Genomic DNA, 72,089 nt, shown 5'->3' on the forward strand with positions numbered 1-72,089 from the left:
TGTGAAAAAATATAGGATCACTACAGAAACACTCACATATATGGACAAATGATTTTTAAAAAGGATAGAGGCATATGGGGGAGATAGTCTTTTCAACAAATAGTGCTGGAACAATGGATATTTGAATGTAAAATAAACTGATTCATATCTTACATATAAAAACTTAAAATGGTTGCTAAACCTAAACATGAAATCTTTAACTATATCTTTTAGGAGAAAACCTTTAAGAACTGTTGTGTGGTAAATATTTTTTAAGGTACCCATCAATAAAGGAAAATAATGGGTGAATGGGAATTCATCAAAAAAAAACTTTGCTATGAAAAAGGTATTAATAATGGAATAAAAAGACAAATCACAGTCTTGGAGAAGAAAAAGGACTATGTCCTGAATATGTAAAGAAATCTCAAAAGTCAACATAAGGGGGAAGACCACCCTGGAGGAAAGATTTGAACACGCATTTCAAGAGGTAAGGACAGCAAATTAGCACCCCCAAAAAATTCCCAATAGATTAGATAGCTGAAAACTAAACATTAAGAGAGAGAACTAACCACCTATTTGAATGATTAAAAGGACAAGATAAAGTGCACCAAGTGTTGACAGGGATGTGCAGAACCTGGAACTCTTCTATACTTTGGAAAGCAGTTTGGCAGGATCCCTAAAAGTTAAATAAATGTGATAAATCCCATTCCTATATACTTTTCCAAAAGAAATGAAGGTATTTTTTCCCTACAAAGATGATTACATAAATGTTCATGGAACCTTTACTTGTAGTATCCTCAAATTGGGAATAACCTCAATGCACATCAAAGTTTAGTGGCTGAGCAACCCGTGCTAGATCCATATAATGGATTACTATTCAGCAATAAAAATGAATTATTGATACATGTGTGCATCTCAAAATTATTATACTGAGTGATATAAGCCAGACCTTCCTCCAAAAAAAAAAAAAAAAGAACATGCTGGATGGCCCATTGAGCTGTCTTCTACAGCTCCTCTCACTCTCTGTGCTGTACTTCCTTCCCTTTGACAAGTCTCTATGGACAGTGATTCAGTCAAAGCTAATTTTCAGTCCTGAACTCTATTCCTTTTTTTAGTACCACTGAGAAATTCTGCTGAAATACTAGACTTCAATATTTTTTACTCAAATTCCCAAGTCCACCCTCCAAAAAGAGTTCCCCAAAGAACTCTATTCAAGACATCAAATAGATTGCCTAGGAAACATCTGGGGAAGTTTTCCACATTGCTGGACTGATGAGCTGGAACTCTGGGGTTACCATCTGCATTAGCCTTTAGGATGACTATATTACCATGTCTGTTGTCAGCTTGAATAGCAAACCCAAGTACCCAGTCTCCCTCGCCCTACCATTGCCTTCAATTTTATTACCTATTGTCTTGTTCTAGTCTGAGTGTAAAGACATTTATTGAGGCTTCCTTGTGATCAAAGAAAGTTCCTCCAAAGTTGGCCAATGGAGAATCAGAGGGCAACAGCCCAAGTCCTGATAGTGAGATTCACTTTAACCTTGGGTTTCTGTGTGGTGAGGATAATTCATTCCTAAGTGAGATAGATGCCCTTCCCCTAGTAGTAAAACTAAGGCGAGTCATGCCATTTAGATAAAACTTTGCTGGAATCATAGATAATTGAAGGACGGAAAGTATGGAGAGTATTGTGAAGTTGGGTGGTATAACATCTCACTTCTGCATGCTCAGAGGAAGTTTTCATTTAAGTTTCTATCTTCTTCTAGATGCCAAGCTCTTTCTTCTTGCTCCCTATATATATATATAAAAAGGCTATATATATATACCTCTATCTATCTATCTATCTAATATATATATATATATTTATATATATAAATATTTATATAATAATATTTATATAATATATATATATTTCACCACAGACCCACTCAGGTCCAGAGAGTAGAGTGAGCTTGGGGAGATACAGAGGCCACTTATCTGTCTGCCCTAGTAAAGAGAGGAAGTTCCTATTTCCTTTCTGATAAACTCTATCTCACTGCCCCCCACACTTTTAGGGGAAATCTCATGTAACCACCTGGCCTTTCATGACTCACCATAATAACCATATTAGAATTTAATACAATAGATTCAACATTTATGCCTTAACACTGGCATCCACAGACCTAGGACCATATCATACGGGACAGAAGAGTAACAAGGTGTGGCCCATTGAAACAATGTCTGCATAACCAAACCAGCAAGTCACACACTTTATCAGCTAGCGAGGACAAAGGCAGTCACATTTATATTTGTGTTCCATAAACATTGGATTCCTTTACAATGGTATACTCCACCCTGCCTAACCCTTAGCAGGAGTTGTCTAGTGTTACCCTGGGACTCCTCTCTGCAGACATTCCCAGGAATCCCATATGGGAACATGCTTTGACTTTGACATCAAGCAAGGCTGTCCTCATAGTTATCTGGGGTTGAGTTCAGAGAGGAGGCCTGTCACTGGAGGGAATCTCCCCTCCATTCCTCATCACTCTACTACCAGCACCTATTGTGATATGAACTGGAGTCCATGTCCTGTGCCATGTCCCCAAGGCCCTTGGCTTCCATGTTTCTTTGGTGGTGTATGCTCACCAGCCTTCATGTATCTTGCTACCAGACAAAGGGCCTAAAAAGACCAGGTCACTACCTCTGGTTCTGGGTCCACTGCAAATGCAAACAAAAGGAACTTTGGTGCAGAAAAAAAAAAAAAAGAGGAGGAGGAGAAAAGAGAGAAACAATTTACTCTCAACAAGAGGGTAGAGGAAGAGGGAGAACATGTAACTACCAACTGATGGTATGAGTTGGCACCTGCCTTCCACGGTGGCTCTGACACAAAAGAGAGAGCCCAGGTGCATCCTTGCTCTTTTTTTAAGGACTCACAAAGATGGCTGTTCTTCTCCACCCCTTCCAGAAGCCCCTTGCTCAGGATGTAAGGGGTATAGTTTGGACCATGGGGTATCATCTCCTCCTGCTTGGGTGGTGTCCAGATATCACAGGGCAGACTTTGGTCTTTCATAGAAATGCCTGCACTGAGGGTGCTGGACTGCAAAGTTCACCTTCCCCAGGTGGCTCCAGCTCTCTGACCCTCAAGTTTTAGATCTCTTTTAATCCATGACTAAAGTGTATCTCACAGGCAATCTGCCTAAATGTTGAAAGATTATTGTTACTTTCTTTTTTAACCAAAAGGCACACATTTTTTTAATTCCCTCAGTCATTACATATATTGCAAATATGTTGTGTCACCCACTGTGAGCTGGGTGTTATGATACCGCCCTCAAATGTTCATGCCTTGATCCTTATTCATAAGTTGATGCCCTTTGTCCTTTCCAGAGCTCTGACTTTGGTTGCATTTTCCTGTCTACAAACTGCATTTTTTTTAAATTTCTGAACCTCAGTGAAAGGAAAAAAGGTTTCACTTTCCCAGATCTTTTTCTTCTGGGAACCTCCTCTCTCCCTTTACAAACCCACAGAAGTGAATAGCTGCTAGGGATAGAATCATAATCTCTTCCCTCTAGAAAATTCAAGTAAGCCTTGACCTTAAATTCATGTGATATAGAGCACTCTGTTCTGAGTTGGTGAAACTTGATCATGCTGGGGTCTCAGTTTCTCCAGTGACCAAGGAGAGGAGCAGCTCTGGAGTCCAGATTTAGGTTTGATTCTACACAGTGGGCAATGCCTGGAAGGCCTTCCTCCAGCATCCCATTTCATGAGTATAGCTGTCTGGGAGCATGGCAGCTGGCAACCTCACCAGAGAAAAAGATAAAAGTAAAAGAATGTGGTAATTTCTTTCCCCCATATCTTGAGCACAGCACAGGTATTTACATAATGAAACTGACATGTAGGTTGATCTTAGAGGCCAGGACCCTGAGTCAATACATGCAGATTGTTTTCAGTATTTGGAAAGAAAGTACTTGTGATAGTCTTGAAACAGAATGAGTAAATAAACTTACTTTATACAATAGGTAAGTCAAAGGTTCCCTTTCATTCTCCTAGAAAAGGAAAAAGGTGTTGAAAGTAGGTCATCATTTCCTAGTTGACTTGTCCATCCCATCAAGATCATCTTCTCTGGTCACTCCCTCTACTTCTTCCTCTGTTAGTTTTCTCCCAAGTTTGTCATGACATGAGGTCCTTCCACCACACTGATGGAACCATTGCCATCCTTGTCGAAGCTGTGGAATGCCTCACGGGTGTCTTCATTGCTGTGTCTCATTTCTCTAGGCCTGCATCAAAACTGGGAAGTCAGGGGTGTCATTACCATCAGCGTCCACCTTGTTGATCATATCCTGCAATTTGACTTCTGTTGAGTTCTGCCCCAAGTGACCTTGGGTGAATTGAAAGTTCCAAATTTCCAGCTGAAAGGATATGTTCAGAGTCTTCATTTCTACGCACCTCCACTTGACTGTCTCTATTTTAACTTGCTTCAAATGTTAACACATGTCCTTTTAAGTCTCCTCTGAGTAACTGTATATGCTAACTGTGAGTACTAATAAATAGTATAGGAAATTAAAAGAAATCAAAACAAAAAATCTTGATAAAAGCATTTCAAAGGTATCTGAACTGTATGCACTGTAGGTAGAGAAATACAAATGAGATTTCTTTTCAGACTTTCAACTAGCCAGGGGGTATATTTGATGACGTCAAACCTTTTCAAAAATAAATTACAATCTGCCCCCCACCCCCAATTTTGGGCAAGATTGAGAACATAATGGACTGAGGAATTTCCAAAGTAGTCACAGGTCCTCTTGGGGGACTTAAAGACAGTGGGTTCTAAAAACGTGTCTTTGAAATATTTTGTTCATGGGTGTTTGAATTCCAGCTGGCAGACTGCACATGGGGTCCCAAAAAGTATTCTGACCTCAAAACAACAAAAAGGAGATGGGCTGAATTTTTCCCTGAGCTGAAGAGGAGTCTTGTGCTGTGGCAGCAGTAGCTGCAATCACATAGCAGAGGAGAAGTTGGGGCTACCAGGGACTTTCTCAGAGAAAAGCTCTGGGTTTCAACAAAGAGAAAGCATATTTATGTTCTCAGACTTCTTGTTTCATTCCCAAATCCCTTCCCCACCTCATCTCCCACTGACCAAGCTCCACAAGGATCTATAGGAAGTAAAACATGAAGGAGACAGCTACTGAATGCAGCACGCAGAGAAAAGCACTTTTTCAGACCCCCTTTCTCTGTGGAAAATGGAAGCCTGACATGGGATTGTGTCCTCCCAAAATTCATGAGTTAAAATGATATCCCCAGCACCTCAGGCTGTGATTGTATTTGAAGCAGGGCCTTTAAAGAAGAAATTAAGTTTAAATGAGATCGTTGGGATCCAAGGCAGCACAAGAAGGAAAACCTAAGACACTGGAAGACCCAGGAAGAGATCACCAGTCTAGCACGTGCCTCAGAGAGTTTTGTGAGTGTTCTAGAGAAAGTGAAGAATAAACCTCTTATTGCCTGGTATTCTAAGAAAAGTCATATGGGTCTTGTTCAGTATGCAGGGTAGTCTTATGCCTGGTAAAAGACTCAGGTCATTAATATTTGCCATGTGGATCTCTTGAAGATCCCTTCAGAGGGAAACTTGTCCAGGACAGGTGACACACGGTTCAAGAGAGATGCACACCCTTGTGTTCTGCTCTGAGATCTGCCACTCTCTCAATCCTGCGCCAACCCGGTTTCAAGTTCTTCACATACAAATTCTAGATTACTTCCAGACCTGTGCAGCTTGAACTGAAAAGTGATGTGAATCACAAGGGAGTTTTGTTAACATGCAGAGCCTGATGGAACCTGCATTTCCAACCAGTTCCCAGAAGATGCTGATGCTGCGGGGATTCATATCTTAATAGCAAAACAAAGCCCCTGTGCTCATTCTAAGCAGCACCAACTTCTCTATCTTACTCTCTGCACTACACGCACTTATGGCACCTACTTGTTGCAGGCACTGGGATGAATGTCAGGACACAGATGTTGAACAGAACAACAGACACTGAGTCAAGTAAGAAGAGTATGGACAGGGTCAGACTCATGGGACCTGGTTCAAAAGGAACCTCACTGGCTCTGTGGCCTTAGAGCAGAGAAATGGTTTTATTTTTTGCCAAATGACTCAATGGACTTACCTTCTAGAGTTGTGTGAGAATTTATAAGATAACATAAAAATACCACTACCAGGACCAGAAACTCTCAACCAATGTTGGCCCTTTCTTCTCTTACTTACACACAGTAAACTCACAGTCAATGGGGGAAAGTCTTGGAAGCAAATTATAATGGGAAATGCACTAAATGAGGTTGAGATGGGGTCACAAGAGATAAAGAACAAGGGTCTACTTTCCCTATAAGACCCTGGGCTCTATCTCACCATGTGACAACCTCCTTTGCCCAGGTCAGTGTACTGCAGTTAGGAGGTGATCACAGAACATGGGAAGGTGTCTACTTGGAGCTAGATTCTGTGCTAACTTCTGGGCATAAGTGGGCAACAAGTCTCAATATTGTATGTAAAGATCGAGTCTGTCATAGGAAGAGGGGAGAAATGCTTTGATAGGGTTAAGTATGGAGTTCTGAGGCATGTGGCAAGGACATTGCATGCTGCTCCTGGAGTGGAAGAGGTCAGTGAAAGCTTCCTGGAGAAAATGAACCAAAACTTGAACCTGAAGAGCAGCAGATGTCAGGCAACAGGGTGTGTGTGTGTGTGTGTGTGTGTGTGTGTGTGTGTGTGTGTGAGTGGAGAATATGTGATGGGGAAATTTCAAAGATTATTATATTTCATAAGATAGAAATAAAACTAACTTTGACACTTAGCCAGGTTAGACAAAAAAGGAAAAAGTGAAATTTCCAGGTGCCAGATGAGATAACTTAGTGGTCAGAGGCCTTTGTTTTGAGTGGAGGCTCAAGGTCTCACCCCCATAGAGACTGGGGGATGGGATACTGGTCTGACAGAAGGGAGGCAGAACTGAAGTTCCTACATAAAGTTTAGAGCCACAACAAGCTGCCCTTTCCATTTAACAAAAACTAACATACTTGAGAATGCTGTTAAAAAAAAAACTCTTGCTGACTTGAGCTGGGGAGAGCGAAAAGTCACCCACAACAAATTGAAAAGCCAGGTCTACACACACACAGATGTGCAGTCCAAATGTGTAACACCAGCCTGATGTGGGAATTCCAAGTGGAGAAATTAAAACAACAGTTCAGGACCATTAAAGTCCTACATTTTTAGCGAAAGCAAATGTGAAATTATTGCTATAGGAAAGCTTTCACAGCCCAGGGGTCATGGAACTCCCACAGAAAAAGCAACCTTGCTGAAGATGAGCTGACAAGCAGAATTATAAGCCACCATCCAAGAAAATGAACTATAGTGAGGAAAATAGAATACATAGAGTCAGAAACTTCACAACTAGCTCATTCATCTGAAAAGAACAATGACAGAAAGTACTACTAGAGATAAGAGTACAAAAGCGGTTGAGTGCTGGGCTGCGAAGCTGCCCGCAGCCTCTGCAGCACTGGTTTGATCCCAGGCCACCGGCGAGGGTTCCACATGGTGTGACAGACCTCTCCTGCCGTGCCCGCTGCTCCCCTCAGCAGTGTATTTCTCAGTCTGCCTGTTCTGTTCCCCGCTGTGGCTCTGGTGAATCCTCTCACCCTCCCACACTTCTGACTGTACCCAGTGCTTGTATAAATAAATAAATAAATTTTTAAAAAAAGAGTACAAAAGAGATGGGAATGAATGAAATTGTTCATAAAAGGAGAGTCAGAGTGAAGAGTGATTTAAGGGAAACTTATAGATGTTTTTAGGTGACAATATAGTTATTGAAAATAAAAACTCAATGGGCAGTTTAAAGCACAGTTTTGAACACAGCTGAAGGATGAGTAAATTGGAAGTTAGCTCTGAGGAAGTCAAATAAAACAGTAGACAGAGAAAAATAGAAAGACCAGTTTAGAGACACAGAATAGAGTGAGCCAGTTCCTGGATATGTGAGTTCTGGAAGGAGAATGAAGCAAATATAAGGAAGGACTGGCACTCTTCAAAGAGATAATGGCAAAGAATCTTGTAGATTTCAAGAAAAACATATATTTTCATTTCTAGGAAACTCAATCATTCTAAGAATGAATAAAATTAGAACTGTAATAAATCCACTAAAATTGGAGAGCATGGAAGAAAAAGATACATTTCGATTACATTGATTATATTGTCTGAAATTGAGAAAAGATTCTTCAACACCACAATTAATGCCAAACTGAAGGAATAATGAGTTTCAGAAAAATAGGAACTAAGAAAATTTCTTTCTTGGACAGTTACAAAGGAGCAACTTCCAAAACACAGACTGTGAAAAGGTGGAAATTGAACCTGGAGGGACAGAGGTAGGTTCTGCAAGGTAGGCAGGACACAGTGGGCAGATGCAATGTCTGCTTTGTAAAGCTTAGATATCAGGACACTCTAAAATGGCAGGGACAGTTGTGTAACCTATGAAGGACAAGTTTGAATGTCCAAAAAGTGGACTCCAGTGGGGACTAGGGTAGAACAAAGGCTCCACCTGCAGACAGGTGCATCTGCAATAGACTCTGGGAACCTCAGGATAGCTCCCAGGCTCCTTTGCAGGCTTCATTGTAACTCCGATGATGGGGAAGTGTTGGTACATTCATGGAGCCTCTCTTCCTAGGTATGGCTTTATGTAAGGAAACACATTAGGTCTGGATAAAATTAATGTGTGGGATCCCACATATTTCAGCCAGAGATGTGGTGTCAGGAACCCTGAGCAGGAACCCCAGCATGTGGTGACGCTGCTTCATCACTTTATATGGCTTCCAGCACAGCAGGACTTAGCTATTTCTTTGTACTTGGTTAATAATTAACCAATTATATGATCTAAATTGGGGGTCCTGCAGGCAAGCTGGGTGGTTGGGGAGTGGCTAGGGCTCAGAATAATAACTATTTTAATAATAGCTCTTTTACCAGTCTGAATGACTGTGCTGATATGTGCCTCCAGTATCAGGTCTGGATTGGGTAGCAGAGTGGTCTAGATGACTATGATCTTTAAGCAAGGTTCATGTCAGAAATCCTCCAACTGATGATATGATTCCAAAGCTTTGCTCTTCATTAAAAGCCCAGGTTTCTAACCCCCTTCCCTGTGGGGCTTGCTTAAGGGAGAGAGTGTAGGCAGCTTCTGCCCTCATCTACCCGACCCCTGCCTTCCTAGGTGCTGTTTGAAGGAGGGAAGGGGAAGGACTTATGAGCTATCAGAGATGGACAGCCCCCCACCAGCTGGAACTTTGTTCTCTCTGAGCTTGGAAGGTGGTAAAAATGGATTTTTCTCCTCTTGGCACTATGGAGAGTTCCTCAGGGAGTCCTTATTGGAAATACTAAATCAAGACAGATGCACGTTCATTCCAGCTGGTTGCTGGGGCGCCTTCCTCCACACCTAAGACTCAGTGCATTCTTACTGCTGTTCCCTCTGTCTCTCCCAGGTGGTCCTTTGGACTGAACTCAACACCTGCCACTCTGTTTCTTTTTCCTCGGTGACCCACATCTGGTCCCCAGGAAGTGTACTGGTCCTGGGCCCCAAGCAATCCTTGGCATCGACTGGGCCTCCCCTGGTCTCATCCATCTTGTACACCAGTTGCTTTAGGTTCTTAAGCATGAGTCAGGCAGCAGGCCCTAGCCTCCCAACTTTGGAGAGCCTTTTAAGCCTCCGAAGGAAAGAGCAAAACCATCTGTCCCTCTCCATGTGGGGCTTCCAGAGCTAAGAATGCCCTTCCCTCCCTACTCTCTGAGTCCTTTGATCTTTGGTCTGACTTGGGGGTTCAGAACGGAGCCACTGCTTAGAAATGGCATCTGTCAGTTCTGATGATGCTATTTTGCTTTGCGATTTCATTCCCATTTCTAACTTCAGAACTTCAACAATGGTGTACAATTACATGTGAGTTGGGGTTAACAGTTCCCTGCATTTTTTTCCTTTTGTTAGGCAGATAGGAATTATCCCATAGGTAAGGTATGGGGACCACTGGTCTGATCTTTTTGCAATTCTAAGGGAATTCTTGCCTTTCTGCTCGAAGTTTCCTTGGTTTAGAAATTGCAATAGAAAAACAAAGTTCAGATTTTGAGACAAAATCCATCATTTGGCAACGTGGCTTCCAAAAGAAAGTTCCAAATAATTCTCTATCCAAACTCAGACATTCTGGGTCCTGTCACTGCTTAAACGTGCTTTTTCTGTTTGGTCAGTGTGAGTTAAATTACTCTGGGCATTTTTTAGTTTCATGAACAGGAAAAAAATAAACTTTTTCAACTTAAAAATAAATGGAAGCCATTCTTCTGGCGGCAGATAGCTCCAAAAGATGTGACCTTTCAGAGTTCACACTGCCCAAGTGGGATGTTTCCTTGGAGGGATAGAATCTGTGTGAGTTCAATCAAGTAATGTCAAGGAGAAAATGTTAAATGATGGAGGCAGAAAAAATATTTGTAAGACAAGTAAACTTTGGAGCCAATTACTCTCCGTGATTTCCTGTAACTCACTCTATGCCCTGGTTTCAATGCTATTCAGAATGTTTTATGTCATTTTAATAACCAAAGCAGTTTGACTGAATAAATACAATGATTTGATTTATAAAAAGTGATCATTATAGTGGCTAGAAAAATAAGTTTCTATAGAAAATGGAATAATTTGATAGCTGCTGGGTGAGATGGATTTGTGTTGAATATCATGCAAACAAATCCAAACAGTGCTTTTTCCCTAAGTGGATTCCTTGGGTAATCAACCTACCAGGTTCTGGAAATGAACCATTATGCAAATTTATAAAATACAACTAGATATTTTCACCTTGGGATGTTTATAATTCTTTCCTTGGAAATAAGATCCTAAGTAAAATTCTCAGAGGCAATGCTCCAAAAAGATGAAGACCATAACTGCCTTGCTAGGCAAAGTAAATAAGAAACGCTGAGCTACACAGAGGAATATTAACTCAGTTTTGTGGCTGAGATATTATGGATTCTCGCAAGGGCTATATTTTACACATCTTTTATTATAGTGTTCATATCTTCATGTTTATGGTTCCCCCTCCCCAACTCAGTGATGAACTCAGGGGGATTTTGTAAGGAGCAAGGGCCAGTCCTCTGTCTGTCACCTTTTCAGTGAGCTCTGATGACCTTCTCTAAAACTCCTTATCTCCTTAGCTCTGAGCAAATCTAATCCTACATTTTGCTTTAATTTTCTCTTTAATATTTATTATCATCCAATTTGAGATATATATATATAGTTGTGTATATATACATATATGCATACACACATACATATATGTATATACATATACATAATACACATATGTGTGCATATATATATATATACATATACATGCATACAAACACATATATATCTTTGACTTACTTAGCTTCATCATCAGTGGACTCCCCCAGTAGTGCCTGGTAAATGTGTAACAACTGGCTCTTCAGGACAGGACAGGGTGAGCTGGGGGCCCTGATCTTCAGTGCTCCCCAGTGTGGTCAATTGCCAAAGACAGCTGGCTTGCAAAATTCCTAACAATTTCACAATTTGCTCTTGTAAACTAGTTTGAGCTGGCTCCAGCCCTTGTGGGTGTTCCATGAGGGCAAGGATTGCTATATGCTTTGTTAACCTCAACACTGAAATTAAAATAGTGGTTGACCCATAATAGAAGTTTCAACAATTACTTCAATGAATACATGATTGAATATAAGCATAAAATTTATAACAGGGATCATTGTATGTAAAGAGCAAGGTGTTCTATCATTTTTACTTAAATTCATTAATAAGAAATTTTTCTAAGCTACTAATGTTTGTCTATAATACTTTAGTAGTTCTATGATGCTTAAGGCTAGGGAATAATTTACTCTAATATTATTTGATATTTATGTAAAATTTGTATCACTTAAAAATAATGCTATTATAAACATCTTTGAACATAACTGGTTATGTTTTATTTGCTTAAATACAATTATACAAAAATCAGTGTGGGAAGTAGATCTATGAAGATTTCAAATGATATTCTCAAATTTGAAATTAAAATGATTATAAGAATGTTTGGTTAATTGTATGTGATATTGGAATATATTTTAGGAAATAAAATATAGACCTGTGCAACCAATAGGAAATCTAAAACATTGATTGCCTTATGTACAAATATAATAACTCTCATCAATAACAGAATGAGTTTGGAATAATTTGTAACAATATGGATAAAAGGTAATTTAGATTCATATTTCATATCGACAAAATATTCAAAATATTCATATTCATATCGACAAAATATTTTGTCGATAAAATGATTCTGGATAATTCAAAAACTAAAGTAAAATCAGAAAATATATTTTGTTGTAAAATTGTAGGAATGAGAATTTTCTAACAAGGAATAGAACAATTAAAGTAGAACAAATTTGAGAATAAAAGGAATTTTAAAACTTCTGTTCCCCAAGCATTAGCAAAGTTAAAACTAAGAGTCTTGATAACTATGACAGCTATAAAATAAATTAAAATTTTATGCAGAGCTGTAAAAATCTCTAAGAAATCATAAATTTTTAAAATGTTAGAGAACATAAGAATACATTTTATTTAAGGTAATAAATAAAATGGTGTATTTAATAAGCATGCATTAGAGAAAATAAAAACCATTTCCATCTGTCTATTAATTAATATGATGCAAAGTAGAATTTTACTAGACGAGACCATATTCTTAGTTTCTCTTTTTATTTAATGTACTACCTGTTCTGCTCCACTTTAATTCTCCCATGACTTCTTGAACAAAATGTGGATTGATGCATATATGCATCTCACTCAATTTGTCCACTCCCAACTCAGTCACTGAGATGCCAAAGGAAACATCAGACACTTGCCAAGGTAACCAACAGGGTTGAGAGCTGATGTGTGATTGTATTGTCCTGAGAGATAGTAATAACAGTTTCTTGCTCTTCCTAAAGAAAAACAAAGTCTCAAGATGTCAATAATGCAGAAGCAAATATTTTTCAAGCCCAAGTGCTTTGCCTTGAGATTACTTCACATGTGACCCCTACATGAGACTTCAGTGCAGATGTAGTACATCTATGTACTTCATGGGTACTGTGATCCACTGGTGTAATTTTATTATGAAAATAATTGTGATTAAGCATGAATGTCCAATTGTACTGGTGGCTCCAAGTCATGAATCATAGACTGCCAGGTGATGAAAGAAGTATCCATTTCTGATTCTAACCTTTGCAGAGACTCTTCCTACTTATCTCCTAGGTTATCTATCCAAGGTCTTTCCTTGGGAATTCTGCATCCATGCCATCCCCATGGCCTTCAGGAAGATGACAATGATGATTCCACAGCAGTTGGTGAGGTTCAAGGGTTCAGAGATAAAATATTATAACTACTTATTTTAAGAATAAGCCATGGGTTTTGAAGAAGAGAAACAGGTGAGTTTCATGTTTACTCTGGCTTTCAGCCTTGGACGCACTCTCTGAACTGACACAAGGAAACAAAGTTAACTAGAGAGTTGTGACCTCACTAGTCAGATAGAAAAGAATGATGTTCAGGGCAACAGAAGGAGCTAGAGTTTGTGGAACTGGAGAGAAGGGAACGCCTTAGACAAAGGAACCAACAAATATTCATAGGGATCCCTTTAAATCTTAACATGAGCACTAAGACTTAGATACCTGGAAGTGACTGGAGAACTGTGAACAAAAAAAAAAAAAGAGATTCCAGAAGTCACCTAGTCCAACTGCAAGAGTTGAAAGATCTCACTAAACACCTAGGGCATTTGGTTGTGATCCTAGATAATAAATGCCTCAAGAGAGAGAACTACAGAGACAATACCTAAGGGGAAAAATTAAATACTGTCCAAAAGAAAATAAATAAAAATAAAAATATAAAAATAAAAGAGTAGGGCTATTTAGCCTTAGGATAAGCATGATTGGAGATATGCCTTCACAACAGTTAAATTCAACCCATGACAGACATATGCTGACCCACCAATAAATAAACTGCCTGGGGCCTCCCCGGTGGCGCAGCGGTTGAGCGCTGGGTTGCGAAGCTGCCCGCGGCCTCTGCAGTGCCAGTTCGATCCCCGGCTGCTCCCCGGCCACCAGAGGAGGGTCCCACATGGCGCGCAGACCTCTCCTGCCGCCCGCTGCTCCCCTCAGCAGTGGATTTCGTCAGTCTGCCTGCTCTGCTCCCTGCTCTGGCTCTGGTGAATTCTCTCACCCTCCCGCGCTTCTGACTGTACACAGTGCTTGTATAAATAAATAAATAAATAAATAAATCTTTAAAAAAATAAATAAATAAATAAACTGCCTGCCCGAACAAAAATCAACAGCTTTTGAAGAAAGAAAACAAAATCTAATCTCTCAACAGTGTAACATGATCAAAAATTACTAGACTTGAGAAGCAGGAAGATGTATATGTATATGAATATGAATATGTATGTATAAAACCAGGGATATTAAACCCATCATCACACTAAATTTGTAAGACCTAGGGATAGATGTATAGATATTCTGGATTCTTTGTTCATTCTGAAAAAATGAGCTCAGTATTCCTGAATAAGTAGCTGAGCGAAGGTAAAAGAACACTTTTCAGCAGTTCCTTCATTGAATGTCCTTTGGCACAGAAATATAGTCTGCTCTGACAGTTATCAGTCATCCAGACCCAGCCATTTTCCAAATTAAGTTTCCCATATCCTACAAAACAACCACCTCACCTCACACATGCTGACATAGGGTTTCTAAGTGTCAGTAGAAACCCAGGGAGAAAACTAAAGTCTTCCAATTTACCTAAAAAGAAGTAATAAGTGAAGAAAGACGTGACCTGTCAGGTTCTAGATGCACCTGGAAAGACCTCCATAGGGCTGGCCATGTCAAATCTGCTGCCAGTTCCAAGGCCCAAGGAAATGAGCAGCCCCAAATGCCCATTTGCCTAGTCAGCAAATGCTAGTTGAGCACTGACACTGTGCCAGATGCTGTCCTGGGCCCCAGGAACACAGTAGTGGGCAAGACAGACCCAGTCTTTGCTCTAACAGGCCCAGCCCACTCTGAGTTTGTCATTGCCCTAATGTTCTGGGAGCAGGAACAAAAATTCCAGACCAATTAAGCAAACCCGGGGAAACAGAATCTTCTAGAAGAGGCTCAGGGCCTGAGTGGACCATTCAAAATGGACTGGTTTTCCAATTGCCCTTGTCAGGCCCATAAAGACAAGCAAAAAAAAAAAAAAAAAAAAAAATCAGATACTAAGCAAAGAAGTGAGGGGTGTAGAGAAGTTTCCATAGCAGAGCTTTGGGGGTTGGGAGGACTATGACTGATCAGATATTCAGTCTCCATCCGTACCCTTCAGTGCCAGCAGCTCTGTCCTGTGAGCACATTTGCAGTGCTGCCTCACTCCTTTCCCCTGCATTGGAGCTTCACAGAGCTCAATTTCCCTGCCTTCTGCTTTAGTTCCTGCTCTAATGCTATACTCTGTGCCTGGGATGGCTTGGATGCAATTCTGTGCATACCACACTCTTCCTAAAGCATCTGGTCTTCAAAAATAGATATGAAACAAATATGTGTGAAACAAAACATAGGCCCATGATGAGGTGTGCCCACATATGAGGGATCTTGGCGTAGCCAAGGGAAGGATGTTGGAGCTTATGTTGTGAGGTGTCTGATCCCATGACTCAGGGGTGCCAACCCCATAGGGAGGCCTCCGTATCAGGGAGCTCCTGGGCATGAAGGGTCATTGCTTTACCCTGACCCAGTAGCTAATCCATTCAGATGTTCAATTCTCAGTTTTTATGTTATCACACTTACTCCATGACTGTATATATGTTCCCCCAAAGAAAAACTGTTCCTCTGACTGTTCAGGTGAAGCACTGGGTCAAACAGGAGGACTGCAAGGGTCCAGTGACACTTCTGGCAAGAGATCAAAGCAGGGCTCAAGTCCCAAGGTCCTTTTCAGTCTGTTCTTGGGCTCCCTGATGTGGCTGCTTCTCCTAGGACCAGGTTCTACTCTGCAAAGGGAGCTGATCTGGCAAATCCCCCGATAAAAATATGTTCTGCAATTTGGACCTATTGCCCAGATCTTTATTTGAGCCCTTATTCTGGTATAAAGAATGGAGCTTGTGCCTGTCAAGCTGGCTGTCTGCGCTTCAGCGCTCTATGGGGCCAGGATGGCTGCTGCCTCCCATTGTCCTTCTTGCTAGGGGAGCTGGAGACCCTCTCGTGGTCCCATTGTGTGCTGGGCCGGCTGCCAGGCGCTCGTTCTGCACAGGCCTGTACCACGTCCCCACTTTCCTGGAATTCAAGGAGTAAGAATAAAAGCAACTCCTTATTCACTCCCCAATTATTTCTAGCTTCATTTTTCAGGCTCCCCCTATGGCATTGTTTTCCCAGGAACTATGAAGCAATGAAACCATTAAAAAATTCAAACACTGTGTATAGACTGTTTATCAAGAAAACAATCATAGAAAAGAGATCCTGCAATGTGCCCAGTGAAAATTTCAGCATGGGAGGAGGAGAATGGACTAGTCATGGGGAGGGTCAGGTTTCTTTCTGAAATGCTGACCAACTGGACCAGGGCCGGGATGGAGCCTCCACATGCGAGCACACACACACGCACACAGTGTGAGACCATATGTGTCCTGCTGTCTTTGTAGGACTCGTCTAAGAACAAGGAAGATTCAGATTTCCTTGTAGATAATTTATGAAATACTGTTAAACACACCCACTCCCCTGGGGGGGGAAATTTTTCAAGCAACAACCTAATTTTTGTTGATGGATTTTTGGATATTAGGGATATTAGTTCAGCATGATTTAATTTGTGGGTTTGGTTGAAGAAAGCAACAACGGAGGTCCAGCTTGATTCAGTCAAGAGAGAAAGAGAGACTTGGGCTGAGAAGGGACGGCCTCTAGCTCTTCCTCATATGCTCTCTGGAGGCCCGTTTCCCATCTGAGCACAGACCCGGGCCGTCTTTCCTGAAAGGGGTCTGGTTGGTGCCAGACACGCTCTGCCTCACTTCTCCCTCTGCTGTGTGCTCCCATAAGCATCCCACTCCAAGCTGACATCAAGGTAGAAAGCAGGCACTGCATCTCAGAGGTCTCTGCTCCCTGCCTGTCTTCCCAATGGGCAGCTCATGGAGAGTGATGGGATGAGTTCAGGGAGCAAGCTGGGTCAGGCCATTGCACTGGATCGCACTGATTGCAACACAACACCTGCCCAGGGTTGGAGTGCTGATCCTCAGAGCTGCAGAGGAGGCTCACTTGACCCCTTGATTCTAGAGAAGCCTGCAGTTGGATGACTTTTCTCATCAGCTTATGCATCTGTTCCTGGTGCTTAGGGATGCTGCCTTGGCCCACATCTCAGAGGCCATAGCAGGGTAACAGTTCGAACAGGGGCTGGGGAGATTTTACCACCTGAGCTGGTAGAAATCAAAGAATCAGAGCCCCATCTCCACAGGATAGAAAAGAGGAAAGAGAGGACATTGTCAGCAGTGTAATCAGGAGGCCCTCTGGTTCTACCCAGTATCTGCAGTCAGGCTCATCTGGGCCCCAACTGGCTGGGTGGGTAATGGTGGATGCAGAGACTATGGAAATACATGTTTCCTCCATAAGTCTCTTCAATCCTGTGGCTTCAGCAACTAAAAAAGCTCAACCTTCCATTGCAGGAAAGACCAGATGGCCTGCGCCTTGTTCCCAGACCCTCAGGCTACATACGTCCCAGCTGCTGATTTCCCTCATTTGGGAGAATGAAAACATGGGATCAGAAAGTCTCCAAGCTTTCTAATTGGGCCACCAGCTGATCTACCCAGACTTTTTCCTTTTAGCGAACTTGACCTTCTAACATGAATGGGGAAATGCCTATTTGCTTAAGCTTATATTTTCCATAGTTATGTAGCAAAATCCTACTTTTATAAGCATAGTTTAGCTCACAGCATAATGAGGCACCATTCAACCTTCAAAAAAAGCCAGTCAGACTTCTTTCCAGCTTGAGACAAGGATGCTAGGATATGGGGGTGCTAGAGAGGTAGGCACCATTTGCATCCTGCATGGAAAACAGTGGGGATTCATGCATCCTGGATGCTATGTTAAGTGAAATAAGTCACACAACAACAGATGTGTATGATGTCACTTATCTGAGGGACTTAGAGTGTTCAAATCAGAGAGACAGAAAATGCAAAGGAGTTTTGTCAGGGCTGGGGTGAGGGGTATGAAGAATTATTGTTTTAGGGGTACAGAGTTTCAGTTTTAGAAATTGAAGAGTTCAGAAGATGAATGTTGGTGATGGTTGTAACAATATGAATGCACTTGCCAACCTCTGATCTGCATGCTTAAAAATCATTAAGGTGGTAGGTTTTCTAGTATGTATGTATTACCACAATTTTAAAAAAAGGAGTGGGAGGGATTCAGCTAACCTGTTTTACTGAGGGAAATGGGAATAATCTACTGCTTTTGTCTTTATCCCAGTGGTGATGCTGGTACCTTAAGTCCTTATTTATCAGGAATAGTAATTCATGATTCTGGCATAAAATAAAGGGCTAACATCGCTACAACAGAAAGTGGAGGTGGGTTAGGTTGTTCAGTGCTTTAGCATGAGCTGCTGGTCATCGTCCGCCTTTCAGCGAGCTTCTACCAGGAGACAGCTTGGGGCCAGTACAATGCTAGGGAGCTGCCTTGCTTCTAGGACATGAGGAACAATGAATTTGACATGCATTCACTCTACTGAATGCTATAAACATTCTGACATTGAGTTTTTAATCAGTTCATGGAAGGCAGATGGGACTTTACTAGAGGAGTTTGAAGAGTAGATGATATGCATCCACATGAATCCCTTTGGGGGATAGCATGGCTGAGCAGCCAGCAGGTTCCAAGCACCTGTCTACATTCAGTGCACAGGTAGAGAGAACACACACCAATGCTTCCAGGTACACACCAAAGGAGGAGTGTACTCCAAGCTGGTAACACATGTTTAGCATAAAGCCTACTACTTCACTGCTAACAATGACTCAGTTCAGCTATTTGGAGCCAGAAAAGCCCCAGGCGAGCTCTCAGTTGGAACTGGCATCTGCTCAAGTGAAAGAATTAACTTCTTTGAAAAAAGAAAACAAACGTGAAGTGAAGAGGCAGACCTGTGCTCCTGGAGATTCTGTCAGCCTGCAATTCCCAAAGAAGGGCAGGGAGCCATGGGATTATATAGGTTGGTAGAATCTTGTCCACTTAAGGAACTGGCTGTGCCCTCGTGGAGCTATTTAGCCATTACACAGACAAAAGAAGAAACACATTTTCTGTAGCAGCAGGCAGTGATGTTTTTGTTGATTTTGGTCAAACCATAAAACCTTCACCTTTTGAAAACATACAGAATAGCAATGTTTATGTTCTGTGTGGCCCTCACCTTCCCCATACACAATATCCAGCTCTGAGAGTCCAAAACTCCTAGAATAACTTTTGGCAGACATCTTGGTTAAGTGCAGGAAGATTGTAAGCGTTTATGTTCTTCTATCTAGACCAAAGCTCTTGGGAGACTGCTGTTTATTTATCTGGCTCAAAGAGCAGAGCCTCCGATATCATATGAAATAGGTAATGTCATTAAAATACTTTATAAATCAGAAATTCCATCCGGTTTGGTCCATGTTCCTTCAGCGCTGAAATAAACATGCAGGAGTCCTTGCTGACTCCATTTCCTCTTGGTTTCCTCATCAACGTGCTGCCCTGCTCTCTCCTCGGTTTGTTTTTACTCATTCCCCTGGCCATTCTGCTCCAGGTTGGTCCTACTGCAATAACGAGGGAACCTTGTCTTGGTCTGCAATATGCCATAGACGGATGTGTTTTTCTTCTTCCCCTGGTGGAAAGGAGAGAATGGGACCGAGCAGTGGGCTGCACGACTGTCTGATCAAACAACATCCATCACCCTGTCGCAGGAGTGTCTCACAATAGTGCTTTACCTAGTCAAGCTGACTTCATTTCTTGGTAAATGTTTACTTTAGAAAATGATGCGTTGCCTAATAGAAAGTGTTCTGCAAATAAGGGACACCTAGCTCATCAAGCCCACAGGGTCATCGATGTGCCATTTGGCATGAGGACAATGGGACCCAGGAGGGAAATCAAATTGTTCAGAGCCAAAAGAGTGATGAGTCGACTCCCCCTTTGGAAGGAGAACCTTGAGAAAAATACCCCACACACCCTGCAGTGCAAGCTCTGCTCTCTCATTGCCCCCATCTCCCCAATACATTGCTGGATGCCTTTATTCCACTGTTTGAAACTGCTCTTTACATTATTCTGAAATCTTTGGCTGCCAACCATTGGATCTAAATCTGTCCTTGATTTGAGATAGATTCATTGTGTTCTTTCTTCCTGGTGGTGGCTATGCAAAAATACAAAGGATTCTAGATTATTCTCCCAAGTCTTAACTTTTCCAGGTAAATCATATTTCTTCAGTACTTCATCAACCCTTCTAGACAATTCCATATTTTCTTTTCAGATGTGTTTGAGGTTGTCAGTCATTATTCTGAAAGCATCATGTCTGGAACGAGTCGGATGTTCCAGACATCTAATCAGCACTGTTAAAGATTTTCTGAATCATCTCATGCTGTGCTTGCACATAAACTTACACATTCTCAGTTCCTCTCTTGTTTGTTGATTTTTATAAATAATGTATTATTTGTATTTATCTTTTAAACTATTTCATGGATTTCTCAATCCTAAAACATTCTAAAGTGACTTTTAAAAATATAATAGCTATTGTAAAAAACATTAAAGAACTGCAATCGGATACTGTAAATAAGGAAAATAGAAAAAATCAAAAGTTGCATGGGCAGGTGAAATGCATTCCAGGAGACGCTATAACCCAGTTAGAGGTGGGCCACTGAGTTTCCTAGCAACAAGTGGAAAAAGAGTAATATAATTCTTTATCAGTCAGCATGCACATTAAGGAAACATAGGTCTGCCAGCCTCCCGGCTCCCTGTCCTCCCTGCCTTGCCAGGCTGTGGGCTTGCCCCACAATAGTTGGCACAGAAAGAGCATTAAAGCCTGAAAAAGCCATGGAGGGCTCCGGGGCTCTCCTTTACCTGTCTGCCTGAATAGATACATAACCTTACCTGTGCTTGCTGGCACAAAAACTTTTTACAATCTGCTCTTCCTTCTTGCAGCAGCCTCTATCCCAAACAACATGAATGATATCAGAAAGTTTAGGGGCATCATCCACCTAAAAACATTATGCATGTTCTAAACACACACATCTGATATTTCTGGAGTTCTGAGAACATTGCACATGCAGCGTCCAACTCAGTCATCTCACAGTTCTATGATGAGGATGACTGTTAACATAACCAGGACCCCTACTTCCACAATGATGAAATACAGGTTTTAAGGATGTAAGTTACATTTGCAACTACAGATTTGAATAGGTACCTGAGACCACATGGCAGCACTTGCTCATAAACTCACCTTTGATGGTCATTCTCAATACCTGGAGACTGGGCCAGGAACTCCTAGTCCCAGAGAGAACCAGCCAGGATTCACCTGAAACCAAATGCAACCCAAGTCACTGCTCCTTCTTGGTGGTGGTGCATTTCAAGTCCATAGTGGTTACACTCAAGCATCGAGGCTACCAGAAGCAGCTGCCTCCACTTTAGGAAATTGGGTCTGTGACACCCAGTAGCTGTCCACCTGGAGGAATAGAGAAGAGAAGGAATTTTTCAGAAGATGACACTTTCTTTGTTATTGTTGGCACTCGCGCTGGTCAACTCATTTCAGCTGAGTAAGCAGTAGTGCCTCAACCCGAAAAGCATCATGGACTTCATCTCACACTGTGTGGAATTTTTAAGGGTTATTGAGTGTTCTTTTCATGGCCCCTTAAGATCTGTGAAATACATCTCTGTCCTTGGCAAACACACTGAGGGTTTTTCAGTCTCCATGCCCCATTGAAATGTCAAAGTATGAGAGGGAGACATGGCTTCTCCTGTTTGGGAGGCTTGATAGAGCAAACCAATGATGTATGCAAAACAGCTGGAAGCTTTGCCAGGATTTCTGTGAAAATATATGGACCTCCATCTAGTATTGCTTTTATATGCATGAAAACTGGCCTGTCTGCGGGTCTAAGCATCTAACAGACATTGGAAATTATGGGTGCCCCCCAAAACAGACCAAGTTGAAGGGCTCCTCTCTGTGTGAAAGGGCTGCTCAGAACTAATCTTCCTAGAGGCCCAATTGCTCAGAGCAGCTACTGCTGGTGAGAAGAGGATTTGGTCTAAGAACACAACACTCACCTTTATTCCTTCCTGGCAAACTAGAGCCAGGAGACACTGATGGGAGTTTAACCAGCTCTTTCTAATTGCTCTTTTATAGATAAGAGAAGTTGAGGCCTAGCATACAATTCTTCTAATGTAAAACAGAGCCATTGTGGGGTGGGGGGGGGCATGCATTCCATGAGGGAAGTTAATCCCTAAATGGGCATTTCACCATGACAATGAAGACTGGGGCTGAGTGAGTGAGCACCATGGCCACAGTGGGTGACCTCTAAGTTGGGTGGTAACCTTGGAATGCACATGGAGGTAGTCATAGGAACCTAGAGCTGAGTGGGGAGATTTTTGAGAGATCATGGTGCCTGCAGAGTGAACAGAGACTGCCTCTGCTGTGCTTGGGCAACATCTGAGCTAAAGTGAGTAGCAGCTGAAGATGTGGTAGAATTGGTGTCTGCAGGGCGTGGAGGTATCTGGAGAGGTAGGCATGCTCTCTGATGGAGCTTCGGACAATGGTTCTCAACTCAGGGTGACATGGCCCCCCAGGAGACATTTGACAACATATGTGTTGGTTGTCACAATTAGGGTGCAGGCACTACTGGTATCTAGTGGATAGAGGCAGGGATGTCACTAAACACCCTACAATGATCAGTATGGCTTCTAGTAACAGCATTATGAAACAATAAAGAAATCTAGACAAAAATATCAATAGCACTGAGGTTAAGAAACTTCAGTTTAAGAATTTGTGAGTTCTTAAATTAGTACGCAATGACAGTTTTCATTTATAGTTGTTGATTCTACCACACTGATTTGAGATTAATTTTCTCAGGCTTTACAGAGTTATGTGCCAACTAATAATATCATGGCAAAAGAGGAAAATGGTTTAGAAATATTCAAACACATTTTGCCATAGTTTAGTGCCCAATTCTTTCTCCCACGCTGGAAAACACTCTCCCTCCTTAACACTCCCTAGGGCTCGATCTGTCCTCCTGGGAACTTTGAAACTTTATTTCATCTGGGCCTGATTAATTCTTCTCTCACTCTTAATGGCAGCCAGTTGAATGTCTTATCCCTAGAAACTATTTAATGAATGTTTGCTATCTCCCCATGGCCACTGTGGCTGACCTGAAGCTGAGTTTCCAAGCATTCATTCCACCATGTTTATCTTTAGCTTGGGAAAAGTGGTCATATGTACTTTCAGAGCCTGTCTCCACTGGAAGAACTCTTGGAAGCGGGGCCAGAGCCCCATTAATAGCTTTTCCCTGTCTCAGTTGTCACCTTGAGACTCCAGCAGTTTTTCATGTTTATGGCCTTGAGTCCTCCTTGGAAATAGAAAATGACATACTCTTCACCCACCAGCCTCTTGTCCTCCGCCCACATTGTTGTATGCCTCCTTTGGTCTCAGCAATGATTTTGAATAAATGACTCTCTTTAACACAGTCTTAAGTGACCCAGGCGGGCATGACAAGTAAGAAACCATCCCTCTCTTAAAAGTTCCCACTTAAGTGAAGCAGACAGGTGGGCCTGTAAATCCTCATGATGGATGAATGAAATGCCATAGTAGAAACAGAGAGAATGTTTGTGAGAGTGGAGAGAAACAAGGCTGTTACTGGGCCTGGCCGAAGGGGAGGAGACAGTACGGCAGGGCCATGTGCTCACTGGTCTTACAGAGAGGGCACACAAGGCAATCAGATGGGACTACTTGCCTAAGAAAGAAGTTTCTTTCTTCATATAGAGAACATGATGGCCCAGAGAAGAAGCCATGGCACCCACACTGCTGCCAAGGCAACCCGACCAACCCATGGCTTCCATATTCTGAGCAGGCCACAATCTGGAGGTTGAAGCAGTGGATGAGACCAGCTCATGAGCTGCAGGACCCTCTGGAGGCCAGACTGACATAGCCCCTCCTGTGCCCCCCTCCCCTGACTTCCCCCAGTGCAATCACCCTTCTAATTCCTGGGTAGGGCAGGATGTCTTTTACTCCTCAGTCCACCATGCATTGGGTTCTTCCCCCATTTGGAAAACATCCTCTGTGGGTGATTTTTATACCCACTGAAGTTTCACTCATCATCAACTGGAATGTCACAGGTCACTGCTCCATGAAGTGCTTCCATCCCACCCAGGTAGAAACCGTTGTTTTTGTCCTAGCTCATCGCTCCTGGGTTTGGCCTCACATCAGCAGTAAGAATGTTAAGGTCTGTCCCCTTCATATGTTCCTGGAGGCCAAGCATGCATGATCATTTTTACCTATTTTTTTAACTGAGATATAACACATAACATTAGTTTCAGGTCTACATCATAGTGATTTGATGTTTGTATGCAGTGTGAAATGATTACCACAAAATGCCTAATAAACATCATATGCATATTTTTAAAACATATTTGTATATTTGAATCATCTTTTCCCATGTTAACTCTCATAAGTACTTAGTAGATTCTGAATAAATGTTTGCTGCTGACAAAGATGGTTAAGTAGTGCAAATGTTTCACAATGTTTCTCAGGAAGTATGTCCCTACCGAAAGGACCCAGGTGCTTCAAAGAAGTATTGAATGTTTTCAAGCTCAGCCTTTAATGGTGTTCCTAAACACATAGACGGCGGTGGTGCAGAGGGGATATTAAAGTTCAAAGACACAGAAATCAGGTTGAAGATGGTAAGTGATCAGACTCTTAAGGGAATAAGAGCATTTCCTCATTTGGACCAGAGCAGAAATGTCTGTAATCCAGATATTTAGAACTCGTCAGGGTGAATAGGTGGGGGAAGTTTCACAGAGCAGCCTGGAGCAGGGCCCTCGGGGATGAACGCCATGTGATCACAAAGGTCACAGCTCACCCCAGAGCTTCGGATTCCATGATAGCACATCTGCTTTTGATTGCAGGGATTCCGAGCACTGGGCTTAGGGCAGGACGCCATCTGAAGGAGGAAATACTAAGCCTGTCTGCAGGTCTCGATGTTCCCACCACAGGGGATCAGCTAAGCCCTGTGACCGCAGGAGAGACACTGGAGCTTTGTCTCTGAGGCCCCACACGTGGAGAAATTTGCAGCCCACTCTGGCCTCTCAGAACAGATAAAACAGGGCACGCCGAGGTGCAACATCAGGACAAGTGGATGTGACAGGAGTGGGAGAAAGCAGTTTAAGATGTGGTAGTCAAGAAAAAGGCTCAGGATCAGACCTAGATCCATGCTGGCGTCCCTGCAGCACCACTCACTGGCCCTGGTGTGACCTCAGTAGTCTCCAATGTCTCTCATTTATAAAATGGGGGTTTAATTGAGATACTGCATGCAAAGCATTTAAGGCCCTGATGGAACTTGCCAGGCAATCATATTGGCCACTCTTATTTTGTAATTCAACTTTGGCATTCTCCATCTGGAAGACACAATGTGCTTTGAAATTTGAAAGAAAGAAAGAAAAAATACCACGCCCCCAGCATATTGTTTAGAATAGTGAGAGTCTTAAGCAGGCAAGCAGCCCTGGTTCCCTGCTGGGCACAGATGTTAGGGACAGACTTCTCCACGAGTGCACTTGCTGCCCAGCGAGAGGGAGCCAGGGCCACCGAGTCACGTGAGCGGAGACTGCGAAAGCTGCAAAAACACATGTGGCGGGAACAGGCACAAGGAGACAATGCCGGCCCCAGGAGGTCACCGAGGCTGCATGGGACATGGATTCCTTGGCACGCTGCGGCAGCAAGGACTATGTAAACAGGAGATCAAAACAACAGCCTCCCTAGCCCTTCAGCGTGATAAATGTTTGTCCCAAATGTGCAACGGGAGTCAGACCACCACCATCTTTTTATAGTCTGAATTTTAAGAGGACCCGAGAGAATGCTCACTCATGTGGGCTCAGGAGATCTTTTCTGCTGCCTTGTCTCCGTGGTGGCTGGACCCACACACTAGGGCCAGACAACCCCCTGCATTTTCAAAGCCTGGTCTGCCTGTGTGACCCGTCCCAAGCAAGGAGGCCAAGGACCCACTGCTTTGAGGCTTTCATCACTCTAAACCAGGAGCCCTCCCCCATGACGTTGCAATGGGGGGGGCCTGCCTAGTCCAAAATGATGCCCATCATCCCAGGGCCAGAGAAGACCATGTCTGTGAGTTCTGAAAAGAAGGTTTTATGGGAAAGAAAACAGAGAAGCAGGTGTGCTCAGGATCATAAGACTCCAATAAGTTTCAGCAGCTCTTCCTTCCATGTTTGCTACCAATCACACACAGTGCCATAGCACCTTCACCTCGGCCGTCACTACTTGGCCCCTCCCTGCCTTATCTTGGGCATCTTCTCTTAAAAGCAGAAAATATGGAAAAGAGAACATGTCCTGCTAAGATTTCATAAACATGGAACTGTTTTAGGCTCTGCCTTAGAATGAAATTGACGGGTAGTTATGTCTCAAACCATCCCTAGGACAGACGGCTAGACAGATGAATCAAGCAATCTATAATCCATTGGATGGAAAGATCACTGGGATGGCCAAAAAATGTAAGATTTAACCATCTTCTTTTTCATTGTGAGGGCCACAAAGGTTATCATCTCTGTTGGCTATTTATCATTCTGTCTTTTCTGTCAAAAGTGCCAAATTAATGTTCAAATCCTTGCTCATGTTTGTTATTTTATTTAGGAAGTATCAGCAATGCAGTCATTTGTCTTAGAATGTTTGAATTGCTTTGTTTTTATTGTCTGAATGATAGGGGTTAAGGGAGAATGGCGGGACACCAGACCCAGGACAGGAATCCGCACATACCCACATGCACAGGCTGCGCATACACTATATGACCAATGATCTGTTCTGTCTAAACTAGAACTCTTGCTTTGAACTGGGATTCCTACCCCAATGATTGCTAAATGAGGGCCAGATATTGAAGCTACCTGAAATTAACCAAGCAGGCCAGGATGCACCAAGGTCCAGAGAACAGGGAGGCTGAACATGACAAATACCAAGGACACCAACTATGATGGGCTGTTCTGCTGAACCAATTCATTTTTTTATAAAAGATTTATTTATTTATTTATACAAGCACTGGGTACAGTCAGAAGTGCGGGAGGGTGAGAGAATCCACCAGAGCCAGAGTGGGGAGCAGAACAGGCAGACTGACAAAATACACTGGTGAGGGGAGCAGCAGACATGGCAGGAGAGGTCTGCGAGCCATGTGTGACCCTCGCCGGCAGCCGAGGATTGAACTGGAACTGCTGAGGCAGCGCTCAACTGCTGCGCCACCAGGGAGGCCCTGAACCAATTCATTTTGACTGTTTTGTTAAACTGACTATAAAACAGCCAGCTCGAGATGAGATGCAGAATGGTTTTGCCATTCTCTCAGATCATTGGCCATGGGAGAACAGTCTCCTCAGGGTTCTATGCCCACGGTTCTCCTAGATCAATGACCAATGATATGAGAAACAAAAGTGCTTATAGACTCTCTTCTTATCTCTGCTTATTGGCTTGTTGGTAGTGGCAGGCAGCAGAACCCAGCCCTATTCCCAGGAACGTGTCCACTACATTACAATGCTGGGTGACAAGGTGATTATTAGCATCATGCCCAAGATTACATGCTGAGACATGCTCGAACAAGTATCCAAAAGAGGAAGGCTGAGGACCGAGTCAGGAGTCCAGTAAGTGGCCAGGCGGAGACTCATGGGCGAGAGTAGTGGTTTCAGAATGGTCCAGGAGGATCTTAGAGATGGGTGTGTGTATGTGTGCATGCACAAGTCTAGGTGTGTGCATGGATGTGCATGTGTATCTACACACTTGTGTGCATGTTAGGGCTAGGGTATGATGTGGTAATGATGATGGCAATGATGAAGTCAGTGACTAGATTTTCATGACAGCACATGAACTTCTATATGGCTCCTGTTGGCTTTCTTATACCTCTGGGTTACACATTCATGAACACTGAACAGGGTCTATGCCTTATGACAGAGAAATTTGTTGAAAAGAACTACTTGCTTGGCTTTAGCATCGGGGAGTACTTCCAGGCTGAGCCCACAGCACCCATGGGGGGCCCAGGAGAACCACAGAGAGCAGGGAGGTGTCAACTCAGAGTTAGCTTAGTTTGTGGTGCAGGAGCCCTCTCGAAGAGAACATGGGAAGGTGGAGGCAAGAGCAGGAGCAATTGGTGTCTGGTGGGAGTGGAACTCAGTGAGTGCAGCAAAGTTTGCTAGGAGGTGAGATTAGAGAGTTCCCCACAGTGGGGTCTCCAGAGTTTTTAAATAATAATGAGTTTGGGTTAGAGTAAAAATAATCATGTGTCTTCATAAGAAACACTTTAAATGAGGGTGATTTGACTGAGCTGGCATGCTGAAAGTACCTGGAGGATATGCTGGAAGGAACTATAGGGCCCAGTGGACCAGACCAGGTTGGTGGCTGGTCCCACAATAGCAGCGCCCAGGAGCAGGCGATTGTGGGCCTGGGTACAGGCTTTCGCCCAACCTTCCTCTCACCTGTCTCTCCTCCTTAGGAAGGAGAACAGGTGGTAGCAGCATCCCAGACTCAGTGTTGCTTCAACTAAATTGTAAGACTTACTGACCAGGATGAATTGGCAGCTCAGGCCTCCCTCACACTCAAAAAACTGATCAGAAGTTAGAGGCAGAAGGGCAGGGTGGAGGGGCGGTTGTGGGGGCATAGAACCACTCCTTCTTCAAGGGGAGTATCATAAAATAATTTCATCTTCTTTTATTCCCTCTCCAGAGGTTTTCCCTGTAGCCATGAGGGAGAAGACTCTTCATTCCAGTCTCCTCAAAATACTGAATATCTCCTACTACTTCATGTCTACTAGGAAATATCTGTCCCAGAAGACTGCATCACACATCACTCACTATTCCTCAGTGTGGACACATTGCATCGATAATTTCATCTCTACCACCTTCCCTCCACATGACAAGGGAACAAAGGTCATTTCTGAGTCTGGGGATTTGCAAAGAGGGCATACTGGGAAAGTGACTGAGGAAGGGGCATTGGGTGCTGTTTCCCTGGGGAGGCTGTGAGGGCACCGCAGTTGGGGAACATGCCAGGGTATTCACAGCATGCTGAGGGGCAGCCCCCGGCATCCCAGGGCGTGTATGGTGGGCTGGACCAGACCATAGGCTCCCAGGGAGCTTATGGCTCATGGGAGTCAACCAGGCCCCCAGGGAGGCCCTTCATCAGAGGGTGGCTGGACCCCCACACTGCCCTCGTTCACCCACCACAGCTGCTTCTAGAGCTGGCGCTGCAAGGTGTCACTTCTCAATCCAAGGCTGGCTCTCCTGATTTGGTGGCCTCTGGAAGAAGACACCCAGGCCCAGATGTGTCTACTGTCCTCTCCTCAACAAGTGATCAAGGCCAAGCCAGGCCCATTCTGAAGGTGAGAAGGCTTGTGGATTTGGCCCTAAAGAGGCATCCGTGGTGTTGAGGACAGCTTCAGACATGGGGCTAGGCCTCTTGCACACGCCCATCAGGATTCATTCTCCTCTGCTCAATTGTGACTCTTTTTACAAAAGCAAAATAAATACATAGCAAAGGAGCCTTAGGCAGGGCACTTACAAATAGCAAGTGAATTTATTTAACTAAGTGAAATCAAAAAGGACTTTATTTCCAGGATTCACTCCTGAATCTTTTTTTTTTTTTTGAGGTTTGTAAAATATAATTTTATTAAAATATTTTAATAGTAATTTTTTTTTATTGAGGTGACATTGGTTTATAACACTGTACATTATTTAGGGATATAGGCTCACACCTCTTCATGTGTTACCTCACCACGCCCACCACCTTAGCACCCACATCCTCCACCACAGCCCAGGGAGGCCCTGCAACTATGAAACCGTAGAGATGAAATAGTCAGGCTGTGGAGTCAGACTAGAGATGGTGGGCGCCAAGTCAGAGGGTTTGGAAAAGAAAAATTGGGTTCCAAATTCTTGAGGTTTCCATCATGTTAAGCACCCATCCATTTGTCCAGACCTGAAAACCTATTACAATGTGTCCCTTGTTATTTTTAGAATTTAAGATGATATTTTCCTATTTTAGTTAATGGCCTGAGAATGAGATTTTGGTTGTTTGCAATAAATTGCCTGATTTGGAAGTATTGGTGCAGAGGGACTCTATAATTCAAAGTCTTTTTATAGCATGCTTTTTTCTCCTGGTCTGGAGAATTCCTTTAATCAGGTGGTGGGAGTGATTAATGACCCCATGTGCCTGAGTGCAGATGGAGGCCTCTGTCCTCTGGATGAGGAGACCTGGGATCATGGCAGCCACACGCTACAGAAAAGGAAATCCCAGGACCTCGTTCCCTACCCCAAACAAGCAGGCATGCAATTAAAGCCCCGCCAAGTCCCACCCAAACCAGAGAGGATGGATATAGTAATTGATGGAATGCACTCAAGGCCATATCCTCAGATAAGCAAGCCCAAGGTTCCCCTTTCTGGCCCTGAAAAGCAAAGGGGGGGAGGTGCAGAACATGTTCCACACTTTTTTCCCCCATCTGCTCATTATTTCAAAAGGGAAATACTTAAAATCTTCAACCAACATTGCTAAGCACTTATTATGGGCCAGGCACTAAATGGCAGGAGGAAAGCCTGTAAAAGAGTAGTATTTTATCACTGTTCCTGGGGAGTTTACAGTGTAATGGGAGAGACATACAAATAATTACAGCAGAAGATGCTAACAGCCACAGCAGGGGGCTGTGTTGGATGCCTCGGAGAGAAGACTTTGCAGGAATTTGCTAGTCTAGAATGGAGGAAAGGGTGTTCCCAGAAGAAGTAATGAGGGGTGCAACACCCTGTGCCAGAAGGGCGAGGGCTGCTGGGTGAGAGGCAGGCCAGGGCGATGGGACAGCAGAGAGGGTGGGACAGGGAGGAAGGTCAGAACAAGGAAGGTTTCTATGCCAAACACAGATCTGCTTCTGCAGGCAATAAGGAACAATGGGGTGTTTTAAAGCTGCGGAATTGAAATGGGATTGACATTTTACACTTCTCACCTCTCATTGGAATGATGTAGAGATAGGAGGAGTCAAAGTCACACAGAAAACAGACGATGGTGCCCTTCCATCCTGAGAGAAGCTTCTGGAGTTTCTCATTCAGCCATGTATTTGTGCTAATTCATCCACTCTTTTTTTTTTTTTTTTTGGAGAAGAAGTATGTTCCTGTTATGTTCCTAACGTTCCTAACAGGTATCCCAGGTGTCTCCACAAACCTTACCTTTCCAAGTTGTCCCACTTTGACTCCACTGGATACACTCCGATGATATTTTTGCAAGGCTCTCTTCGCACCTGGAAAAACAACATACAGGGAAGTTCTCCACAAGTCAAACGCATGTTTCTCAGGATATGAGAAGAAAACAGCGTCCATTCAGCTTTGCACCTGTCTGGAACATCTACACCTGGGACTGTCCCGAAAAGAAGGTTTGACCCTGTACTGACCCTGCCAGAGGCCTCCTGTCATAAGAAAGAGTGGGTGTGGGCACCCTTACCTGTGGAAGCACAAGCCCCTGCCTTCCTCATCTCTGAAATATATTTCCTGATGCTCAGGTCACAGCCTGGCTTCCTGCTCACTCCTCTCACCTGGATTGAAAGGCCAGAAGTTTACTTTAACAGTGACCTGGAGGCAAACGTCATTGTTTCTGTTTTATCAAGCAGAAAAAGCAAGCTCTTTCCACTGTAGAAATCAGGGACTTTGTAGCAACTGAGATGGGGGGGGGTGCATTTCAGAAGGTTTATATGGATTCTCCAAAGCCAGCACAATCTCTCGTTGGGTCACAACTCCCTCTGCCCCCTCTCTCCCCTGCAGGGATACTCACCCTGCTCCCACACCTCCTCTGGGGAAGCCTTTCTCCATTATGTCTCACCGTCCTCAGGGCAGCGGCTGCAACCTCACCTCCGAGAAGCCTGTGCTTCTCTTAATGAAATCACACGAGTCTCATCTGTCTTGGGCTCCTTGGGTTTTATTAACAATTTGCAGTGAATACTGAAGCGATCTTGGCAACCTCTGTGTTACAGAGCTTTCTCAATGTTCCGGGGATGTCAGACCTGACAACTGCTCCCCCACCATGTGCAGTGTCCAGACAGGGGTGGCTCTTCAGCCCTTGGGGCTGGGCGGGACTGGCTTTTTATTTGTTTTTATTTATTTTATTTTTTTATATTATTATATATATTTTTTACATCATTGTTCATTTTTAAACAATGTTTCCTTCCCCCCATCCCCTCAGGTGTAGTCCCCATAGAGTTTCCTTCCCCAGTGCACCCGTGCACCATCACCTCAGTCCCCTGTGCTCCTCCCTCCCTCCCTCTGATCCCTCTCCGGCCTCCTCCCCTGCAGGATGTCTCTGGTTTATAATTGCCCATTTTTGCTTTGCTGTGTTTTGTACTGTTATCATTTTTTTACACTGATGGGACTGGCTTTTTAAAGAAGGTGAACCTTCGCCAGGTGGCTGTGCTGAGGAGGAGGGGGCCATGTTGCGCTCTGGCGGTGGGAGCCTCAAAGAGTGGGGTTTGGAATACGGGCAGATCTGAGTTTAAAAGCAGAATCTTCATAACTCATGGGGGAATTTCAAATGACAAACGTGTGGGGATACCCCAACACCCCTGCGAGAGTGAGTAAAAGTAGAAAGACTGATAACACTCAGCCACTCTGTGCTGGGCCCACAATGACTCCGCTTCTAGCCCTCTGCTGTTGAGAGGAGGGGGCACAGGCACTGTGGGGAGCAGAATTCTCTTCTGAAGTTGGACAAGCATGCACTCCCTGGGGTGCATCTCCAACGGAAAGGGGCACTTGGGCACACCAAAGTTATGCCAAACCTGTTTGTGGCAGTTTTACCTCAAATAGTCAAAAACCGGGCAGAAACCCAAATGCCCGAGGGCAGGAGAGTAAGTAAGCAAATCATGGTGTGTCCAGGCGATAAAGCCACCACCGCAGCATCACTACGTGTATTGACCTGCGTGAACCTCACAGATATAACGCGGATAACTCGTGTGGCACGAGAGTGTTTGCTCTTGGTTCCAGTCATATGAAGTCTGGCAGGCGAAACTCACATAGGGAGAAGGCAGAGTGGGTACCCTCTGAGGCCCCCCGTGGGAACAGGGGGAACAGGGGAGCCTCTGTAGACTCGATATGTTCTATAAGGAGGCCTGGGAGGTAGCTCCTGGCCTCAGTATCTTTCATAGTAACGTGGAATAATAAAGTGTAACTTTGGGGTTCTTAAGGAGCGGGTAGGAGGAAGGATGCCAGGGCTTCGCAGAGTGCCTGGAGAGAAGTAAGCCTACAGGGGGCCTAGGGTGTGTTTTTTTCTCCTTCCTTTGGTGCTCACTTGAAAGGCCTGGGGCAGGTATGTGGTCTAGAGATTTTATGTGGGACAGGCTGGGGGAAGGTGCTTGCAGTTCGTAAGCCAGGAGAAACCCAAGTAAACTCAGCACTGCACCGCCGCCCTGATCAGCCCCATTCTCCTCTCCAGCCCCAGATCTACCATCAGAAGCTCTCAGCAAATGACCCCATTCAGGGAAGGTCTCCAAAGACCCTGGGGCTCATTTCATTAAGTGGAAGCAGAAGCCACTGCTTGCCTTGTGTCCTCATTGGTCTCTGACACTCAGCTAGACTCCAGTCTGCTCATTCACAGTTATACATGCCACTGGCCCGTATTCCCTGGACTCGAACCCCTGTGGGCAGAGACAATACCTTTCAAAGTCCAAATGTCCTTGGCTCCCCTTTAGCTTTGGCACTTCAGTATTCATTCCGGCATCTTCCTGGGGAGCTCCAGACACTTCGAAGGACTAAACAAAGATAATTCACCTCCTACTTTTAAGATTCAGTAGGTCTGGGTTGGGTCTGATAATTGGCATTTGTAAGAAGTTTCCAGATGCTGCTGCGGCTGCTGTTTCCACACTAGGGACCACACTAGGAGAAGCAGTCGCAGGGATTAGCCTCAAGTTAGGAAGAAGAATTTGGGGCTCAGAGAAGTAAAATCATACAGCTAGTCAGAGCCAGAACCAAGATCCAGGACTAACAAAATTCCACCACACCCACAAAACTACCCACTTCTGTATGTTTAAGTATGTAAATTGAGGGGATGCAAAGCTGCTGGACTGTGACATCTGGTGCAGTGAGTGGAGAGTGACGATCTTGCTAAAGTAAGTGGGTGGAAGTGTCACAACTAATACTGCCCCTGGGTGACTGTACATTAGTTGGCCTTTGCCTAGAAAGAAAATGCCCCTAAGCAGCTATTTGTGACTCTCACATGTCCAGTGGTGCTGCAGAGCTGTGCTCAGGGCCAGAGCAGCGATTATCTGGGCTCGCTCACGTCCAGATCAGCAGCTGGGGTGGGTGAGGTCTGCTGGTCTGGGTGGCCACAGATACTTGATGAGTGGTCAAGTTCCTGTTGGTTGAAGAACAGAGGCACTGAGCCATGGGTGTCTGAGCAGGAAACCAGGATTGTTCACAGTGTCCTAGGAAGGAGAGAGGAATCTTGCACTGTGATCCCAGGTCTGGATGAATGGAAGTGGCACATGACAAGTACAGCATTAGAAGAGCCAAAATCCAAGGAGGGGGGTGTGCACCCCACATTGGATGATGGGTACAGGAAGCAGAAGAATGGTGGCTATGTAAAAATGGTCACATCGCACATTCTCTATCAGCCTCTCTTCAAATCCTTTTTGTGTCTATTTCTTACCTGTCTCAAAAGCAACAGAAAAAGGGGTACAACTCTGCCCTCATCTTTTGCTCCCTGGAAGTCAGGAAAACAAAATCTGTCATTAACAACAGCATGCCACCAGGGTTTCCCCCTGAGAAATATGTTTTTCATTTTCCATGGAAAGCTTTTAAAATGACGTTTCCTTGGAACCATCAGTTATAAGCATAAATATGGGAGTTCAAATAGAATATCCAGTTTTCACAGCTGTATCTGTGCTAAATTAAAAAAGGACAGAAAAACAAAGAGAAAGAAAAAAATGACCCGTGGCTTTTTGCAACAGAAAAGAGGCACCGGGAAGCGATCCTTTAGATGCCTTGCTGCCTGCTCTGGACTCGCTCCTTTCCAGACTGCGCTCTTTTAATTAATCATGGCTGGATTGGTGCACTTTTACTCTCAGGCTGATGTTTTATTTTCCTGTTCTAGTGCCCACATGAGCATCCTCTGGCCATAAAACATCCAGGGAGAAGTTGTAAAAACATGTCATCTTGGTTATAACTTATGGCTAATTGATTTTTGAGAATCGCTTAATTGTGTGGCTTTAGTTAACTAAACAACAATACCTGTTTTCACACCCCCGATATTAGCTCATACTATTTCATGACCTGCCCCTGCTGAGACACACTCCATATTTCTGACCGTAAATCTGGCCTCTGCCGAGACTCACATATTTCTTCTAGCTTTGTTGTGGTGCTTTTACTGCATCGGGTGCTTTTTCTTTTTTTCTTTCTTTCAATTTATTGTGGGCAATAAACATGGAGAGAGGTTTAAGGGTAGAAAGTGTTTGCTTCCAATCCATGAGAGCTGAATTTTAAATTTATTTCTTAAATAAAATAATAAAAGGTGGATTTCTTCACCACTTGGTCCAACATGTATCTCTGTAGGTTCCACTCACACGGGATGTGAGAGAAACATGAGCTCGTGGCCTTTGCACAGAGGGCTCCGAAAGCTCAGCCGCGTTAGATTAATGGCCTGGAAGTTTCACAGGGGTCGATGTCTGTTACAAAATGGTTTTAATGTGGAAAAGTTGAGATGATCGGCATGTGGGATGAGAGGATGGGAGAGGCCTGAGACAGAAGAAGGGGTTGAGGGAGGAAAATAAAAGCACTGGAGATAAGTGGGGAAAAAAACCTGTTTGGTGGAGAATGAGAAAGTGGGCTAGGGAACCGGGACTATTCCCCAAATCATGATCCCAGCTACAGAGCGGAGGGGAGGGAATAAATCATATTCCACTTTTACCTCTGTGGACATGGCCTTGTTGGGCTGACGCCTGCTCACCATGTTACTATAGCTTCAAGGTGGAGGACCCCAATAAACAGTCACGACCTGGGATGTACGATGGAAACCTTGACTTTCCATAGCTGAAAGTGAGGACACTCTGTTTTCTTCCTTATGGTAAAGAAAGCACAGAGTACCCTGTAAAACCAGTAATAATGAGTTGCTGTTTCTATATCCAGGCCATAATCTAGGTGTATTGTGGATGTTAATTCCTTAAAGACTCACAAAGACCTTGTGATGCAGATAGAAGTGAACTATGGTTGTGCCACTTAACATGAAATAACTGACATCCACTGAGGCGAGTTGGGGCCAGAAACTTCCTAAGGCAGCATGGGGACTTGCTGCTCCATCCCTTACATATATCTTCAGAAGGGAGAGCTTAAGGGTGACTGTGCTAAGACATTGCACAGACGCAGGAAGTTTTGGGCAGAACGTAAGAGGAATAGTGGGTGGCAAATCTCTGAATCAGGGGATGGAACTCATGGCCAAGTCGAAGGTAGAAGCTGAAGTTTTCTAGACTCCAGCCCTAAGTGGAGGTTGATGGGGAAAGGGCCTGGAGCTGGGATTTGGGGGCAACAAAAACTTAGCTGCTGGAGCTTTTGGCAGCTAAGCTTCTAGGCCTTTGGGGGTGGAGGTGGGGGTATTTGGTGGGGGGTGGGTGTGTAGTCAGAGAGGAAACAAATTCATCACATTACTTTCACAATAACAGCCCCTTCCTACTTGGCATTTGTCTGGTCCACAATTTTCAGAGGAATCCTAAGGGAAGCGTCACCTACTATCACAGTGGAGAAAAACAAAGGTCAGAGCAATTAAAAGAAGAGATTAGTGAACTGCTGGGCTAAGGGGTCAGTCTCAGGTTCACAGCTGGATTGGTTAAGCTGCCTGTCTTGGGCTATGACATAGGGATCTGGTGGAAAATGTGGGAGGCAAATATTTTACTGACTTCTCAAAAGGATTTCTGATGTGTGCAGAGGTTAGCCAGTGCAGCAGGCAAGGTTTGGGGACTGGATAAAAGGAAAAGCAAGTTTCTCAAAGAGCAACTCCACAGTTAGGAGCAGGACAACATGGCAGGGAGACACACTCAGGGTTCCCAGGCTCAGCGTGCCACTCGGCCCTCACTGTTCTCATGCTGGGCAACCCAGACAAATGTCCTTTGCAATTGCATCCTTATCATTTGCAAAGTGGGCACAATAAGTGCTTATCTCATTGGAATGTGGCAAAGAACACTGAATTGAAATGATCTCAAGGCATTGAGTCAAGTTTGTGAAGTACTATGTAGAACAAATACAGAAATAAAAATAGAAACTCGTGTCATTTAAGTAGGAAGTTTATTTTCATGGAGTATGAAAAGACTTCCAGTCTCAGTGAAGACTTGGACAATGGGCCATCTGACATGCTGATACTGCCAAGTCCCTTTACAAACCTCTTCTCCAAGGTTTGCAGACCAAAGAGGGTAACTTAAATCTGTCTAGTGACTGCAATATATTTGCAGTTAAACCTCCCAACAGAATACATTGCATTATTTCATTAATGTGGAAATTTTGCTCAGATTTTAATTCCCTTTGACCTGTGGGCCACACTAGTCCTTCTGGTTTTAATTACATCTGCTTCTGATTAATCCCTTGGTGTTCCTCACCTTCTCTGCTGTCACTGGCAGAATATGCTGCAAAGTGCAAATGCATTTTGGTACGTTTACTAATTTAACCAATCCCAAATGTAGAGGAGAGATACCTTCAGGAGCTTAGATCTGGAATTTCCACCTATTAGAATTTCGTAAGTACTTTCTCTGTGTTTTCAATGAAGGCCTTGGGAAATGGTTTAGCAATTTATATTTTACAATTAGAGGTTTCTCTATATTTCATTATGTTTCCATCAACAAGAACTCTATCTTATACCCAAATAATACAAGTCAAACATTTAATCCATAGGCTCTGTGTTTCTGCCTTCAACGTCTCATGAGGATTTTAGTTAATATCTGTGCCTCATAATTTGGCAATTCTAGAAGGAACAGCCTGAAGCCTTTGGCTTTCTTGTAACTTCGATCTTATCTACCCTCCGTGATGGAGTTGGAGGAGAGAGAACAGGTTAAGGGAGCAAAGACTTGGGTGTGAGCTTAGTTCTGATACCAAGTCCACATTTGATCCTGGTTATGTTCTAAGTATTTTTTAATCTATAAAACCGAATGATGTTTTAGATATGAAATGTTCTAATAAATATATACATAGATTTCAGAACACAAAACCAGATTTATAATGAAGATTTGTAAATGAACTTGGATGTGTGGTTTCATATTGGTGGTGACGCAGAAGACAAACTTGACTTTAAAATTCTTTGAATTTGTCAGATGTTCTGTCTCCCCCTTCCTCTCTGTCTCATTCACACACACACACACGTTAAATTATCAGAAGTTAATTTATCAATTGCTTTAGAGGTTAAATTTGTTATAGGTTATAAGTGTTATATTTTAGGAAATTTGATAATAACAATTCAATTTATATAAATCTACATAAGAGTGAATATGATCTATGAATGTTACATCTATCTATCAATGACTAAAAATTATACTACAGCTATTAAATAATTTTTCACAATGCTTTATTTCTCATAGATAAATATCATATAACACAGCTACTCCACTTTTGGGTGTCCCTTCAAAGAATATGAGAACACTAATTTGATAAGGTATATGGTTATTTCCATAGTTTGGCTATTGTAAATACTGCTGAAATAACCATGGAAGCACAAGTTTTGTTTAGAATTAGTATTTTGAATTTTTCGGGTAGATGCCTAGGGGTGGAGTTACTGGGTTGTATGGCAGATACATTTCTATTTCTTGAGATACCTTCACACTGCTTTCCATAGGGATAATACTAAATGAAATAACCCAAAGAAGAGAGATCAATACCAGGTTGTGTCATTTATGCGGACTGTAGAGAAACCAAACTATTATTACTTATTAACTTTGATAAATAGGACAAAGGCATTGATTGCACTTATTCATTAAGTGTCTTTACCCATTAGAGATCCAAAAATGGAAGCAGATCTTGATAAAATATCCTATCTGGGATTTGTTTTAGAATGTCCCAGAATGTACTAGAGGTAGTAAAAAAGAAAAAGTGCAAGGCATATAGGATGTTCGTATCATTTATCATCAGGACTGGAACACTTGAGAGTAAAGCCAGTGCTATTAATAATTGCTCAAACACAAACAGGCATAAGCGAGCTCTGGCTCAGGCATTAACATGTGTGCTTGCTCAGGGCCGTGGAATCCAGCACTTTGGTTTGGACACTTACATTCAATTTCTCATGGGGAAGTTCAAGAGATCTTGCTCCCACAGAAGAGCATTGTGCTCCAAGAGGAATGAGATGCTTGGCTGGGGCAGAGATGGTGTCTGATCAAAGGCGAGCCTGCGTATATAGTGTGCAAATTCGGAGCTTGATTTCTCTTTCTTCCTGCCTTCTCAGCTGAAATTGAGAAACCCTGTCCTAGAGAGGAGGTCTAATTAAGAAGGCCAAATCAATAACGTTGATTTCTTGCTCACCTCAGTCTAACTGGAATCTGATCATGGCCATAGACCTTCAGTGACAAACAGACTCTTCGAGTCCAAGGAAAGCAGCTGAGAAAAGCTTCTACCTGGTCCTGATGGTGGGGCAGAAAGAACACGTGAGCACCAAAACACTTCCAGGTCTTGTATATGATGTGAGTGCCTCAGTGTACCCAGGCACAACCTCATTCATTCATTTTGTATTTATTTCACAGTTATTGAGCCTTCGCTGCATGTCAGGTTCTGGGTGAGACTGTGAGAAAACTAAGATAAGAGACTCTGTTCTCAAAGAAACCATGGTCTAATGGCAAATATACAGACCGTTTCCTGTCATATAAACTTAGAGACAGATACGTCATTAGTTCATTCAAACAACACTCCTGAGTATCTCTGAAAAATTGAGCATTATTTTAGATACAAGAGAAATGATACTGGGCAAGATGGTTATCCTATTTCCTCTCAGAAAGATAACATCAGACTCAAGTGGTCAGATTAAGGATGCTGGGCAGAATCTTGGAGGAGGAGGAGATGACCTCAGGAAGGAAAATGAGGGCCTTCCAACACAGAGAGAACAGCCCAGGATATGGGATAGCGTGAAGGGGTGCGGGGGGGCAATGCAAATATTAGAGGAGGAAAAGCTAAATTCTCTCTTCTGGGTGGAGTCCAATCTTTCAGCTAACAACTAAATGTGCTAACTGATTGCTTTATGAGCCGATTATCCCATAGACGTGAGCTTCTTTCACGGAGTTCAGTAAAGACCCAGCTTCCACGTCTGCTGAAACTCACATTCAACTTTTGTGCCTCCCACAGTCTGGGAAAAGAGTCAGGATGAAAAAAACCATGCCCAGGCACTACTGGCCTTTCCATCTTGTTGGCCCAAGTCCTTTAACTGGCATTTTCTCCAGGGATTATTTCCAGTGTATTGTTGCACATCAGGGAAATCTAAACATTTTATAAGAAAAGAATTCTTACTAACAAAATAGGAATTAATGCCAACAGAACAGTTGTAGATACCAGAACTCATTCAAAATTATCAAGGGACTCTGTTTAACTGGGTTTCCAATTTTAAAAAACATCATTTAAGACATAGTTAGTTAAACTTAGAGAGGGATGGAAGTGGGGAGTGTTTGGGTTTTATGGCTAACTCTGTAGGGCACTAGGAGTGACTGGCACTAAGTAAATGACCCCACTAGAGCTAATTACTCCATCTTTTACTTCTCCTATTCCTCTTTTTCTATCATTTGTTTGCCAAACTCTTACCTGGCTAAAACAAGTGCCATAAAGATGACAACTTAACATATTGCAAGAATCTAGGGGAATACATAACCATTTATCTGATTTATATTTTCGGGTTCAGTATTTTTATACCTTAAAAATATACAAAAACTACAGAAATGATCCTAAAACAAGGTTTCCTATCTTTACTAAGAATCGATGAAGACTGGGACAGATCCAGTTTCTGCCCTGCATGTAAAAAAAGTCCTCACGCCCATCCTCACAACAAATAAAAACTGAAGAAGCAAAACTGACATCTCTGCTTAGAATCACCAAAGTACTGATGTCACAGGATAAAGTTATATCTCCAGAATTGAATAAACAGGCAAAAACTGGAAGTAGAGGGCCTCCCCTGGTGGCGCAGAGGTTGAGCGCTGGACTGCAAGGCTGCCCGCAGCCTCTGCAGCACCGGTTCATTCCCAGGCCACCAGCGAGGGTCCCACAAAAAAAAAAAAAAAAAAAGAACTGGAAGTAAAAGCTCTCAGAGCCAGGAACAAGATCCCACATAATAAGAGGGTTACAGTCAAAAGAGCTGCAAGGCTCAGACTCTTTAAGAAGGAGTTTCTAGAGAAACCAAAAGGTAACAGGGAAGACAAAAAGCAAGGATAATAGAGGAAATTGAAGTCTACAGCTACAAAGAGAGAGAGAGAGAACAGTATAGCTTATGGTCAAATAAAAATAAAAAAATAAATTCTCACCAGAGGATCCTATATTTCTAAATCACAGATAATGTTTTAAGCCAGTGTTACCTCAATACAAATAAGTAAATAAATAAATAAACAGATAAATAAATAAATAAATTCTCACACTTAAGTCCTATTAATCTCAATTTCTATTATCTGATTATCTAATGAATGTTTTTTGGCTCTCAGCAAAAAATTAAAAGGCATGCTAAAGGCAAGAAAAAACAGAATGAAGAGCTAAAGAAAGCAACAGAATTAAACTCAACTATGATTCAGATATTGGAAATATCAGAACAGGAATTTAAAATAACAATCGGTAACGTGCTAAGGGATTTAACAGAAAGAATGGACAACAAGCAAGCACAAATGGGTAACATGGACAAAAGGTTGGAAACTCTAAGAAAGAATCTACAAGAAACCCCACAATTAGAAAATATTCTAACAGGAAAAAAAATGTCTTTCATGGGCTTACCAGTACACTAGACATGCTTGAGGAAATAATCAGTGAATTTGAAGATACGTCAATAGAACTTTCCAAACTGAAATGCATAGGAGAAAAGAATTTTAAATGGATCATAAGATCTAAGCACCATAGAACAATTACAAATAATAGAGCATATGCAGACAGAGAGCAAATGCAAGAAGACATACTTGATGTAATAGTAGCTAAGACTTTTCCAAAATTAATGACAAAATTCATAGAAAGTTCCAAACAGAAAGTTTAAAGAACACCAAGTAGAATTAATACCAAAATTACACCTGTGTTTAACATATTCAAACTACAAAAAAAAAAAAAAAAGGCAAAGAGAAAAATCTTGAAAGAAATCTGACAAAAAATAAAACACCCTCTCTATAAAGGAACAAGGATATGAATTACTTTAGACTTCTCTTCAGAAACCATGCCAAGTAAAAGGGGGTGGTATGAAATATGTAAATAGTTAAAAGAGGGAAAAAGTCAGCCCAGAAATCTATATGCTGCAAAACTATCATTTAAAATAAAGAAGTAGACTTTTTGCCCCAGGCAAACAAGAATTGAAGGGATTTGTCTCTAGTAGATTTACCTTACATGAAATGTTAAAAGTAGTTATACAGATAGAAAGTAAATGATGTATATAAGAATCTTGTATTTATGTAAAGAAATGAAGAGCACTAGAGAAGGAATGAGTAGAAGTAAAATGAAAACATTTACTTTTCTTATTTTTAATTATTCTAATAGATAACACTTTCAAAATAGCGATAGTAGCAATGCATAGGGAGATTATAGATTATGCACAAGCAAGTTAAATAACAGTAGTATTATAAGGCATGGGAGAGAGGAATTGAGAATACTTTGTCTTAAGGTATCTACACTACCAGTTAAGCAGTATAGTGTCACTTAAAAGTGGACTTCAATAGTTCTCAATATATATTACAGACTTTTAAAGGGAACTACTAAAATAATTTTTAAAAATGTATAATTGCTACTCAAAGATAGGAGATTGAATGGAACATATACAAAGCTCAGTTAAAACCAGAGAAGGCAGGAAAGGCACAGAAGAAGAAGAAAAAAAAAAGATACAAAGATGAATACAATAAACGGAAAACAATAGCAAATATATATTAACCCATCTATAATATTTTAAATATCAGTGATCTGAAAACATACAATTAGAAGACAGAGTATGACAGAATTAATAAAAAAAAAACAAGACCAAACTATATGTGGTGTTGAAAAACATTTACAAATATACCCAAAAAGATTAAAGATAGGAAAAGGATGGGAAAATATATATTACGCTAATACAAATCAAAAGAAAACTGGAATAGCTTTATCAGTGTCAGGCAAAGCTGACTTCAGAAAAAGAAAATTATCAGCAATACATGTTGCCATTACCTAATAATGAAGGGCTAATTCTTCAAGAAGATATAATCATTAATGTGTATTCACCTCAGAACTGAGTGTTGAAATACATGAGACAAAAATTGAAAGAACTGCAAGAAGAAATAGATGAATCTACTATTTTGTTTGGAGATTTCAACATCCCTCTATCAGTATTGACAGTGCTAGCTGGCAAAAAATCAATAGGAACAGAGTTCAAATGAATAGCACCATCAAATAATTGGTTTTAATTCACATCTATTCACTACTTTGTCAAGAACAACACAATATACATTCTTCTTAAGCTTATTAGGAACATTCACCAAGATAGACCACATCCTGGGCCATAAAACACATTGAAGAAATGTGAAAGAATGAAAAACATACAAAGTATGCTCTGAGATTACAGTAGAATTAAATAGAAAACAATAAAATAGAGGTATCTGGGAAATTTCAAAATATTTGGAGACTAAACAACACACTTTGAAAGAACACATGGGTCAAAGAAGAAATCTCCAAATAAATATAAAATATTTTTAATTAAATGAAAATATTAGTACACGTTATCAAAATTTGTAGGCTGCTATTCACAAAATACTAGCTAGGCTAGCCAAGAGAATAAGAAACAAAAATGCTTGTATGAGAAATTAAAGAGGGGCAATCACTACGGACCCCATGGATATAACTGGACTCTTGTGAAGACTTTATGCCCACAAATCTGATAACTGAGATGAAATGGATCATTTCTTAAAAGAAAGCAGACATTTTTTTTAAAAAAGTGGAAAATGAAAAACTCTAAGAAGAAAATATTGCCATTGATATAATCCATATTGTCTGGACACAAAACAAAGCAAATTGTTACTTATATGCAACAAGAATGTAATGTTTACAATGTTGGTTCAGTAAGAGTAAATAATATCAGACTACCTCCAGTTATATTTTATAATATCACTACATAAGGAAAAACACAAGAATGCTTTAGACTATATACCTTAATTTCGAAAATGACAAAACTTCCTAGGAAATTTTAGAGAAAATGTGTTGTTTTCAATACTATTTGTAGAAAAATATATAAATGGTCTAGCAACTTTTCCCTAACATTTTCATTAATGGCTCAGAGAGACTTCAGGTGACTGCAGTAATACTTTGTTTTGACCCTCTCATTCAAATAGTAACAAAAAGTAGAATGAGGGGATCAGGAATAAAAATTGCCATGTCTGAATTAAATTTAATAGAAACAAATCTAAAACCCCTGTGTTGGGGGTCCCTAAGAACACCCCTAGGTTTTGATGATTTGCTGGGAGGACCTCAGCATATTGTACTACTCATATCTATGAATTATTCTACCAAAAAAGATACAAAGAAAAATCAGCAAAGAAAAGGCACCTGAGACAAAGTCCAGAAGAAACCAGGCACAGGATCCCAAGAGTCCTCTCCCAGTGGAGTCATAATAAAGATGTCCTTATTCCCACAAATGAACTATGACAACATGTGTGAAATATCTAATGGGGAAGCTCATTAGGGAATCAGCACTCAGCGATTTTATTACAGGCTGGCTATGAAGCACCCTCTACCTGAATGTACCAAATTCCAAAATTCTGGAAAGAAAAGATGTATTCATCCTAAACTATATTGTCTGCACAGTGCAGCACAGTAAGCCTTTCTTCACAGGGAACAGTAGGATGCTTCTGGAGGTCCCCAGGTGTTGGTTAAGAGCTAACACTGCAAGCAGGCTTTTCTAAAGATGGCATTATCAGACTTGCTATGTTAACTGATTTATGCATGGCCTCATGTTAAGATGAGCACCAGATTCATTGTTCACTTGTACAAGTGTGGACAAAATGGTTGACAAGAGTTCAAATGAAGCAAATGAAATGATCTCAGTTGGTATCAAGAGTGGAGTCTGGAGCATGATGGAAAGAAATTAGTTTTGGAGTCAAAGATTCTGAGTTCAAATACGAATCTATCAGCTACCAACTTTGAGATCTTTTCCCAGTTAAACTGAGTTTTTATTTCTTTGTCCATAAGATGGGATAGTGATGATAACAAAAATTAATCTTGATAGATAGTATAGGGATTATAGAAAAATTATGTTAATATTCTGGCACTCAGTAAAAGATAATTACTACTATTAAGTGCAATATGGCTGATTAAAATTAACCCACTTTTGAAATTAGAAACAGATTTTAATCAATATTCATAAAGCATTTCCGACACTAGAACCATTAAATTATTTAATAGTATAATATATATAGGAAGGAAGTCTCAGCTGGCTGGTAAAGGCCAAAAATATACTGGAGTTCCTTGGAGCTATAAAGAATGTCCTTAATCTCAAATGGTAATGTATCAGCAATCTTCAAAAGGCATTGGAATGAGTAGGACAAGAAATATAAAACATATATTGAAGTTTCACTCAAACATTTGAAGCACCATTTGGGGCAGGTGATATTGTAATTTTAAATTATAGAATTCTAATGGATAGCATTAGGACCATTCCTTACAAATTATGGGAAGATTCACATCAACTAAAATAAAAAATATTTTTCTGACAACTAACTTTGTCCAGCGTTGGAATGTAGTACATCTGAAAGTAGTGAGTTTCCTATGCTGGGATGTGTTCACTGGAAAACCAAATGAACATCTGGCAAGAACATTGTAGAAGAGATTCCTGTGTGAAAGGGATTGAGGTTGCTATTCCAAGGGATCCTTTTAGGTATGTTGTAGTGGCCAGTCAGTATTATCAGGAGGAATTCTTTATTACCCTTTTTGGCAATGGCACCCAATTCTCCAACTTCCACACCTAGTCTATGAAATTGAATGCCATGAGCCCACCCATGGTTATCATGGGATAACCATGTAACTCAGAATTGGCCACCCAGAATTCTACCTCCTCCTGCTACAGTGATTGGTGCAGGGCTGGTCACACAGATCAGGAAAGGCTGGAGCTACTGGGGAGGTGATGTCTCAGCCCATTGGAATTGCTAAGGAGGTGGTCTATAAGTTAGTGTTTCTGGGACCAATTTGTCACTGATAGAAGAGCCTACTAAGAATGCAGACAGCAGGGAGAAAACAAAAGATAGAGTCAGAGACAGGAAATGAGAGACACTATCCTGAAAACATCTTTTGAGGTCCTAGTTCCAACAATTCCTCCCAGTTTTAATAAGTTCCTTTTTTTGCTTAAAGTGGTTTGAGTCAGTTTTCTGTTAAATGCATCTAAATGTGGTTTAATAATAAATATGTCCCATATTTGTCAAAGAGATATAGATATTTTATGAAATGAGAGATATGAACAAACCTCTTCTCATTCCAAAGAACATGGATGACTTTTAGAAGCTTTATAGGGTAAATTTGACACTCAAAATGTCCTGCACAATTGTTAAAGATGGGTTGCACATTTACCATGTGGTCTTTAAGTAGCCAACTGAAGCAGGGGGAAAAAATCATTATGTATAGCATCAGTCAAAGAAGATAAATTTTAGCGTTCGTGTAATACCAACAGTGGTTGGGAATGATATGTGTTCTACTCTGAGTCTTGGTGAGGAGATCACATCCTGACTAACCTCTTAGAGCAAAATTAATTAGCAAATGCTGCTTGTGAATCTTCATGGTATTTACTCTCATCATAAACTGTGAGTATTACAGAAATGCAAAGGGAAATCAAAACCCATCTGTAAAATGACAAAGCAATTTTGAACATTTCGGTGTTCATTCACTGATGAAGTCAAAAGCTCTGACAATCTTTCTTCACTACAGGGGAGAAGTGATCAAATTTATAAGACTGTATAGTTCATATGTCCTTTAGGCAATCATTCTCTGAGAGGCAGTTCTTTTATATCTGGATGTACAGCTGATCCTTTCACATGGTTTTTCAGGTGAGGGATCAGCTCTGCTCAACAAGCTGGATACCCTTGCATAGGGCTGAATCCCAGGATGATGGTGTGCCTTTTCCTCCTTCATTAAAAGTTTAGTCTAAATTGCCAAAACAATCTTGAAAAAGGAGAACAAAGTTGAAGGGATCACAGTTTTTGACTTCAAAACTTACTACAAAAACTGTAATACTCAAAATAGTGTGGTACTGTTATAAATGGAGATATATATACAGAACAAGGGAGCAGAAATAAAGAGACCAAAAATAATGACATGCATATATGGTCAATAGATTTTTTTCACAAGGGAGCCAACATCATTCAATGGGGGAATGTGTCTCACAATGGCCTTTTAGACAAATTTTGAGGTTGAGGTTATAATAAAAAAAAAAAAAAAAAAAACAGGCCTGAGCAAATTTGATATGTGTCCAGAAGGTGATCAGATTCAAATATTCAAAAATAAATGGGGGATTGATTTATCTTAAGGAAAATGAAAGTGTCCAAAAGACTTATTCCTGCAAATAGAATTCAGTTCAATCTTCACACAGAGTAACAAAGAAATACATTTATGCAGGACTAAGAAAATAGTCCTGCTATGCTTGAAACACAGGACAAATAGGACTGAGGCCTCCAAGTTGTGAGCCAACCATGAAGTGTAGTAAAGTGTGACCATAGTGATACTGACAATGTTCTCAATATTGACATTCCCCCACTATGACCATAAAACTTTCTAATAATTCATCCAGAAAATGATTAATTTCAAGCAATGTCATTTCTAATGAAACTTCAAAAATAAATTAGTTGCAAAAATGTATATTCAGGTAACTAAATGAGTTGACCTACAGAGCACAGATGTTAGATATGAACAAATTAAATGTTGGCAGTTGGTTGGTTTGGAGTTTAGGGAAGTTGATCTTAATTCATTCTTTTGAATTGAAATTAGATATAAGGTGCAGGTCTGTTGCAGGTCATTACAAATTTATGACTATTCATGAAAAAGTGGTTACAGATTTTTTAAAAAGGACTGAGGTGTTTTTTTTTTAATTAAATTTGTCTATATAACTTGTCTATATAACATTTTTACTCCTCCATATATGCACAGGTTTCTCTTACCCTTATCCAAACTTGCCGTGCCAATGGACAGTGGTAAAATTTAAAAATAAGGCAATACAAAGCACATTTCTCTTTTACCACATTGGTAATATTCCAATAGAACACATCTGTTTTAGACGCATTGAAAGACAGTTTTATATATCAGAATTGGCACGAGGGATTGGATATTAAATGCCTCAATGGAAAGGCATTATTGAAGAATGTTGATTATCCCTAATTTTTCCAAGCACTGGAACAACTCATGTTAAATATACCACTACTTTTTAAAAACCTATCCTAAAGAAAAACATGAATGTTACTATTTAAGTGGTTTTATTATTATGTAGGAAGATTGCTGAGGGAGAATATTACTAATAGATATACAAACATATAGTTCAGAAATAGACACAAATATAATGATCAATCAATCACATTGAGTAGTATAAAGTTGAGCAGGAAGTTAAAAAAACCAATGTTGATGGGGTAACCATTTGGAAAAACAGAAATATATAAAGCCCTATCTTATGCCAAATTTAAAAACATTTAAAAACTGAAAACATTATTTCCTAAAACAGTGTAGATGAATCTCCATATAGTCTTAACAAGAAGGAAGCATTTGTAAACATGGCCCCAAGTTCAGATCCCTCAAGGGAGAGCTTTGAAAGATTTTGCACAAAAAATACAAGGCTCAGCACACATTCCTTGCAAAAGCCCCAGGAATAGTCATAAAACTGACTATGATGAGGACACAGAGGATATCTCCATCAGTCAATAGATAGGGAAAACAAATCCCAAAGCAGAAAACAATAATTCACACTCTTGGCTATAATAAACTTATGCAGTTTTATTTTTTTGTACTTTTTAAATTTTTTTGTTGAGGTAACAGTGGTTTATAACACTGTTAGCACACAACTGAGAGGTACCCCAGAACCCCCAAATTTGCACCTTATAAAGGGGCCAGCCATCATGTGCACAAAGATTAAGGAGACTCTTAGTGTGAAAGAACTTTAGTAACATAGTGTGCATAGAAGAGCAGAAAGGATAATAGCTTCACAATAAAACACCCAAAGTTATCCATCCCTTCCTGGGTAAATGCCCAGACAAACAGGGTTTACCCAAAGTGGGGCCCTGAGGCCCAAAAGGTTGCCACAAGTCTAAAGCACCTTCTGGCAGGGAACCATAGGAAAGGAATTCAAGGGGCCAGAATGAAAGGAACAAAATCAAAGCACAAATCAAGATAAAGGCTTCCATTGACAGCCTCCCCAGGTATCTCTCCCACATGTTTCTTTCAAATGTCTCCACATGTGTCTCCACTACGTGTCTCCATCCCCATCCCTCTAGCCCCCGGGGCAAGTCCAAAGCCGAGAAGTGAGCATGCCCTTCTCCTCCAAGTGTCTCCCTGAGCCCACCTGCCTCCCATGTTTTGTAGCTTTACCTGGTCACTCACTTCCACCCCTAGTTGCCAGTAGCAAGCCCAAGGTGGCTGCATGTACATGGCAGCAGGGAGCAAGGAGCCTCTCCCCTCTTGTGGAGCTGTCCCTGCTGCAAACTGTGTGTGTGTTAGCAGCTAGAGCTCACCCCTCGTCGTGTGTGTTCCATACCATGTCTACTGCCAAGGTGCTGATAAACCTTCACCACAGCTCCTCTCTTCCATTCGAAAGAAAGAAAGAAAAGAAAGAAAAGAAAAGAAAGAAAAGAAAAGAAAGAAGGAAGGAAGGAAGGAAGGAAGGAAGGAAGGAAGGAAGGAAGGAAGGAAGGAAGGAAGGAAGGAAGGAAGGAAGGAAGGAAGGAAGACAAAAGAAATAACACTGAGAAACTTAAAATGAAAACAACTTCATATCAAGTTCTTGCTTGAAAGCAAGGTTCAAAATTGAAGTTGAAATCGAAGGATCAACAATGAGAACACTAAACATCTACATTTGTGGCTGAAGCCATTGCATCATCACCAGGGATATTTCACAACTTTCAAGCTTTTAGTAAATCATCATGAAAAATGGAAGTCAGCAGACTTTTTGTGCGCTATTTCCTCTCCATAGAACTAATGAAATCCAAAAGAGAACAAAGCCCTCAAAGCGAGGGATGGAATGGGTTTGGGTAATGGGTCGTTGGCACATGTGGGACTCAGAAAATGTGAGGCAATGGAAAGGAAATGGGAGCATCGAAACATCTGCAAAGAAGAGGAAAGTAAAACCAAAATAACCAAACCAGAATGTGGCCACAGAGGGGCTGCAGAGTAGTTGGGGACACCTCATCCTCATAAGTCCCCAGGGAGCCCCCCAGGGGCTCAGCACCCAACCAGCAGTTCCCCAACCCACCCCCAGAACACAGTTTTAATTCCTCCTCCACCTCCAATCACAAAATGTATAGCTACAGAGTCAACAGACAAAAACCAAATCATGAGAGCTCTTTTGAAGAAAACGCTGACCAAAAAACCTGAGATACTGCTATGTGGTGGGAATTGGTACCCCAGATAAAAAGCCACCTTCACTCAGGGACCTCTAATCTCCTACCCCAGATGTCATTTCATGGAATGAAGACTGGGAAGAATCTCTGAAACTTACCCCATTGTAAGGTAAGGTAAAACATCAGGCTTTTCTGCCCTCCCACCATCAGGATAGATGAGGGAACCCTGTGATCCTGAATGCATGCCTGATGGCGGGCACCTGAAGTGGGTGCACCTGCGCTAAGACTGTGCTTTTAAGGGCGGCGTCACAGGGATGCCAGAAGCAGCAGAAGCTGAAAGAGAACCACGAGAGCAGAGAAGCAGAACCACAAGAGAAGCAGAGAACGCCAGAGAAGGCCGGAGAGCCCAGATAGAGTGAGGATTTGCTGGGGGCTGGAAGGACTGCCAGCCTCCTGGCCCCCCAGCACCCCTGCCTGCCGTATGCCTGGTGAACCCCAATAAAAGACCTGCAAAAACCCACTAAGGACTCTGATTCCTCCTTTACCCAGTCTGCTGGATCAGAAAACCTGCACTGGTCCAGTCCTGCCCCTATACCCATAAATGTTGCTTGAATTAGAAGATCAGAATAAATTAGTTTGAACATAGAGATGGTTGTTTACCTGCAGCAGTTGTAGCTCATGAAGGAAGGTGGTTGAGCCACTGACAAGCAAGGAACTATAATGTGAGTTAAAACGTTGCACCTGCTGGGGCATCCCTGGAAGTGCAAGGGGTTAAGACGCAGTACTATGAAGCTACCCGCAGCCACTGCAGCACGAGTTCCATCCCTGGGCAGGGAGCTAACCCACATGGTGCAGCAGACCTCACTCACCTGTCTCACCTGCTGCTCCCCTCAGCAGTGTATTTCAATCTGCCTGTTCTGCTCCCCACTCTGTCTCTGGTGAATCCTCTCACTCCCCACACCTCTGGCCTGGACCCCAGTCCTTGTATGCATAAGTAAATAAATCTTAAAAAAAAAATGTTGTACCTGCTGCATCTTGATCCACTTAAATGTTTTTCTGTAAATATCCTCACACAGAGCTGATCTGAGACCCTGTTGTTCACCAGTTGTCTTGGCCCAGGGCTGAGCAAGGCTGGTGGAGATGGAAATAGGGAAAATTAGCATGAAAACCTACACTGTAAGTCCGCTTCATTCTAAGCTGATTGCTTTTGAATAGCACCAGGTAATGGGCCTGAAGTGCAAGTAGAGGTTGGATACTCATTATTGGAAGTGGGCACAATCTGATCAGAGCCTGCTCTTATATTTTCTTCAGAATTAGGAAGATTGGTATGGATATATCCTTCTGCCCTCTCCTGAGATATCTTCAAGGATGAGAGTATCTGGGTGTGTGATCACCTTGTATTTGCAGACAGATTGCTTGTTTATGGAATTCCTAGAAGGGTCTGGGATCTACTGATTCCTTCCTTCCTTCATTTATTCATTCCTTTCAAGCAGTTATCTCTTCACATTTACATATAATCAGTAGCTTGTTAATTTTCTTAAGACAGACAGTTGATTTATGGAAACAGTAATGGTTAAGAGGAGAAGAGAATGGAAGACTTTACCAGAGGCACTTTCCAAGAGGAAAGTCCTCTATGTGCTGGACCAGGCAGGGGCACAGTGCTGACAGATATCCACAGCCCAAGGCAGCTCCCTGGAAGCCACACTGCGTGTTCTGTAAGAAGAACAGGCATCCTATACTCAGCTTCTGGCTCCTTTGTTTTTAGAATGTTATTGTTCTGGAATATGCAAATTTTAACTTCAAGAAATTGTTGATGAGGTACCTTTTTCAAGCTTTGTTTCTCTTGCCAAAATTATATTCATACAGTGAAAGAGCTTGGGCTGCCTGATGGAAATTATAATAAGAGGATGTGAGCACTTACACGAGGTACCTGGGGCTACTATCCACATAGTGATGAATGAAAACTGAGCAGTCAGGGCAATTGACCTCGGTGTTATCAGAAACCCCAGCTTCCCTGAACAGTCATCTCATCTCTTCACTGTGGAAACACAGACCTGAAAGCCACCTTAACCTAAGCTCTGATTTTGTGAGGAAAACAGAAACTAGAATCTGCTCAGGGATCCAGCTCTGGCTTGGCAAGAAAGCTGTATGCAGTATAACTCTGTTGTCACTGCGTGTCCAGTTAAACTTGCGTTTCAGATAAACAGCAAACTACTTTTGAGTTTAAATAAGTCCCAAGAGATGGAAATATTGCCTGAGACAGAATTATACAAACACAAGTATTATTTGTTTATCTGAAATGAAAATTTAACTAGACATTCTATATTTTATCTGGGAACAACATGTGCAAGTGACAATTCATTGTGTTAGATGGGGGGTGGGGGTGGAAAAGGCTTCTGGGAAATGTTTGGCAAATGAACTGGTATAGCTGGGGAGAGCTTGAATGACCACAGTATTTTGTAGTCTTGTGGCTCTGAAATAAACCCCAAGGAATGGTAGCAACATGGAAAGAACCGGACGTGGGAGCCAGGCAGCCTAACTTTAAACTGAAGTTCCACTGTTGTGTAATCTTGTTAAATACCTTGATTTCTCTGAGAGTCCATCTTCTCATTTCCAATGGAGATGAATAATACTGTATTTCAGAGTTAAGTAAAGATGAAAGACAATTTATGGAAAGGATGAGGTAGCTTTCAAATTCATGAATTAAAAAAATATAAAGTACATCAGGTCAAAAATCTCCCACAAGAAGACTACCATGATTGAAGAGCATAGCTCTACTAGAAAATCATTGGCCAGGTAAAGCCTGCCAGGCAGCTGTTGTGGGGGACAGAGGGGGTTTCCGAGGGCAGTCAGAGCCGGCCCAGTGGGCCTGGAAATGGCTTGTAGCCTGCAGCTGTGGCTGTTCCGTGTCAGGCTGTGCTACTTCTCTCAGGATATTACAGCTGCTTCTTAACTAAAGGAAAGAAACTGGAGAGAGATGTATTGAAAGTCATTGAAGCTGGCTGAGTTTAAAAGAACAAAAGTCATTGATCTAGTACTTGCTTTGATTTAACCTCAAATCAGAACAACAACATCAAAAAAAGAGTTACTATGTGTGTCTGGTGATAAGATGATCTGGATTTGTAGAAACTGGACCGGGTTTACAAAAGGCATCTCAGTGAATGAACATTGTGGGGTGCACAATTGTAGTGAGAGGGGCACAAAAGAGTGGAGAGGGAGGACCCTTCCTGTGGGTCAGACACTGAGTGATCCTCCTATATCGGGTATTTTGTAATTTGCCCAAAAACTCTTTGATACTCTCTTCAGAAAGTGGACCCTAATTTTCCTTTCCTAAAGTATCAGGACTCTGTGACTCACTTTTAACAAATAGATTTGGGTGGAGGTAATGGCACGTGGCTTCCGAGACTAAGTCCTGAAAGATACTGCATATTCCTCTGTTCCTCTCTCTGGGATCCTTTGCTCCAGGGACGCTGGAGTTCATAATGTGAGGACACTCAAGCAGCCCTAATCGAGAGTCCACAACATGAGGAACTGAGGCTTCCTGCCAGCTCCTGTTTGAGGGCGTCATCTTGGAAGTAGAGCCTGAAGTTCCAGCCAAGCCTTCAGATGAAGTAGCCTCATGAGTAACCCTGAATCACAACCATCTGGCCAAACTGATCTGTATCCTTGTCCATCACATGGTAAATGCCTGCTATTTTAATATGCTAAATTTTAGCATAATTTTTAGTGCATCAAATGAGTAATGAATGCAAATAACAACAATAGCTAAAATGTACTGAGCGCTTAAAATGTGCCCAGGACTTGTCTCAGCATTTTATGCTCTTGTTTTCTCTATTTTACAGATGAGGAAACTGAAGTGCTGAGAGGTTACATAACTTGCCCAGGTTATAATTTTAAGTGATCTGATGTAGCTAGAGTCTCCTCTGTAACGTGCTCTCTCATATATTTATGAGACCATGTGTGGTTTGTGTGCATGTGTGTGTGCGTGTGTGTGTGTATATATCTTTTACTGCACATTGTCTGTTTTCCTTAGTAGATTATGTCCCACAGGTAGCAAGAAGTGTGCTACCCATGTCAATGTCATCAGAATCTACCAAAATGCTTAGAACATAGTACACAAGAAATATTTAGATAAATTGGATAAATGGATGATAAAGAAATAAATTAGAAAATCACAACATACCATTTTTTGCCTGTCAAAGACAGCTATATATAAGAATCTTATTGTTGGGTGGCACTAGTATGTCCGCTAGTGTACTACAATTAAGATATTCAGTTGAAAATTAGACTTTATTTTGTTGAGTTTTATTTTTTTGTGTGTGTTGATAGTTTTAGAAGATGCACAGTGCCCTAGTCTAACCCAGAAACCCAGTGTTTTACAAATTTGCAATTAAATCCAAGGAAAATTGGAAATAACCTAATACCCCACACTGGAGTTTAATAAATTACAGCACTTAAGTACAATGAAGTTATAAAACTCCATTGAATCAAGAAAATGTTTCAAGTAATATCTAATTGAATATAGCAGAAATGAGAAAACGTTTATGAAAATTGTATTACTTGCATAATATAACTTTCAAAATAATGTACGATTTTTATTTGTACTCCATGGAGTGACAACAAAGACATATTTCTAAGTCCTATCGTTAATAACATGGATAATGATGTGCAAAATGGCATTTTTCATTAAAAACAAGTAAAATTGTTTTTCAAGAATGTCCCCTATCCTAAATGGCAATAAATGCTGAAAGGACATTTCTTGGGAAGCTTTGTTCTTATGTGTAAAGCTTGACATGATCCTGGCATGTGATGAACATGGCAGGTCATATCAGTGAGCAAATGACCCAGCATAAAGCAAAATCATCTGGATATTAGTGGATCCCAGCCAGAAGACTTCAATAGGAGAATATAATAAAAATAAACCTTAAATATTGTCTGATTAAATCTCTCACTTTATAGATGTGTAACAGAGTCACAAAGAAGTAAAGAATTATATCCCAGTGCAGAGAGCACAGAGCTAAGGACACTCAGATCAGTGGGGTCTTAGCTGAATGATGGAAAAATGCTACACACTCTGTAGTTATGTCATGTATGTTGTATGTCAAGATGATATGATGTTTTTACATCTTTTTCACAGATGGCAAGATTGAGTCCACAGAGTTTGAGTGGCCTAATGTGTTGACTCAGAATGGCTTCCATAGGGGACTATGTAAGTCCAAATTTTTCAAACAGCTAACAAATATATTACTTGGAAAAATTGCCTCATCTAAAAATTGAGGTCACTAGAAAGAGGGAGCAAAAACAGCTTCACGTTGTAGGACTATTTGTGAGCATCACATTGAAGAGCATACCTGTCTCGGCAAAGCACCTGCACATGATGGTAACTTTATCGATGTTATTTAGAGCCAACAGGGCATGTGATGAGTTTGAGCTGGAGCTTAAAAGTGCATGCTCTTTCAGCTTGCTTTGTCTGAGCCCCACCTTCCAGGGGCTCAGTCAGGGATGGGCTTTCTACCAGAGGTGATCAGGGGCAGAAAGAACTAGAGAATGAGCCCCAGAACAGATACTGAGGGTCTCAACTTTGAATAATATTGAGTATTGGAGCTGGGGAGATCTAGCTTAGAAGAGTTAATGATTAGCAATGACTATAAAACTAAAAGAAGGAAAGTGCATCAGTTAACACTTCGGAATTGTACCAATTTGAGTTGGAGCCCACGTGTGCTGTGCCCTATGTGTGAGGCCTTAGGCAAGTCACATAGTTCTATTAGAATTGTGCACCAATTCTGGTTGCAGAAACACAATAGCCTGTGGGTTGAAAATGTTTCCTTACTTGAACTGCGATCATCATCCAAAAGGCAGTGACCATTTATTTTAACCAGTTAAAGGACCGATTTGTTCTCTCATATAAAACAAATTCCTGAGAAGGCTATCCAGCCAGCTCAAGGACTCTCTAATATCATCCGTGTCTCAGGCTCCTATCTTTTCATGCCACTCCACTTAAGTGAGGCTCTTGTCCTTTCGCTTACTGCCTGGTGTTTAGAGCAGGCTGCTCCCCTCTGGTCTCCTGACCTCATTCCAGGCAAGCAGGAAGAAAGAAGCAGAGAATGCTGGCACTCGATCCAGGAGAAAAAGCCTAGACTGAAACTGCACCTCCATGACAGTGATCTCTTGCAGCTTCTTGGGAGTTGAAGGAACAACTGGGTAAATTTCTGCCCTAAACAAAATATTTTGTTGGTGAATAATAAGGGGGATAAATATTGATAGACACCAAGAAGTGTCTGTCCTGCCTCGTCCTTATTTGCATAATCTTTAGGTGATAATTCAGTCCAGGAGGTTAGCATAAAACTTGTCTCTTAGTAAGCACAGTAGTGGTAGCTGTGAATAAGATGAAGTGTCCTTGTAGCTGCCTCTGACAGGGGCAGAGTAGACTACAGGATGAGCACCTGAACAGAACTGAAAGGAATTTCTCCTGAGAAGAGCGTTGATGTTCCGACTCATTATGTACAATAATGTATGCAACTTTTTGCACATTAAGTATAGCTGGATAAAGTGCGAGGAAAAAAAGGAAGAATATGATTGTAAATGTCTCCTCACTTGAACTGCCATCATCATCCAAAGTCTGTGACCATTTGTTTTAAAATAAATTTATTTTTTGAGAAAAACTTTATATTTGCAAAAATGCTATGAAGATAGTACAGAGAGTTTCTATATATTCCGCAGCCAATAATTTTGTCAAAATGATGGATCTATTATTGATACCCTCGTTTTTCCTAAAGTCCTTACTTCACAATTCCTTAGCTGTTGCCTCATGTCCTGTTTTGGGAGCCAGTCCAGCTCTCCATGTTACATTTCTCTGGGTTGTGATAGTTTGTCAGACAAACCTGAAGATTTTAAGGAGAACAAGTCACGTATATTTTAGGACTTAAAGATGTCTCCCTGTGTGATGGGTGTGATGCTTTTGTCATGAGAACCATGGGTTTTGGGGTTCCCAGGAGGAAGCCACAGAGCTAAAGAACCATTCTCAAAATTTGTTGAAAGACATATAAAGTGTAACTTATATTTTATGATTATAAAGATGGAGAGTTACCTTAGTTCTCAAAGCTATCTTTGAAATTTTCCTTGTAAATAATCATGTAGTGTGTGAATACAGACTATCTATTTTTAAGTCCTCACTACCGTTCATTTTTTTGGTCTTACTGATTGGCGAAAATCTCCATTACCATTATGAATAATGCTTCAGGATATATTAAGGATCTTTAAATAATATATTTGCTTTAGATTTTTATATTTTATGTATTCTTTATGAGCTTGAGAATGGTTGTGTCCCAGATAGTCCTCATCCCATTGTGTTAGTTCAGTAAAAGTAGAACCAGTACTCAAAGGGGCTGGGGACCAAGGAGGTAATGGATGAATTAAGATGAAGTTGAAATGAATACTCAGTTTCCTGAGTTGGAGTCACAGAGAGTCACGGTGAGAGTGGGAGGTGAGATTCACACTTAGAATGCAATAGCGAAGCCATTTGAACAGAATGGAGTGCTGGAGAGTGAAGGTTTGTAAGCAGGGCTTTCTTGCACAGGGAATTTTCACTGCAATTGTTCTTTCCTATGTCCATTATGGTTTTCTGGGTCCACTTACTGAATTTACCTGCTATGGGTTCCCTGCTCTTCTCAGCTGACTGGCATGGATTGTCTTGGGTTTCAGCCTTCCAAACTATTGAGTATGGGAGTCGACTAAAGTTGTGTGAACCTGACTTCAGCTGCGTCAAAGAGGTAGGACTAACTGATCCCAAGGAGGTTCTGATGGAGGGACTGGGGAAGGAGAAACTATCTGGGTCTCTGCATAATCCATAGAGTGCACCGTGTTCTCGCTTGGAGGACCACACGACCACAGGAACCACCACAGATCTATTAGAGGAAACCATGCTTACGACAGACTTAACGCTCATTGTAGAATTTGCTGTACTGGACTCTCTCACCCCTGAGAAAACTTTGAGGGCTAGAGTGAAATATCCCTAAATCCTAAAAACAAATGTCCCTTCTGAGACATGCATGCCATAACGTGAAGAAATGTTTTCTCTTCTTAGCATTTGTTACAAGAATTCTTTATACAGAAGGGACTTGGCTGTTTTGGAAATTGGTTTTATAAGCCTATTGAGGGGACAGAAACAAGATTCCAGAATCTGGATTTTGGGCTGGTGCCTAGTTTCCATAAGGAAGAGAAAAATTCTGCCTATTCAGTGGAGGAGGGGGGAACTCAATGTTCCTACAGAGACAAATCTGGAGGATCAGAGAGAGAAAATAGCAAGATGCACTGAATCCCAGGGAAGGGGCAACAATCAGGAGGTGCAAAACTTATTCTGAAGTTGACAGTAGATTCAAACAGGGTGAAGAAAAATGTTTTGTTCTGTTCTATGATGTTAAATTTGGCTGAGGTAAACCATCTCAGTAATCTCCTCTATAACATTACTCTACTTTTGGATTTGTGGAATGAGTATGGAGGTTAAGAAGGAAAAAAGTGGACCTAGACAATAGACTGAACCTAGTAATTTATGAAGGAAGATTTTCACTCTTTCAGCTCTTCATAAATCACTAACAATGACAAGTTGTGTGTATGTCTGTGTGCCTGTGTATGTTGTCTTGTTTCCCTGGATCCAGGCAGGATGGGTGAGGTACAAAAAGCTTGACTGAATATGAATGAAAGCTTTAACAATCATTAATTTATCTTTGTGGACCAGTATGCTTCTCCATGTTTAGGTGAGGTTACTAAATTTTTTCTGATTACATGGAAAGTTTTGATGGGCTAATAAGTGTCTTTCTGGTGATCTATATACATGACAAAAAACAAGACAAGATCACTCAATAACGGGCTTGAGAGGTGAATAACAAGATTTCAAAACGGAATGCCTCCTTTGAAGAATTTTCTATAACAATGAAGGTTAAATAGTTTTCCCCTCACCTTTCCTTTAGAAAAGTCATTTTTGAAGTGTGGATCTATAACCGGAAATTTTAGCATCACCAGCAACTTATTGTCAATGCAAATTATTGGATCATTCTCAAATAAGCTAAAATTTGAGGACTATGACTCTAAATTGGTGTTTCTTGAATTGATGGTAAAAATATATACCATTAGTTTTACAAATATTTAGCTGAAAATTGGTATTTCTTTCAATGTGAATGTACTCCAAATAATCACACTAATGGCACCTACAATTTTCTATAAATAGAATCATTTGTATATCAGGTTTATTGCAATAAAATTTGCACATTGTATAATACCCCATTTAATGTGTACAATTTAATAGTTTTAAGTATATTCACAGAATTAATCACAGTCAAATTTGGAAGATTTTTCTGTTTTCTTTTTTTTTTTAAGATTTATTTATTTATTTATACAAGCACTGGGTACAGTCAGAAGCATGGGAGGGTGAGAGAATTCACCAGAGCCAGAGCGGGAAACAGAACAGACAGACCAAGGAAATACACTGCTGAGGGGAGCAGCGGGTGGCAGGAGAGGTCTGCGCGCCATGTGGGACCCTCCCTGGTGTCCAGGGATCGAATTGGCACTGCAGAGGCTGCAGGCAGCTTCGCAGACCATCGCTCAACCACTGCGCCACCAGGGGAGACCCTGGAACATTTTTTCACCATGAGATGGAACACCATACCTCTGTCACTCTCTTACTCTCCTGTTCTAAACAATGGCTTGTTTACTTTTTGTGGACTCTGTACATATCATAAACATACAATTATTTAATGTGTGCTATTTCATGACTATCTTTACCACTTACCATTTGAAGAAATGTCATATTCTCTTTGCAAAGTATGTTGTCACTTTACATTCTATCCAGCCATGTAAAAGTTTCCAAATTCTTCAAATCCTTGCCAACACTTATTATTATCTGACATTCTAATTACAGACATCTTAATGGATGCAAAGTGGTATCACGATGTGATTTTGACTTACATTTCCTTAAAGACTAATGATGTTGAACATTCATAAATAATATTATCGGCCATTTGCAAATCTTTCTTGGAGAAATAATCACCATGATCCTTTTGCCATTTTAAAGTTGAATTTTCTTTTTATTATTGAGTTTTAATGGCTCTTCATATATTTCAGGTATAAGTCATATATCAAATACATGATTTATGAATATTTTCTCCCATCCTATGACTTGCATGTTTACTTTTTTATGACACTCTTTGAACCACAAACATTTTTAGTTTTGTTAGATTCTAACTTATCTATTTTTTCTTTATTCCTTGTAGTGCTTTAAGAAACAATTTCCTAATAAAAGATCACAAGAATGTATGCCTATGTTTTCTTATAAGATTATATCTTACATTTAGGAATATGTTCCAGTTGGAATTAACTTTTGCATGTTTAATGTGGGTGGATTTCTAATAACAAACCACAGAAACCATAATGAAGTGATACAACTTTTTTTAAAATGCTGAAAGAAAAACTCTAGGGAAGTGGTACAACATTTTTGAACCACTGAAAGTAAATTCAATCCACAATTCTATATCAAGCATAAATGTATTTTGGGAATAAAGTAAAATAAAGGCACTCAGAGAGCAAGGGAAGTTAAAGAATTGAAAAGGAGAAAAGTATTCTGTCTAGATAAATATAACAGATTACTTTTCTCCTCTACAGTTCTGTAAAATTTGTTAGATGGTTGAAAGCAAATATTATAACACTATCTGGTGTTTAATTACATAGACACAATAATTCGGGTAACTACTACATAAAAGAGGTAAGGTTCTTTATACCTTACCTGTATAAAGTAAGGTCTATGCATCCCACTTGAAATTGTAAAATTGACTATAGACATTTAAAAGTTAAATGCTTTTGCTGCTATTCCCAGATCAATCACTGGTACAGAGAGGGAATATTTCACAAAGAGATACAATTAAAATACAACAGATAAATTAAAATAGAATACTAAAAAAAGAAGTTCAATCATCCCAATAGAAGACAGAAAAGAAGAAAGAAAGAAATTAAAAACAAAGGTAATAAATATAAATCAAATATAAAATAGCAAATCTACATCTAAAAATATTAACTACAATAAGCATTAGTGGTCTAAACATGACAATTAAAATGCAGAGATTGTCGAAATGCATCAACAAACATGATAGCCAACAAAACGGTGTCTAAATTATAATGTTGCAAGTAAGTTAAAAGTAAAATGATGACAAAATAGATGCCATGTAGATACTACATTAATAATGAAATTATTCTATTAATACTAAAGTAGACTTTATAGCAAAGAAAATTGCCAGGGACAAAGAGAGATGTTACATAATAATAAAGGGGTAAATTTTATAAGAAAACATAACAGAAATAAATGTGCAAGTCCTAAAAGCAAAATCTCAAAATACATAAAGCAACACTATCAGAACGGAAGTATTAATAATAAACAACTCCATAATCTTACTTTGAGATTTCAGCACTCTACTATTAATGAATAGAACTGATAGAAAGCAAATCAGCAAGGTTATCAAAAAGCTGAACACCACCACCAATCTAATGGATTTAACTGACATTTGCAGATCTAGCCACCCACATACAGCAGAATACACATTTGAGGGGGAAAGAAGAAAATACCTTGAACTGAGGAAAATGAAAAAAATAAAAAGTATGTGGAATATAGCTAATGTGGTGCTGTCAAGGATATTTGTAGAATTAAGTGCTTATATTGAAAAAGAAGTTTTAAATATTTTTTTTTTCTACACATAATAGCCAATTGGCTATGTTTTTATTTTTTTTTATTTATTTTTATTTTTTTTTAAATAATAAATTTTATTTTTATATTCCCCCATACAATTGCAAATGCCCCATTCTGACCCCAATCCTTCCCCTCCCGCCCCCCACCCCCCAAAAATTGTCTCTGGTTCATAGTTTTTTGTTGATTTTGATTTTCACTTTCTTATAGTTATTCATTTTCCTGGTCCCTTATTTAAGTTTTCTAGATTCCTGCTATGAGTGAGACCATCCGGTATTTTTCTTTTTCTTTTTGGCTTATTTCGCTGAGCATGATCCCTTCCAGCGCCATCCATGTTGCTGCAAATTGCATGTGTTTATCTTTTTTGAATGCTGAGTAATATTCCATGGTGTATATGTACCACATCTTCTTGATCCAGTCATCTATTTTTGGGCATTTGGGTTGTTTCCAAAGCTTAGCTATTATAAACAGTGCTGCTATAAACATAGGGGTGCAGGTGCTCTTTGGAATTGATGTTTCTGTGTCCTTTGGGTAAATACCTAGGAGTGGAATTGCTGGATCATATGGAAGCTCTATGTTTAGTAGGTCCAGAAATCTCCACACAGCTTTCCATAGTGGTTGGACCAGTTTGCACTCCCACCAACAGTGCAGAAGAGTTCCTTTTTCTCCACACCCTCGCCAACATTTGTTGTTGCTAGTTTTTTTAATATGTGCCATTCTCACTGGTGTAAGATGGTATCTCATGGTAGTTTTGATTTGCATTTCCCTGATGACAAGTGATGTTGAACATTTTTTCATATGCCTGTTGGCCATTTGCAATTCCTCTTCAGAGAAGTTTCTTTTTAGCTCTTCTGCCCATTTTTTGACTGGATTATTTTCTTTGTTGTTGTTGAGTCTCATCAGCTCTTTGCAGATTTTTGTGATCAGTCCTTTATCATTAGTGTTGGGTGCAAAAATGTTCTCCCAGTTGGTGGGGTTTCTCTTTGTTTTTGTTATTGTCTCTTTTGCTGTGCAGAAGCTCTTTAATTTGATGTAGTCCCAGCTGTTTATCTTCGCCTTCACTATCACTGCTTTGGGTGATGTGTCTGTAAAGATGTCTTTGATGTGCAAATCACGTAGTGTTTCGCCTATATTTCCTTCTATATATTTTATGGTTTCAGGTCTTATGTCTAGTTCTTTAATCCATTTTGAGTTGATTTTTGTGTATGGTGTGAGGTAGTGGTCAAGCTTCATTCTTTTGCATGTAGCGACCCAGTTTTCCCAGCACCATTTATTGAACAAACTTTCTCTGCTCCAATGCATAGTCTTTGCTCTTTTGTCAAAGATTAGTTGACCATAAATCTGTGGGTTTATTTCTGGATTTTCTATTCGATTCCATTGGTCTGTATGTCTGTTCTTGTTCCAATACCATGCAGTTTTGATGATTATGGCTTTGTAGTATAGTTTGAAGTCTGGGAGTGTGATGCCTCCATTCCCTTCTTTTTTTTTCAGGAGAGCTTTGGCTATTCGGGGTTTTTTGTGATTCCATATGAATTTCATCAATAATTGTTCTATTTCTTTGAAGAATGACATTGAAATTTTGATTGGAATAGCATTGAATCTGTATATTGCTTTTGGAAGGATGGACATTTTAATAATGTTTATTCTTCCAATCCATGAGCAGGGGATATCTCTCCATTTCTTTGTGTCTTCTTCTATTTCTTTTAACAGTGTTTTATAGTTTTCTTTGTATAGGTCCTTTACCTCTTTTGTTAGATTTATTCCCAAATATTTGATTTTTTTTGTTTCAATAACGAAAGGGATGGTTTTTTTGATTTCTTCTTCTTCAGATTTATTGTTTGTGTATAGGAAGGCTACTGACTTTTGCGTGTTGATTTTGTATCCTGCCACTTTACTGAACTGATTGATGAGTTGAATTAGCTTTTCTGTGGAGTTTTTGGGGTTCTCTATGTATAATATCATATCGTCTGCAAATAGTGATAGTTTGACTTCTTCTTTTCCTATTTGGATTCCTTGGATGTCTTTCTCTTGTCTTATTGCCCTGGCTAGGACTTCCAGTATTATATTGAAAAGCAGTGGTGATAGTGGACATCCTTGTCTTGTTCCAGATCTTAATGGAATTGCTTTCAGCTTTTCACCATTGACAATGATACTGGCTGTTGGCTTGTCATAGATGGCCTTTATGATGTTAAGGTATGTTCCTTGTATCCCAAGAATTTCAAGGGCTTTTATCATGAATGGGTGTTGCACTTTGTCAAAAGCTTTCTCAGCATCTATTGATATTATCATATGGTTTTTATATTTCTTTTTGTTGATGTGTTGGATAACGTTGATTGATTTTCGGATGTTAAACCATCCTTGTGTCCCTGGAATGAATCCTACTTGGTCGTGGTGAATTATCTTATGGATACATTGTTGGATTCTGATAGCTAAAATTTTATTGAGGATTTTTGCATCAGTGTTCATTAGGGAGATTGGCCTGTAGTTTTCCTTTTTTGTGTTGTCCTTGTTCGGTTTTGGTATTAGTGTAATGTTGGCTTCATAGAACGTGTTTGGTATTGTCCCTTCCTTCTCAATTTTTTGGAAGAGTTTGTGAAGGATAGGCACTAATTCGTCTCTGAATGTTTGGTAGAATTCATTTGTAAATCCATCAGGTCCTGGGCTTTTGTTTTTGGGGAGGTTTTTGATTACCATTTCAATTTCGCTGCTTGTAATTGGTCTGTTTAGGTGTTCTATTTCTTCTTTATCTAGCTTTGGGTGATTGTAGAGTTGTAGGAATTTGTCCATCTCCTCTAGATTGTTGAACTTGTTTCCATATAACTGTTCATAGTAGTTACTGATTATTCTTTTGATTTCTGCTGTGTCCGTTGTGATTTCTCCTCTTTCATTGATGATCCTGTTTATTTGTGCTTTCTCCCTTTTTTCCTTTGTGAGCCTGGCTAGGGGTTTGTCTATTTTATTGATTTTTTCAAAGAACCAGCTCTTGGTTTCATTGATCTTTTGGATTGTTTATTTAGTTTCAATTTCATTTATTTCTGCTTTGGTTTTTATTATTTCTTTTCTTCTACTGGTTTTGGGTTTTTTTGTTGTTCTTTTTCTAGATCTTTGAGCTTCGAGATTAGGTTGTTTCTTTGAGTTCTTTCTTGTTTCTTGATGTGAGCTTCTATTGCTATATATTTTCCTCTTATTACTGCTTTTGCTGCATCCCATACATTTAGGATATTGGTGTCCTCCTTGTCGTTCAATTCAAAAATTTTTTAATTTCTTCTTTCATCTCCTCATTAGTCCAGTGGTCTTCCAGTAGTGTGGTTTTTAATCTCCATGAGGTAGGAAAGTTCCTTGCCTTCTTTTTATGGTTTATTTCTAGTTTGATGCCTTCATGGTCAGAAAAGATGGTTGATATGATTTCAATCTTGGTGTATCTGTTGATGTTTGTCTTGTGCCCCAGTATGTGATCAATCCTGGAGAATGATCCGTGTGCGCTTGAGAAAAATGTGTACTCCGTTTTTTTGGGGTTTAGTGTTCTATAGATGTCTGTTAAGCCCAATTGCTCTAGGTCCTTATTTAGAGCTTTGGTTTCTTTACTTATTTTTTGTCTTGTTGATCTATCCATTGTTGATAGTGGTGTGTTGAAGTCTCCCACTACGTATGTGTTTTCTCTGATGTCTGTTTTCAGAGAGGACAACAGTTGTCTGATATATTTTGGTGCTCCTTCCTTTGGTGAGTATATGTTAATGAGTGTTATTTCTTCTTGAAGTATTGTCCCCTTGATCATAATGTAGTGACCATTGGGGTCTCTTTTTATCTTTTTGAGTTTGAAATCTGTTTTATCTGATATAAGTATAGCTGTTCCTGCTTTCTTTTTTGGTCCATTTGCTTGTAGGATTGTTTTCCAACCTTTAACTTTGAGCCTATTTTTATCTTTTGTAGCTAAATGTGTTTCCTGGAGACAGCAAAAGGTTGGGTTTTGTTTCTTAATCCAGGCTGCAACTCTGTGTCTTTTTATTGAAGAGTTTAGTCCATTTACATTTAGAGTTAATATTGATATGTTAACATCTGTATTTGCCATTGTGTTTGTCTTTCGTTTGATTTTATTTATTTATTCTTTTAATAACTTTTTTTTTTTTGGCCTTCTTTCATTGTTATTCGTCCCTCTGAGGTTCTGGCTTTAGGACTCCTTATAGTATTTTTTGGAGTGGGGGTTTAGTTGCAATGAAATTCCGGAGTTTCTGTTTGTCTGGGAAAGTCCATATTCTTTCTTCAAAGAGGAAGGAGAGCTTTGCAGGATAGAGTATTCTTGGTTGGCATCTGTTTTCTTGGAGTCTGTTGACTATGTCCCTCCACTCTCTCCTTGCCCGTAGTGTTTCTTCGGAGAAGTCTGATGTCAGCCTGATTGGCTTTCCTTTGAATGTTATCTGTTTCTTCCCTCTTGCCAGCTTCATTATTTTTTCCTTGTCCTGGATTCTTGGGAGCTTTACTATTATGTGTCTTGCTGTATTTTTCCTTTCGTCGTGGAAGTTTGGTGTTCTTCTTGCTTCTTGTATATCAATTTTCAGCTCCTCCTTCACATTTGGGAAGTTCTCTTCAATTATCTCTTTGAATATTTTCTCTGTTCCTACTTCTTTCTCCTCTCCTTCTGGTATTCCTATAACTCTTATATTTCCTTTCCTCATGGAGTCAGATAGTTCCCGAAGTCTTTCTTCATTCTTTTTCCTTCGTACTTCTCTTTCCTTTTCTGTTTTGGTTCTTTTTATTTCTGTGTCTTCAAGATTACTTATTCGTTCTTCCATTTCATCAATTCTGCTTTCATTGCTTTTCCCAGAATTCTTTAGTTCTTCCATTAATTCTTTGATCTCCTGCATTTCTTTTACTTCCCTCTTTAGGGACTCAATTTCATTCTTCTGATCGTTGATTATTTTTCCCTTATCATTGTTTTCCTTTATGACTTCTGTCAGTTTTTTAATCACGGCAATTTTAAATTCTCTTTCTGGAAGGCTCAGAAGTTCTTCCAAGTTACTGTCGTTGCAATCTGGGGGCTGGTTTTCTTTTTGTGGTGTGCTTTTTCTCTGGAGAGTTGCTAGGTTGCGTGTGGTTCTTCTCCTCCCTACTCTCTGTTTTCTAATTTGCCGTATGCGTTGGGACACTGTGTTGTTGGGACTGGCCGGCATCTTGGGTGGGCTTTTCTGCTCCCCTCTGGTTCCTCCAGGAGTCATCTGTCAGTTTCAAGCAGTCTTTACTGGAGAAAGGTCCCTGTTCTAAAATGCCGATGTGGGGACACACTCCCCTGTGCGCCTGGTCTGCCCCGGCGGTGGGTTCCTGCTCCCCCTCTGGGCTTGGACTGCAGGCCAGAGGGGGTCTGGCGTGGGCAAACTTCCCCCGCTCACCTCTGGCTCCTGAGGAAGCCTTCTGCAGGTAGTCTTTACTGAAGAAATGTCCCTATTCTATAATGGTGATGTGGGACACACTCCCTGCGCGTCCGGTCTCAGGCACACTCTTCTGCGCGCTTGGTCTGCCCCGGCTGTGGGTGCTCGCTCTCCCTGTGGGCTCAGACTACTTGTTCGGAAGGGGCCCAGCGTGGGCTAACTCCCCAGCTGGCCACTAGCTCCTTCAGGAGCCTGTGCTGGCTTCAAGTCGCTAGGTGGCGCCAGAGATCTATCCTAGAGCCCTTGGGGAGCTGATTTTCCACCCCGTGGGACAGGGAGCAGAGCGGGGATGGTAGGGTACACCTCAACGGCTTTGGGGTGCTGTGTCTGCCTTGTGCCCCACCGTCGTGGGGAACCCACGCCCCTAATTTCGTGCCCCGGGTCTCAGTTCCAAAGCCCTCAGTTCCAGGACTCGGGCTGTAGCCCAGATCAGTGGCGCGGGAATGGCGCCTTTTGAATCCCGCTCCCGTGCCTGGCCACCTGGTTCCTGCTCATTCAGGGAGGGCCTCCGCGCGTCTCCCCGCAAGCCTAGGTCGCAGGCGCGGGGACCTGGGCAGCTGCGATCCGATCTGGATCCGCGTTTGCTTTTCAACTGCACTGCTTTTCAGCGCGATCCTCGCAGCTTTCCGCGCAATACTGACCGCGATCCGCGCCTGCTTTTCCAGCGCGCCGCTTTCCGCGCAGGCTTACCAGGCGGCCGGGGCTGTGTGCTGGGGCTGGCCTCCTCCTGGGTGGGGCTCTCTTTAATGGCGCCCGGAGCTCACCTCCGCGGCGGATCCTGCAGGGTTCTCCACAGCTCCCGTTCACGGGGTGTGGTGGCTGCAATAGTTCCTTTCCACTCACAGTCCCGCTTGCTGCGTCGTTTGTTCTTGTTGGCCGTTTTGGTTTGTTGTTTCCCTCCTCTCTGCCGGTCGGAGAGTGCCGCCTCTGTGGGCGGGGGAGGGGAGCAGGGTTCTGCGCTTCCCTCCCTTCTGGTCCTCTTTATGGCCACTTTCTTCTTGGGGCAGTTTGCTGGAGTCGTCCGTTTATCTTCCGTGTCCCGGTTCTCACTGGGACCTGCCGCTTTTCCTCCCTATTAACTTTTTTTTAATGGGAGATCTTACTCGCAGCGTCTCCTCGCCGCCATGTTGCTCCGCCCCTCTCCAAGTTTTAAATAATTAATCTGAGCATCCATCTTAATATCCAAGGAAATAAAGAACAAAATAACCATAAAGCAAATAACCTGAAGAAAATAATAAAGGTAAAACCAGATATTAATAAAATTTAATACAGAAGCAATAGAAAAAAATCAATAAAAAGAAATCTGGTTCTTTAAAAGAGTTAAACTTCTAGAAAGACTGACAATGATAAAAAGAAAAATGAATCAAGTTATTGGTATCTGTAATGAAAGAGTATCAGTGCAGACCCTGAAGACATTAAAAGAATAACTAGGTAATATTATAAACAACTTCATATTCATAAATATGACAATTTAGAATAAATGGGCCACTTCCTTGCAAAATATATATTACCAAACCACACTCAAAATTAAATGGATAACCTGTGGAAAACAAATACACTTTGTAGTTAAAAACTCTTTTGAAAAATAAGTTGCCCAAGTCCAGATGGTTTCATTGGCAAATTCCAACAAATTTCTAAAATGAAAATAACACCAATTCTATGCAATTTTTTTTTCAAGAAAATAAAAAAGAGTGAACTCTTCTAAACTCATTTTATAAATAGTAGCAACTGCCAGAACCCAATGTTGTCCTTACAGAACAGTACAGGAACAAGAAATATATTTTTTTTTTCATATTATGTCATTTACAAGGGCTGATTTCTAATCATATCCATGCATTACTTTAATTATAATTGTAACTGAAGGGAACCATCCCGGTCACTGGCCTCAGTCACTCACACAGATCTATCAGTTGTATGTATCACCCTATAGCCACCTGCAAGGATGCCAGGTGCCTGGCTGCCGTTGTTTTCTGAAACCATATTCTTCTCCCAACCACTGCAGAACAGCCCCAGAAAACTCTCATTGCAAAATCTTATCTGCCTTATCTCAACTCCTTTATTATTAATTTCCCCTAAAAGAGGTCCTTGGTCTACCAGAGTAGGGTAAGTTCAGTGTTTTTTCCACAATCAGTCTCAGGAGAACAATCAATGAGGTTCTCAGAAAAGAATGCACGTTGAGGAAATCCCCTTTGAGTTGACCATATCCATGAACTCATTCTGTTTGTCATTTCATATTTGCCAAGCACCCGCAGTGTATCAGGGGACTCTACGGGAGAGAGCATGGGGGCATTCATGAGAGGTCATGATACCATGGATTGTGAAATTTCAGTGGTGGGAGTATGGCTGACCTTCGGCAAACATCCATTTGGGGTGGGTGGGAAGATCTGGGCCATGCTATGAGGCCCACTTGGGAGACTCTTGGTGGCAGGATGGAGTAAAAAGTCCGTGGATATAAAATAATCCCATGGCCCTTGCATAACATCTGATAGATCCCAGGGAAAAAAGAATCAGAACCAATAGAATGAAACTATGGGCATTTAAGGGGGAGACTTGGTTGGCAAAATGCTGATCTTTATCAAGAACAAGATGTTTAAAAAAAAAAAAACACTCTGAGCTATTTGTTGAAGCCAGATGTCATTGGATGGATGTCAGTCTTATTTCTCCCTAATCTGTTGCTGAGGCTTATCAGACTTTTTGGATGCTTGAAATTGCTGACTATTTGTGATCATCTGAAGTGTGTAGCAATAGTAACAGGGAGGTCTGGTTGCTTTCACATCTGGGATATAAATTTCCCTATGTCTGGTCTAAAGTTAGCTATTGGGATTGATTTGAGACACCTCAGGCATCACTCTGTGAGGATCCAACATCCACCCTCCATAGACAGCTCCATGGAAAAGCTACCAGATGCCTGCATAGCCTCCCTCGCACTGCTTTGCTCTGAGTCCCTGCCCTTTCTGCTCACCAAACATTTAGAAGGAGCAGCCAGAAAGCAAACAAAGAATGGCTAAGCTTCTCTCCAAAGGGCCTTCTTGCCCAGACCCTGCATACGATAAAAGCACAATCACATTTGAGAAAACAGCAGACAGGCCACAGAACCAAGGCCCCTCTTCTTGCTAGCTGAGACAAGTGGGGATCCAGGAAACCAGGAAGTGCAATAGCAAATGTATCACTTACTTTGTGCCTGCTGCTGTTCTGAGGGTGCTGTGTATGCTAACCTATGACCTTTGTAACTCTCACAATAGTTTTAGTTATTGACACCACCATCTCTAGATAAGATGACCATGGAACCCAGAGCAGGGGACTTGCCAGCAGCCAGTGGTCACATAGCTTTAAGTGGTTGAGCCAGCATTCAAACTTGGGTGGGCAAATCCTGGTAGGAGCTCTCTCTCTCCTTTCATGAAGCTGTGCCCATGAGGAGAGGCGATGGCCCCTCTCAAGTAATGTTGTGGCTCCTCCACGGGGTACAGCTTTTGGGTTTCAACTCAAGCAGTGTAGCAATTTGGGGAGAATGATTTTCTTTTTCAACTATGTATCTCTAATGATGCCCAGGAACAGATAAAACTTTAATATTGAATTTCATTTAACACCTCAATTTGTCCTCAAGATTCTGACTAAAATATATTTTTATGCTCTTCATCAGGGTACTTGGTTAGGAGAGGGGAGGTAGAGGACACGAGCCTCGGTGTTCCCCGAGCAGAGCTCCAACACCGTCACCCTGGGTGTAAATCAGGGGAAGATGAATGGCAGACTGGGAGGCAGGGGCAAAAATATGGTCAGAAGGTAGCAAACGCTGATTCTACAACAGAAACGCATGCTTAGAACTGAAGCAACTGAAAGGAAAAGCAGACTAAAAGAGACTATTAAGAGAATATTTAAAAGACCAAAAATAGATGACTGGATCAAGAAGATGTGGTTCATACCCACAATGGAATATTACTCAGAAATCAAAAAAGATAAACACTTGCAATTTGCAGCAACATGGATGGAGATGGAAGGGATCATGCTCAGCGAAATAAGCCAGAAAGAAAAAAAAAAAATACTGGATGGTCTCACTCATAACAGGAATCTAGAAAACCTAAATAAAGGACCAGGAAAAAGAATAACTATAAGAAAGAAAAAAA

The 72,089-nt window shown here is 41.2% G+C and overlaps 1 long non-coding RNA gene across 1 annotated transcript; it reads right to left on the reverse strand.

Moving 5' to 3' along the window:
- Positions 1-12,745: 12,745 nt before the first annotated feature.
- LOC129145038 (uncharacterized) lies at positions 12,746-31,399 on the reverse strand. Its single transcript, XR_008550035.1, has 3 exons — positions 31,343-31,399; positions 21,396-21,617; positions 12,746-12,916 (listed from the first exon to the last, which is right to left on the reverse strand). It is a non-coding gene; the product is annotated as an uncharacterized LOC129145038 (long non-coding RNA).
- Positions 31,400-72,089: the final 40,690 nt, after the last annotated feature.

This window comes from Talpa occidentalis, unplaced genomic scaffold (assembly GCF_014898055.3).
Source record: "Talpa occidentalis isolate TD23 unplaced genomic scaffold, MPIMG_talOcc4v2.1 talOcc4.8, whole genome shotgun sequence".
Classification (NCBI taxonomy): domain Eukaryota; kingdom Metazoa; phylum Chordata; class Mammalia; order Eulipotyphla; family Talpidae; genus Talpa; species Talpa occidentalis.